The sequence below is a fragment of the Peromyscus maniculatus genome, chromosome X (assembly GCF_049852395.1).
Source record: "Peromyscus maniculatus bairdii isolate BWxNUB_F1_BW_parent chromosome X, HU_Pman_BW_mat_3.1, whole genome shotgun sequence".
In the NCBI taxonomy this organism is placed as follows: Eukaryota; Metazoa; Chordata; class Mammalia; order Rodentia; family Cricetidae; genus Peromyscus; species Peromyscus maniculatus.
Genome location: NC_134875.1, coordinates 23,848,269 through 23,920,357, shown reverse-complemented (window position 1 = coordinate 23,920,357; position 72,089 = coordinate 23,848,269). Strand labels below are relative to the sequence as shown.

Sequence of the window (72,089 nt, the reverse complement as noted above, 5' to 3'; positions counted from 1 at the left end):
GTGTGTGTGTGTATGTATATATACACACATATATAATTTAATTTTTGAGAATTTAATGTATGGGTACCGCATTTACATTATTCATCTCTCCTTACTCCAAATTTTACAATGTCCTCTCCACTCCTCAAATTCATGGCCTCTTATTCTTTAAATGTTATTGTTACACACACACACACACACACACACACACACACACACACATATATATATATATATATACACACACACATATGAATTTATAAATACAATCTGCTGAGTTCATCTAGTGTTGCTCATATGGATACATGTATAGGGCTGACCTCTTGGGATTAGATCTCATATGAGGGGGCCTGCCTCTGGAGTTCTCTCTCAGCAGTCATTAATCTGCAGCTCTTTCTTTATATTTCTTATTTTCTATTATCTAATGTACACTATTGGATATGTGTCTCATCATGGTTTTCCTTTTGTTCATATATTGCTCAATCAGGTTTAGGGCTGTTGTTTAAGTCTGTACAAATGCTGTACTATAAGGAATTCTCCACTATGCTTTTCACTCACAACTCATATAACTCCCCTCATTCTTACTTCTTTCTCTTAGTCTTAGCCCTTCCTCTTTTGCTTCTTCTTCTTTCTTCTTCTTTTTTTTTTTTTTTTTTGGTTTTGGTTTTTAGAGACAGGGTTTCTCTGTGTAGCTTTGCGCCTTTCCTGGAACTCGCTTTGGAGACCAGGCTGGCCTCGAACTCACAGAGATCCACCTGGCTCTGCCTCCCGAGTGCTGGGATTAAAGGCATGTGCCGCCACCACCGCCCAGCTCTTCTTTTGCTTCTTAATTGTCATCTTCCATAGATATAACAGTCTCTGAAAACTTTGAGCTCTACTAGTATACCAACTTTCCTTTCCCAGCTACTTTACTCACCTCATTTTTTTTTTTTTTTTTTTTTTGGCTTTTTCGAGACAGGGTTTCTCTGTGTAGCTTTGCGCCTTTCCTGGAACTTCACTTTGGAGACCAGGCTGGCCTCGAACTCACAGAGATCTGCCTGCCTCTGCCTCCCGAGTGCTGGGATTAAAGGCGTGCGCCACCACCGCCCGGCCTCATTTTTTTCTTTATAAGGTGAGTTTAATACTTAATCCTTATCCTTATTGAGCATACTTCCCTCCCACTGCTAGTCTTATTAACTAAAATCTGAGTATACACCATACTATCTATGATGGCTTGAATGAGAATGACCTCATAGGCTCAAATAGTTTAATACTTGGTTCCCAGTTGATGGGACTGTTTGGAAAGGATTAGTAGTCTTGGCCTTGTTGAAGGAGATGTGTTCCCAGGGCTTCGAGGTTTCAAAAGACCCATGCTGTTCCCAGTGTGTGTGTGTGTGTGTGTGTGTGTGTGTGTGTGTGTGTGTGTGTGTGTCTCAGCCTCATGATTGTGGATCAAGACATCAGCCCTCAGTTCTTCCTTTGCTCTGACATCATGAACTCTAACACTGTGAAACTACAATCCCAAATTAAACACTTTCTGTTATAAGTTGCCTTGGTCATAGTATCTTGGTATAGCAGTTGAAAAGTAACTAAGACATTATCCTTGGATGTTTATCTTCCAACACTTATCAAAATCAAAGGGGCCACTGTTTTCAGTTAGCTGGTAGGACAATTTCATAGAGGTAATATCAAAGAGCTGTGGTTCCTCTTCCAGTTACTATTCCATTCAGGGAATTATCTATAGCTTACACCAGGCACTGTAAGCTCCTGGGCTAAAGAATACTTTTCTAAACTACACAGTCAACTCTACGACATCCAAATCTTACTTGAACATTGCAAATCCCACAACTGAAAGAATACAGCTGACAAAAAATAACCCTCAAACTGAAATAACACCAGATGTATAAATCCCAAGGCAGTGACATAAGAACCATGAAAAGCCAAGAAAATACAATGCCTAAAAACTTATTAACCCTAAGTAATGTCATCTAATGAGAGTGAGTTAGATGAAATCCCAGACAGAGAACTCAGAAGTGTTATATGTATGCTCAAAGATACAAATACCTGAATGAAATAAGGAAGGTCATGGGTGACATGACAGGACTATAACAACAAGGTAGCATACTGAAGGAAAATCATTGAAATAAAGAACATCAGAAGTCAGATAAAAATCTCAATGAAAAATCTTAGCAAGGCTCGGTGTGCTGGGAGACCTCAATTTGAGGGGTGTGGGGATGTGGGGTAGCTTGGGAAAGAGGGCTGGGAAGTGGGAGGAGGGAGGAGGGGGGATCTATGGATGGTATGTGGAGTGAGTAGAAAATTTCTTAATAAAGAAAAATGAAAAAAAGTCTTAGCAATAGAATTTATCAGAGAGAAAACAATATCTAAGCTTGAAGACAAGGTGGAAAAGCAGGCGCAATTCAACAAGAAAAAAGATAAGATAGAAGAAGATACTAGGGGAATTCTAAGATATACAGGATACTCTGAAAAGACCAAATCTACATATTGCAGAAATAAAAGTAGGAGAATTTCATTCTAAACATTCTCGAAGGAATAACATCAAAACTTTCTAGCTTTCAGAAAACAGATGCCAACCCAGAAACAGGATATTTAGGACACCAAATAGACAAGACCAGAAAAGAATCTCCTTTATCAGATTGTAATTAAAAGACAAATACACAGACTAAAGAAAATCTTTTTAAAAGCAGCAAGAGGGAAACACCAAAATACATATAAAGGCAGGCCCATGAAAATCATGCCAGATTATTCAACCAAAAACTTTAAAGCCAGAAGGACTTGGAATGAAGTGTTGAAAGATAAGCAACTACTGACCCAGACTACTATACCCAGCAAAGGTATCTGTCATAACTGAAGGAAACAACCTTTCCATGATAGAAATAGACTAAAGTAATTTATATTAAGATATAAAAATCAGTGGCTTTTATATACACCAATGACAAACACACCAAGAAATCAATCAGGGAAACAATCAGATTCACAATAGCCTAAAAAGCTCAAAATATTTTGGAATGAATTTCAGCAAGGAAGCTAAAGGCTTGTACAATGGAAAAGTTAAGGCACTGAAGAGAGAAAGTTAAGAGGATAATAGCAGATGGAAAGACCTCTCGTGCTGATGGACTGCTAGGATTAACATTGTAAAAAAAAACGGCAAGCCTATCAAAACCAATGTACTAGTTCAATACAATCTCCATCAAAATTTCAATGCAATTATTCACATAATTTGAAAAAAAAATTCTATGGTGAAACACATACACAAACAAACCAAAACCAAAACAAAACAGGCTAGCCAAAAATCCTGAACAATAAAAAGTGCACCTCTAGATATCACTCTCCCTGATTTCAAGTTATAGTACAGACCTCTAATAATAATAACAGCATGGTATTCTGTCCTAAAAACAGACACATGCATCAATGGAATAGAATAAAGAACCCCATTACATAGTCATACATCCACAGCCATCTGATTTGTAACAAAGATACCTCCCCCCAAAAAATCGGAGAAAAGACAAGACCTTCAACAAATGGTGTTGGGAAAATAATCTGCACACAGAAGAAGAAACTAGATCCTTATCACTCTTCCTGCACAAAGTCACCGCAAATGGATCAAGGACCTTAACATCAGACATGAAACCCAAGCTGCTGAACAAAAAACTATGGAATGTACTGCATGATATTGGCCTAGGTAAAGACTTTCTCAATAGAAATCCAACTGGCCAAGAAATAAGGCCAATAATTGACAAACAGGGCCTCATGAGGTTTAAAAGCCTCCACACAGCACAGAAAACTATCATTTAAGTTAAGAAGTAGCCTGCAGAATGGGAGAAAATCTTTTCTGCTATATGTCCAACTGAGGATTAGCACCTAGACTATACAATGAACTTAAAACAAACACCCAGAAAAGAAACCAATCAAAAACAGGTTCTGCAGCTGACAGAATTCTGAAAAGAAGAAATACACATGTCTAATAAGCATTATAAAAGGATTCAACATCACTAGCCATCAGGAAAATCTAGATTAAAACTACTTAGCGATCCCACCTCATCTCAATCAGAATAGATATTATCAGGAATACAGGCAACAATGCAGGAAGGAGGTCAGAAAGGGGGAACTTTTATCCACTATGCTTGGGACTGTAAATTGGTGTAGCCACTATCACATGACCCAGACATTCCTGGGCATATATCCAAGGAGTCAGCATCTTAACGCCAGAGATACTTGCATATCCATGTTCATTGCCTCTCTATTCACAATAGCTAGAAAATGGAATCACCACAGATGTCTACAAACTGATGAATCAATAAGGAAAATGCAATACATATGCACAATAAAATTCCTTCAATCGTAAAGAAAAATACAACTGTAAAATTTTCAGAAAAAAAATGGATGGCACTGGAAAATAGTATACTGAGACAACCAGGCCCAGAAAGATAAACATTATATGATCTTTTTCATGTGTGGCTCCTAGCTTCAATTTTTTACATTGGTATGTTGAACTTGGATGTGTGTAGAAATCAGCAAACCAGATAGAGTCTATGAGAGGGGGAGGGACCTTATGGGAGGAAGAGTTAATAGAACACATTTTACGAAAGGGGGTGGATATTGGGGATTAAAGGTTTAAGTGGGGATTGGAGCAGGGAGAAGGGGGAGAGGAGACTCTGAAATAACAAAAATTAAGGATGTATGGAAAATCCCAATGGAGACCCACTACTTTGTAAGCTAACTAAGAAGAATATTTGTTAAAAATGGAGTTTGAACAGAAGTGCCCTGTGGTGGTGGTGGGGTATTGATGCTTCTAGAAGACAAGGGGTAATTTAAAAAAAAATTCAGACATGGGATATATCCCTAAAAGCCTCAAGGCCCCTAAACAATGCAATCTATTACCATTGTTCTTGGTTGCCCACCATAACTAGATGGCAAGACACTACATATGTTGGTTGCAAGACATGAAGAAATCAATCTGGAACAGAGCAGGAAACTTCCTCCCTTCTGGCTAGCTTTCACAGTGCTAGAAGATGTTCTGCAGGCCACTGGGGGAGAAAAACCTCAGTGATCTTATCAAGCACTGAGCTATGCATGCTACAAACCTGACCTGCCAGTCAATATGTGTCCACTGGTGTAATGGGATCATGACTATTCTGAGGCTAGCCAATTGCTTTCTCACTGGATATGAGGGCTGTTCCAAGGAAGGAATTTATGCCTAGTACTGTGAACCTGATCAAAATCCCATGGCCGGAGGGATCATAGGCCCTATGAGTGAATCTGCTCTTGCTTTACTGAAGGGTTATATTGTCCAACTGTCTTCTAAATATTTCTATTTATACTCATAGATTTGAGCTATTCTCAACTCTGGTCAAAGAGGCCTTTTTTTTTTTTTTTGCAATGACAACAATTGATAGAGTGACTCAAATGGCATAAGATGTTAAGAATAAATCACTGTGAGTGCTCAGCCCTCACTGCTTACAGAATATCTAAGAAGAGGGCTTCGAAACACTCTAAGAGCCAGAGGATGCAGAGAAGTGCTGAGAAATGCTGTCTTCTGGACAAGGCATGGTCATTGTATCCATGAAGTCCCGGCAGCTTTTGTTACCTGCATAAGACCTGCACAAGATTAAGCCAGTTAAAAAGTTCAGAATCGAGGTGGGAGGAGATACCAAGGCTCCACAATTAGCTGAGGAGCCATTGGCAGTTGATGGCTGCTTGAGGAGGAAGAATCAATATTCTTTGTGGTTGTGACCACTCATAACGGGTTGGCGATGCTACAGTGGATGGCCCTACATCCGTGTGCATATGGGCTGCCCTAACTGCCCTAACAGGACTCACTGGCTAATTGTTTTAAGTAGATATAAATATGGTAGGGGTACACTGAGGGAGGACCCAGGAGGAGTGCAAGTGGAGAGCTAGAGGTCGATATGATAAAATGAATTGTGAGCATGTAAGAACTTCTCTAACAATAAATACAGTATTTTTTAAAAAAATAAGTTGTTGTGAACAACAGTTACAATTAGTTCCTTTGCAAATTAATTTTTTAACTCAACAGGTTTCTGAATCTTACTAATATGTTTTACTCTTTGCCTTTGTTAATAGTTGCAGTTGGAGACATTTAAAAATAAATCTAATCACAAAAATAGATGCTTTTCAGGGTGTAGTGGACATTAATCTCAGAAGACCCCAGTTCTAGTGCTTTCTCTGCAGCAAACCAGTGGTGCATGTCTAGACAAATCAACTAACCACCACTGTTTCCTCATATGGAACCAGAGAAAATAATATCGCCAATACATTTCCAAGGTCAAAATTGTAATGTGCATATACAAATTCAGTTTGTGCATATCTAAACTATACACCACATGTAGAAAACTGAAATGGCTGAAATTTCAAAGGTGTGGCAGTTCTTTTAAAACGCATTAAGAAGACCAGTCGCCAGAGAAAACGCCTGGAAGCAATATGAAGTGGATGGAGAATTCATAATTAGCAATGGATTCAATGTGTTTTTGCTGTGAACATACTCCTGGCAATATTCTGAGAACCCTCAGCTGTAAACCTCCAGGCGCCGAGTCCTGCCAAACAGGGAAGGTTCTCCTGGGGTGGGATGATGAAATCCAGGATGTGTCTTTTTGACCTCCTTCATCACCCTCCACCCCCACCCCGCAGTCTCCACCCCCAGTGTCCCCTACCAGCAGAGGCAGAACATACCTCACTCTCCAGTAATGCAGGAAAGTGGAGGAACTGCCCAGGGCACACGGGGGCTGCGAGAAGCAAACACTCCTTCCTGCCAATTTCCTCTCCCTACACATTTTGCCAAAACCCAAGTTGCGTCTCCACCTGGTTCCCTCTGCCTGACAACTTCCTCTCTACAAGCTTTGCCTTTGCAGAAGGAACTCTTGAACACCGACAGTCTGTCCAGATAACGGTGAAGAAAATGTTGATGGCATCATTCTAGGAAATCTGGCAGTGCGTGGAAGTAATCCCTTTGGAGGACACTGATAATTTAACCTGGTATTTATCGTCTTGGTTTCCCATTGTGGAAATCATAAAAAGAGTTCCAAGCCTTGAAAGTTCTAGTCAAACATTCTTTTCTCAGAACCACGTATCACCAGGAGAGCTGGCTTAGCTGGTGAATGGGTATTGAAGAATTTTGGATTCTTGTTTGTTTCTTGAAGTCGGGAATTGAACTAGTGAGTGGATGCCAAGAGTTGGATGGGAGCACAGGTGTTGATGCTATAGTGAGAACTGGTTAGTATTCCTTTTGGAGGAGATGAAATACTCTGACATGGACTGTGGTGATGGTTGCACCAATCTGTGAGTGTATTAGAGTCCTGAAATCAGACTGTTTAAATGGGAAAATTGTATGGTGTGAATCATATCTCAATCAAGCCCTTTTAAAAGAGTGAACATTCACCACATGATTAGAGTGCTCAGCTGAGTTGTAGACCCACTAATTGAGGTGACAGAGCATGCACTTGAAGTGACCCAGACTGAATCAGATGACCAGGCCATTAGCTGACCCAGCTGAGACTTCATTTCTCCATTGAGGAGAATAACTGATTTCTCCTAGGCTTGGAAGGAGGTTTGGGTATAGAAAGCAAATGAAAATACGTATAGAGGTTCGTCATCATTGCCTTCAGAGCCCAAAGCTTGTTCAGCAGGCAGCAGTTTTCACTGTGCTGAGGAGGCGGTGAAGTGAGCGATGCAGGGACTAGGAGAAACATCAGCTCAATGAACATTCAGTCAGTATCCTCTGAGCTGACAATGTTTCAGTCTCCTCATAAAGTCCACATTCTTCCTATGAGTAAGGAACAAGTATCCTTGTTCCCTGAGGGAATGTGATACTCCCACCCCCATCACATTGAACCTGATAGAAAACCAAACACTAGCCTTCAGTGAGATTGACTGGCATACCCTTACCTTTCATAATGTATTTGTCATCCAATGCCATCAAAATCCACGTACAACATCTCTTGCACCAATTTCCACAGGCACCACCTAGGCTAGGCCTCCAGCATGTCTTACATAATGATTGCAACATCTTCCTGGCCTGCCTCTCTTCTTCCCCTCCCAACCTTCTCTACACTGCAGTCCCAGCCATCATGGGAGAGTGCCAATGTCATCCCAGCTGTCTGTCTCGTACAAATGCCTTCCAGTGCTTCCCTAGACCTCGTCATGTCCACCCTGGGTCTTATCCCTGCCCCTGCCCAATTCTTGCCTCCTGCTGCCGCCTGCCTCCTACATACCCTTGGAATATCATGTCTCTCTTTCTGGCTCCATGCATCCCACCTACTCTGTCATCACATGCTGCCAGGGCTCGTGCACAAACTTCTAACCAGCTCCCCTGGCATCGGCCATTCCCTCTATCAGTTCACTCTGCACGAAGCAATTCTTGGCACTCCAGTCCTCTTGTTCCATATCTGTTTACTTCCTTGGAGGATTTCCGGAGCTCTTCCTTTCCTTCTGGTAGGGACAAAGTCTGTTTTCTCACTTTCGGACTCGCTTCATTGCCTCACAGAGGCAGCTTCTAGTTTGCGATCTTACCTGGGAGTCCAGCAATGCCGATTTTGCCTCCTCAGTTTTCTAAAGCGAAAGGTCAGACTTCTTAGCGGGGCTACAGGATCTTCCACAATCCTACCATGCCAACAGTCCCCTTGCTACAAATATTTGAAATACTACAGTTTCTGTGTTCATTCCTCTGTCCCAACTCTGGACTTCCATGACCCTCCTTCCTCTCTGGAATTTACTGCCTCTGGCTGGCATAGCCAGGTCGCACATCCTTCAAGGTCTAATTTGAGTGGGACTGCTTTCAAGAGTTCTCCCCCAGAACCCGAGGAGCAGAGCTTTCTCGGTTTTAGCAAGCTCATTATACATTGTCCCTTGTCTTGTGCTTTCTTATTTCATTTATCATCAGGGCCAGGATGCATCCGTCTGCCTCAGCTGTGAGATACTTGAAGTTTAACCACAAATTCCTGACTGAAACTTCAACCAAAAGGCAGAGAACAAACGTATTAGCTAGAGAAGAGGGCAGTTGTGACAATGGGAAGAGAGCTAAGCTTAGACGTATATTCTACCAGGATAGATGAAATGGATTAGAACCCTCCCCACTTCGATGGTCCTGTGTGTGAATTTAGTTTTGGGGGAGTTCAATCCAAAGCTCAGCATTGAACAATGAAATCAAGTTCCTTGGCAAAGGACTACATCTAATTACGAGTCTGTTAGAAAGGAGTTCTGGGCATGTGCTTCTGCGTGGGCATGTGCATGGTGTGTCTGCAAACATGCACATGCATGCTTGTTTCTATGGCTCTGTGTGACGGCATGTATGTGAATGGAGAAGTGGGTGGCTGCGGCTCTGCATGAACAGACATGTGTGTGCCTGGCTCTGGTTAGGAATGCATTCAACGTGGCTGTGTGTGCCTGTGTAGTTGGGGGAGGGAGGGTCTTTACTAGAGAGGAAGCTGGGTCAATGCTGGCATCCACACATGCCCAGGCATGGCTGGGAAACAGGTTAGGCAGGCCTGGCAGAAGTGTATTTGTATTGAAATTTTCAGGAGCTCCGGGGAGATCGTTTGTCCTAGGGAAGAAAGAGGCACAATACACACTTGGCCCATGAAGAAAGCTTTTGTCATTGCATGAAGGGAGAGGCCTTGCTCAACAGGGGCTAGAGGCTTTTCACATGACTTTCTCTCTTGGTATAGTCTCATGGGTTCAGTGTCTTGGCCTTATCAGCCCCAAAGAAATTAGAGTTAAAGGAAAAAAGTTGTTTTGCATAAACATGTCATCATTATGGTACACACATGCCTGTCTTGAACCTCCATTACTCCATTCATAATTTTCAGTCAATGACTACTCAGCCCTGCTTTGTTGCAGATTTTATGCTAGGGGCTGGGGAGACCGCAGTGACTCAGGTGACAGAGTTCTCATTGTGGTATGGACTTTAAAAGGGTCAGACCCTTTCTGAACTTCATATCAAACATGGTCACTGTTAATCTAAATGGTACCTATGATACCTTCTCTAGGTATCCCCAAAGCTGAGTCCAGGCTAACCTACCCTTTAAGGTAGGTTAGCTAGAGTCGAGTAGCCATCACCTCCACAGCATGGCAGGGAAACACTGGCTGGATTTCAGTTTCTTTATCTTCTCAGCTAACCATCTCTTGGGCCTTGTACAGTCTTCATAATTGTCTGTGTTGACTTTGGTGGCAAGGTGTATTTTCTCTGAGCACAGGTTAGTTAGTGATAACCAACCCTCTTTTGTGGACTCTAGAAAGAGCTATTACCAGTAACATAGATGTAAACTGTGGTCTCCAGTGTGAATTGCAGAAGCCAGTAGAAGCAGCTGATGCTCAGTAGATGTAGCACAGTATTTTTCAAATCAACATTACACAATACAAGTGTCAACTAAGCCTGGAAAATATAGCTATGCTTAGATCACACAACAGCCCTCAGAGGATATAAGCTGGACCCAAAGAATAGGAAAAAGAGAAAACACAAAAGCAATGTGGAAACAAATTGTCAGTATTTATTCATAAGCACATATGAGATCCTCCCTAAAACCATCCAGAGAAATGTTTATGGTTGGAGTCTCCTTTCAGTGAGCTGGGAGAAGAGACAAGGGCCAACAAAGCCTGGCATATGTATAAAAGAATGAAATATATGAACAGAGTTCTTCACATTTCATAGGAAACGGGAAGTCCAGCATGTGGAGACAGAACTTTCTAGATGCTTTGAGAGCAGGAGTGGTTTTGTTTATTTGTTTGTTTGTTTGTTTTGTTTGTTTGTTTGTTTTCCCTCCTGAGTAAAAGAAAATCCATTTCTTTGCTAGGCTTTCTGGGATATTAGTTGACCCATCGAATTCAGGCCCACAGGATACGAAGTGCTATTGAACTCTAACAGAAGGATATCTTTAAATCTACAATCCTGAGACTTGCCTTCGATGTATGTGCTCTCACCCTGTACTAATAACACCCACTGTAGTGGTTTGAATGAGAATTGCCTCTCCAACCCCCATCTCTAGCATGTGACCACTTGGTCCCAGTTGGTGGCATTTCATGGGGAGGTAATGCAGTTTGCTGGAGTAAGTAGAATGGACTTGGAGGGTAAAGGCTTCATGGCATTTCCAGTGTGCCCTCTCTGCTTCCTAGTTATACTAGAAGATGTGAGTTCTCAGGTTCCTGCCATTGCTACCCTGGCTGCTGCTTGTTGCTATGCCTTCTGCCCCCAGAGACTCATCCTTCTGGAATCAGGAACCCAAATAAATTCTCTCCTCTACAGGTTGCCTGGGTCAGGCTGTTTTATCACAGTATCAAAAGAGTAACTAATACGCTCACTGATAAGGAATTGTTCTACACAGTCACCATTACCACTAACATTGCTTTCTTGTTGACATCTTTTGTTCTGGTTATAAAAGCAATGTATAGGGGCTGGGGAGATGGTTCAGTAGTTAGGAGCATGTCATGCTCTTGCAGAGGACCTCAGTTCAGTTCCAAGCACCCATGTCAGACAGCTCACAGTCACTTGTAACTCTAGCTCCAGAGGATACAACACACTCTTCTAGAATCCACAGGCACCTGCACTCACATGCACATATATACAGATACTCAAATACACATACTTAAAAAAGATTTTTAATGTGTTCTAAAAAACTCAATGTGCTCACTAGCCTGAAGTATATATAAAAAAGGAAGCATACTCACAAAAAAGAAATAAAAATTGGTCACAATCCCACCATCTACATATATTCATTAATATTCCAAAATACTTTCTTGCACACACACACACACACACACACACACACACACACACACACACGAATTCATTAGGACTATGCTACTCTATACAATATTGTTGGGTAATTTTCACTTAACATTATATCAAGCATATTTTCCTGCAAATCAGAACTGCACTGAAACTCCATCTGACCAGTATCAGACTGTTATCATCAAAAGGCAAACAACTAAAGCTGGCAAGGATGTGGGGAGACAGGGAAATCACACGCTGCTGGTGGGAAAGTAGACCGGTAGGACTACTATGGAAATTAGTATGGAAGTTTTTCAAAGGGCTAAAATTGATCCAGCTCTACCACTTCTGGGAAAATACCTAAAGGAATGCAGTCAGCATACACAGAAATACTTGCAAACCCATTTAGTCTTACACTATTCCACTATTCACAATAATGAATTCACAATATATGGAGCTAGCCTAAATGCCCATCAACATATGTACTAGTAAAGAAGGTGGGACACATATGCACAATAGAGTTTTATTCTTAAAAAAAGAATAAAATTATGTCATTTGTGGGAAAATTAATTGAATTGGAAATCATCATATTAATCAAAATAGGTCAGATATAGAATTTTCATTTTTCTCTTGTACGTGGAACCTAGAGCATATATATATGTATGTATGTATGTATGAATATATGTATGTATGCCCTACACATATATATACATATATGACATCAAAATAGAAGGGATGATGTTTGGGATGCAGAGTGGGACAAGTGGAGTAGGGAAGGAAATAGAAGAGAGTAATAGGGAGCGAATTTGGTCAAAACATACTTGAACAAAAAAGTCATGAAAATTATTGCTTTATACAACAACACTAATCAAATATTTTTCAAAAGCATAGTAAGGAAAAAAGAACATTTCTTACTATACATTCTATAATATATAAATTAATACATGGCTGCAATAAGATTTTATTTTATGGATATATCACAATATCCTTTTGCTATTATAAAGCTGTCTTAGTTAGATTTTATATTACAGTGATAAAACACTACAACCAAAAGGAACTTGGGTAGGAAAGGGTTTATTTAGCTTACATTTGTAGCATCATGAGCAGGAATTCAAGACAGAAAAACCTCGAGGCAGGAACTGAAGCAAAAGCCATGGAGGAATGCTAACTGCCTTTCTTTCCATGGTTTGCTCAAGCTGCTTCCCTATACAACTCAGGATTGGCCCCACCCACAGTAGACTGGGCCTTCCCACATTAATCTTTAATCAAGAAAATGCTCCAAAGGCTTGCCTATAGGCTAACCATATAGAGGCATTTCCTTAATTGAGAGTCCTTCTTAAATGATTCTAGCTTATGTCAAGCTGAAAAAAAATATCCAGCACAGAAGTGTCTCAATAAACATCATTAAACATACATGTTTGTATCTTTGCTTTACTACTACATAGATTTCAAGTGCAATTATACAATCAAGTGTGTGAAAATGTAAACAGTTGTTCAGACCCATATTACTAAACAGTCATTTATTGTTGAACTAATTTCTACTCACTGTATGACCCTACCAGGAATACATGAGTACTATTTTCAGTACATACCTACTAATAGTGAGGACTGTCTTTCAATTATGTTTATTAGTTGTCAAAAGGATGGCTTCATTTCAGATAGTATGCCTGTCTATGTATTTTAACAGTTTCTACACAAGAAAACAATTTAAGTTACTACATAAAGCATATATAACCATATATAAGTTCACACATAAGAATATACATCATATGGTTATGTATATATATATATATATGTAGAGAGAGAGAGAGAGAGAGAGAGAGAGAGAATCTTCATCTTAAAATTTTAAAACATTTATTTATTTACTTATTTTGTGCATGACTGTGTTAGTGTGTGCAGTCCATGATGTGTGTGTGGAATTCAGAGACAAACTTGGAGCCACGGCTCTAAGGTTCCAGTGATCAAATTTAGGCCATCAAACTTGGTGGCAAGGGCCTTTATCTGATGGCCATCTTGCTGGCTTTTCCTATTTCTTTTTATTTAATTGAAATTTTTGTCCATTTATTTATTTATGCATTTGTGTGTGAGAGTGTATGTGTGTGTGGGTTCCACAGTGCGTGCCTGGAGGTCACAGGTCAGACGTTGGGAGCCAGTTCTCTCTCCCGTGTGACTTCTGGGTCCTGATGTCAGGTAGTTAGGCTCAGCAACAAATGTCTTTATGCACTGAACCATTCCACTGGCCCTAAAGTTAAATTTTTAGAATCATTTTTATTGGTTTTAAATTACAAGTGCATGCGCATGTCTGTGAGAGGGTATGCACACATGAGTGCAAGTGTCCTCGGAATTCAGAAGAGGGGTTCAGATCCTAGACCTGGAGTTAAGGTGATTCTAGGTGTTGGGAAGCACACTTGGCTCCTCTGTAGGAGGAGTACCCATTTGCAACTGCTGAGCCATCTCTCCAGAGCTTCTGAAATTCATTTTAAGTTAGTGGGACAAACTAGTTGTCTCACCATGACATTTTTATAGATGTTCTCCTTGGTTCTTAGCACCGTCTCCCTCCTTACTGGTCCCCTTCCTACCCGAAGTCATCCTGCCTTCTGTTTCCTGTCACATGTGATGACCACTCTCAATGCACATGACCCCTGCGAGTCCTCCTCTTTAAATGAAAGAAAGCTGCTTCGGCCCCAGTGTGTGTGTGTGTGTGTGTGTGTGTGTGTGTGTGTGTGTGTGTGTGTGTGTGTGTGTAATAATGTGGAAAAGCACTTCCCTAGTAAGAGGAAGAAGACTCTTGGTTCCATTCCTAGCACTGAGGGAAAAAACTGAAAAAAAAAAAAAGAAAGATAGAAAGGGATTCTTATTTATGCTGTATTTATACAATATATATCACCAGGTCTCCTAATGAGACCCATTTAGAAGCAATACCAGACAGAATGAATATACTTGTGTGAGATAGTACAGATACATACTATACGGCTGCCCTCAGTAAGGTGAGTGATCTCTGCTTAGATTCCATTACACCTCTCGTTATTCTTTTATAGTGGCAAATAAAGAAACATACCAGAAACGGAATTATTTGTAAAGGGAATGGATATGTTTGTTTCTAATTCTCCCAAGAAAACTTTCATAGGAAACTGGAGTCTTTAATTCTGCTTCTATCAGTAAAAGGTACTTCTGCCTTGACATACACACCCAACAGAAAAGATAGGAGAGTATTCATTCGCTCAGGAACAGATTAAGGCACACAGAGATTGGCTTGGGTTGCAGGAAAGTGAGGCGGACTGTAATTCACCCACTTCAAATGTATGGGTTGCAGGGATGAGGAAGCCTTTACTAGCATCCCTTGACTTGGGCTACAACTGCAGTTCAGGGCGACAGAAGAAAACATGTCTATTTTGCCCTAGTCCATTCTCCATCTCTAGGAACAGAGCTGGAAACAAAGAGACTGGAAATTGACCTTGGCCGACTTTCTATTGGGTAGGCATCGACATACTTGCTGTAGCTGTTGTTTGAGAAGAGTGTCTGTGTTGTCCTGGGTTCAAGCTCTTGCTGTCTCAGCCTCCCACTTGTCTGGAACAGCGAAGGTGCACTGCCACACGCAGTCAGATTTGTACTGATGTGAACTGGGAGGTTGACAGCTACCTCGCTGGACTGACCCGAGTCTCTGGCTCTGCTTTAAGACATCCATGACAGGATGGAAGACAGGAGCTTGTGCCTGGAGAGGATCTTAAACCTCCACACCTGTCAAGGGTTCAACCCGCCCCAGGTTAAAATTCCAGCACACACCCTTGCTCCCACCTGGCCCAGCAGCTTCCTCGTTCTGTCCAAAAGTCCTGCTAGTACTATCACTCTTTGCTACCTAGTCCGAGAAGTTTCTAGTACATGCAGAGGCAGCCAGGCAAGCAAATTCAATGTCCCAGTAAGAGACCGGCAAAGAAAGGGAAGAGACTAACAGGACAGAAGACACGTTTTCAAGAATCTACAAAGCCCTTTGCTATAGGAGGGCAAGGGGCATCCAGGGTAAACGGGTGGAAAACCAAGAATGTGGACAAATCAGCGGGGGTCAGATCCTGCAAGGAAGTCTGAACCAAAGTTGATCCTGATAAGCAAGCAGTCTCCAGGGAGCTTTGGACCCCGGAAAATCAGGCTGGGGTTGTATTTACATTTGTAAGAGATTAGCCTGGTTGCCTCACAGAAAGGATTACTACATATCAAGAGCGAAAGGCAGGGGTGCTGGCAGGTGAGGGACTGTGACTGTGAGCGGTGCCTCACATCTTGAATTCCAGCATTGGTCTAGCTGAGACAGAAGGATGTAGGGTTCCTGGCCAAGCTGGACTCCATGGCAAGACACTGCACCCACCCTTTTTCAATGAAAAGCAGAAACCTAGCAGAGGAACCTACATAGAAACAGAAACAATTTAGGGCCAATGCCCAGACTGAAAGCCACAGCTTTCCGCTTCTACCCTGGGATGGCAAGTATCAGCAGCGTGACTGGATTTAGAATCACCATGGAAACACACCTGGGAGGGGGTGTCTACAGGGGCATTTCCAAAGAGCTTTACCTGAGCAGGAAGAGTCGCCATGAAGGCAGGCAGCACTATCCTATGGGCTGGGGTCCAGAAGTGAATGGAAAGGAGAAACTGCATCAGCCCTAGCACTGCTGTAGCCCAGCTTTCTTCCTGTGGACACAGTGTGACCATCTGTCCCCCGTGCCTGCTGCCACGCCTCCCCATCATGAGAAAACTGTCGGCAAAAATAAGTTCTTCCTCTTTTAAGCTGTTTTTGCCCAGAATTTTGTCACAACAAGCAAAGGAACTAACACATCTTTTTATACCATCACCAATGACTACACCAAGTCCTGTGAGGTCTTCATCCGAAATTCCTTTAAGCACTCAGCACTTATCGAATCCTTCTGTGCATCCAGTGGCCAAGCTAGGTTTTAAAAAAAAAAAAGGATTCCTTTCTCATCGCAGAGAAGCTGACTGCCTTATGGAGCTGAGTAATGTGTAAACAGGTAAATGTGAACTATTGCAGTAAGTACTCACTGTGTACTAGCCAAAGAACCCTCTTTAGGCAAATGAGAATGGAATCACTTGTGTGAGGACATGGGAAGTAGCTAACATGATGTGTGGGATCCCTGCCACCCAGCTTTGGTTCTGGGAGAAGACGTGGATGATGAGCTGGGGGGGGATGGGCCATGCTGAAATGTGAAAGCCCTTGCGTAGTAAGATGGGTTCCAGAGTTATGAAAGCTATTTAAGCTGGAGAAGGTGATAGAGACATAAGTGGGACTTGAGTCCATGTCTCAGGCCACCTGAATGCATCACTACCATCTTCTCTAACAGTGTCCAGTCAAGGTATTTGCTCTTTATCATTTACAGGATTGTAGCAGCCTCTTTTCCAGACCTGAGTGTCCCTGCAAAGAGCTCTAAAGCCTTGTAGCCTCCTCTTCCACCCTTCGGTCTCACTTTTCAAGCCACAGTACTTTAGCTGTTATCCATTCCGGTAGATGCCCCAAGCCTACCAGGGACTCTCAGGACATCACACTGCTCACACTGTTCTTTCAAAGCCCACCAGAAATGCCCCCCCCCCTTTTTTTTTGTAAGTTGCTCTCAGCCTTGAAGAAACAACTCACAATGCAAATTCCTCTGACCTTCCCTTGACCCAAAAAAAAGGAGATCAAACCCTTTCTTTGGACTCCCTGGCATCTGGTACATGCCGATATCATTAGAGCACACATCACATTGCCTCGTGGTGGTTGTGCGGAAGCCTTTCTCCCAGGTTAGAATGCAAGCTCTCTCAGGACATGAGGCCATATCATATATCATTTATACTCACCTTATAGCACCATGTTTGGTACAACCTTAGAACCTCAATGAATGGTAAATGAAGGCACTGATCTTTAAGGTCCATTTTTTTTTCCTAAAATAGTTCCCATCTACACCAAACAACTTTACTGTAACAAGTAAACCACTTTTCTGGGCCAGGTTTCCATTCCTAGGTCAAGGTAACTGCTCTATTTCCTCAGCTGGAGATTTTAAAGATCTATGGCTCAGGAACAGCTGGGGCACAGCCGCCAGAGTGATTCAAACATGTATTTAGACTCAACTGGTCAACAATTAGCATATAAAGCCTGGCATGCATCTTAAATGCCCTCCCCTTCACTTCTGTACATTTTGGGACTAAGCAAAGTACTAAAAACATGCTTAGAGTGATCTTAGGGAATGCTATTTCTATACTTAAAGTGGGGATTTTTTTTTTCTAAAGATAGCTAGTATGTCCAAAAGAGAAACCACAGGGAACTATACTCTCCTCCCATAAAGGGCTCGAACTGTTAGGGATATTTCTATTTCTCAACTGTGGAATGCACATCTGTTCAGTTTTTAAAAAATCAAGTGCCCATGTTATTTTACTTACAATCATCATACACATGGATTACTTTGGTTTCTAGGTTTTCCATTAGTATTTCTTACTATTCCTTCATGCAAACAGTAAATTTGCAGTTTCCAGCTCAAATATTTTTACAATTTATTTTTGAGATAATAATATTATTACATCTGTCCACTTTTAAGTTCTAAGGAAAGGTTAGGATGGGCTTGGCCTTGCACCTCCCCACCTCCAACTTTTAAACATTCTAGCAGCCTGCAGGAGCTTTGAACTAGAGGCTTTAAACACCAGCACATTCCATGGTGTTCACTGCAGAGTATGGAGTACCTAGAACCTCAGTATCCAGTTCCTGGAGGGCTTTCTGGGGCATCTGGGAGACTGCATATATGACATGCTACACAGAGCGCTCTATTGGAGTACATCCTTTTATTCCCAGGATTGTCTTAGGCTGCTTGAAGGACAAGCAGCAAACTGTTTCAAAAACTACTGTTGTGAAAGGAGTTGAGAACTGAGTTTGAGGGTTTCATCACTTATTACACTGATTCATACAGAAAAGGGCGACAGGGCGGGAGGTGAGGAGTTCAGTTAAATGAGGTGCCAGCTAGTTGACAAGTGCAGTGAGAAAACGGGGGTAGGGACACGGGAAAGGCAGAGGAGTGTGCAGTCTAGGTGGGAGATCAGTTGATGTTCAGAGGGGAAGAGGAAATTGTTGCCACATTAAAAGGGAGACACTGGACAGTTTGGGGAATCTTTATGTGAACACTTTTTTTTTCTCAGACATAAGAATTGAGTGCAGTTAGGTGTCGAGAGGAAAGGAACCCCAAGGATGGGCAGCCAATGCTTTCCTGATTATACTTTTTGAAAGAAAACTTTGAGAGTTGCATACAATATATTTTGACCCTATTTCCTATCTATTCCTCATTCACATCTCTATCTCCTTCCAGATCACCACCTCCCTGCCATCAAACGTGCTGTCCTTTTGAAATAAAAAAAACACAGCCCATCGCCTCCAATTCGTGCTGCCTATATACTCATGAGTGTGGGGTCAACCACCGGGGAGCGGCTGACCTACCAAGAGCCACACCCTTAAAGAAAATGGACTCTCCCTCCCCTAGCAGCCACGAACTGTCAATAGCTCCTTAGGCAGGGTGGCTTCTAACCTCCCCCTTCCACTCCATACTAGAATGTTGACTGGCTCGAATTTGTGCAGACAGCCGCAGCTGCCGTGACTTACTCACAGCAGCACTTCTGTCATGGACATTTTTCCACCCCCTCTCCTGGGATGGGCCCTGAGCCCCAGGGAGAAGTTGTGGTATAAATGTCCCAGTTGTGACTGAGCACTCCATGGACTCTCATTCGCTGCACTTGGACCACGCGATTTTATGTGAACCACTGTCCACCGCACAAAGCAATGTCTGATGAGGTCTGAGAGATTCAAATTTTGAGGGAAGTTTTTTTTATCATGTCCATTTATTTAGCAGACTAATATATAGTATATAATGTATAATAATATAATAGTAGGGTCCCCATGGAGCCTGTGAGCTCTCTAACCACGGGTTCATAGCCAGATTTACAGTGCCAGACATTCATCTTATTCTGTGGAGCAGGCCTTACATCCATTCATTATAATTCTGTCCCTTCAATCCTAGAGGATTTGGTCATGGACTCGAGGCTTTTCAATCCAGTCACATGGTTCCTATACTTGACATCTACCCATGCTACACTGTTACTTTGGAAGTGATTTTAGAAACCACTATTAGAAACAGAATGAAAAAGCAAATCAAAACAAAAAAAAAATCCAGCACTACCAAAGATGAGGAAGAAAACTGTTTCCCTTGGTACCCAATTGGTGAAGTATGAAACTCCAGCAGGAAACAGGGAGGGGTTGTCCTCAAGGGTAAACACCTAGGTGCATACTTATTTTGTAAGGCATTTATTGGATATTTGTAACAAACTAGGGTAAACACTAAGACTAAACAGGTGACTTGGTCAAAATTCTTGGGCTCACACTCCAAGGAAGCAGTTCAAATTAAAATTCAAAGGTGGAAACCCTGGCATTTCTGAAGAGGGTAACCTGGGCAATGAAAGTATCCGAAAATCACAGAAGGAGTGATTTTTACTGAAGAAGGATGTGACTGGGCCCAGCTGCACTTCTGAGTCTCCATGCATACTTGGTTAAGTATTAGGGTGGGGGGATGGAGCTGAGCTCTGCGATGGATTCTGGATACAGCTGCTAAATCAAACTTCAGTTCTTTTTGGCACTAACGGGGCTGGACTCTGTCTGGCGGTCAAAGACTGCCAAATCCCTGATTTAAGACATTGCCTTTCCAATGAAAAATAAGTATAATGAAAATAGCTTATGTCTTACATAAACTCTTAGCAGCATCACACACACATTAAACAGGACCCACAGTACTTTATTGCACGTGGACTGTCACACTGAGTCAAAACCACCATTTCGTCCTCTCTTTAAAAAAAAATCTTGGAGCCGGGCAGTGGTGGTGTTCGCCTTTAATCCCAGCACTCAGGAGGCAGAACCAGGTGGATCTCTGTGAGTTCAAGGCCAGCCTGGTCTACAGAGCGAGTTCCAGGACAGGCTCCAAAAAGCTACACAGAAAAACAAAACAACAACAACAACAAAAATCTTGGTTCTTAGCCGGGCGGTGGTGGCGCACACCTTTAATCCCAGCACTCGGGAGGCAGAGCCAGGCGGATCTCTGTGAGTTCAAGGCCAGCCTGGACTACCAAGTGAGTTCCAGGAAAGGCGCAAAGCTACACAGAGAAACCCTGTCTCAAAAAACAAAAAAAAAAAAAAAACAAAACAAAAAACTTGGTTCTTTAAGGTTTCTATAAAAAACAAAACAAAGTAAACTCCCAAGCTTTAATGTCTGTGAAGAATACTCGCTTGAATGTACACAGACTATGTGTGTATCTGGTACCGACAGGCAACAGAAGAGGGTGGGGAGTCCCTGCGACTGGAGTCCCACCTGATGTGGGTGCTGGCAAGAAAATGCTTTTCTGGTGTAAGTACCCTTCACCTGCGCAGCAGCCATCTCTCCAGCCCCTACAAGATTTTAATTTTAATAGTACAAGTTTGAGTCTACCCAATGATGAATTCATGTCCAAAAGAATCAGGGTTTTGTTTTGTTTTGGTCATTTGATTTTTCCTTTATGCACTTAAGTCATGACTTTTCTGCACCTTAGTTTCATCAACTAGAAAGGAAAAACTGCCTCTACTTCAATCCTAAGTAAGTCTTACAGCTTTGGATCTCAACCCTAATGTTATATCCTGAAGGAGTGTAAAGATTAGATGAACCGTCTTCCTAGATAAGAATGACCTCTTAGGACCACATGGAGGAGGTAAAGGTGATCTGGGGTATAGTTCCCTTCTCATACCTGATGCTCATTCTGGCTCATCTACTTTCTTTTCCTTAGCCCTTTCTTGTACGGCCCCATCCTTTCTTTTGCTCACTGGGTTAAAAATGTGGGCCTTACTGGATGAAGGGATTCTATTCCTTTGGCCAAAGAAAGTTGGACAAACCCTGGAAGACTGGGGTGGGGGGGCGGAGATATACCTAATACAGCAGATATGGGATGCTGGAGCCCAACAGAAGACTGGTGACTGACAGTAATAAACAAATAATAATAAACAATAACATTTTTCTGTATGTTGTGACACAGGAATACACATCCATCGGCTAATTCCTTCCAAATTCTCAAATGTAGTCCACATGCATCTGCACAGGCCTGTCCAATTTAAAAAGTAAGGTTAAAACACCTATACAGTTCAAGTTAAAAGCACTGGGCTCAACAGTGAATTAACCGGCAAAACCTTCAAATGGATAAGACAAAATGCAGCGATCCAGCTGAGTCTGCCCAGTGTGTACAAGGCCCTAGGTTCAATTCCAAGCATTGTCAAAACAAAACAAACGGCACCCCAAAAGCAAAATGCTAACTTAATGTGTTTGAATTTTCCTAATTTGATATATTAAAACTTAATTACACACATAATGTTGTCTGAAATTATTAATCTATGGATAATTTCCAGCCAACAAATTTGTATTTGGGATACTTTCTGCATAAAGATTAAGTTATATGCATTTTTTACTTATTATTTATCATTTGAGTTATTCCAATTGATTAAGCATTATAATTTAGGACATATTTTAATATTCCCCCTATAATGTCATAATGGCAAGTAAGGAGACAAGTGAATAAATTTTTAATTTCTGTTTAAATATATACTATAATAAATATGAAATGGATAATGACTTTCTGCTAAAAAAATACAAGTTAGCAAATCTAGAACAAGAAACAATATACCAATAATTAAACAATTAAAGAGACAAGCCTCAGTAATACAGATATCTATTTTATTAAAAAAGTTACAAACAGGTGGACTGCAGGGTCGTCTTACAAAATGACAAGAATGAAATCTATTGGAAAAAATTTACTTTTACAAATCTTCATAGGTAATTGTTCAATGTTTGTACTTGTTACTCGAGATTTTTACCGTTCACTGATAAAGTTACAGTACATTAGATCCATGATAATAGGTTACATGATTTTATTTGCAGAGCCCTACTGCAGTGATTTGAACAACTCCTAAACAGATGCCATAGTAAAGACAAGACATATATTGCATTTAATATTCATTTCTTATCCTAATAAGCAACATGCAATCTATTGAGGAAGCTAAAATAACTTTTGGTCCCTTTTCTTAAAATGTGCTGGAGAAACCACCTTTAAAATCACTTTTCCCCTGATTCCTGTGATCCTAAGTGAATCCAAGTGAAATCTGCTGCTGAGGTCAATGACAAAGAACACTGTGATAGATAGAGGTGACAGAAGGCAAAGGGAAGGAGGGAAGAATACCCACAGGAAAGAACACTGTATAAAAATCAATCTGCAGAAATTGGAAGTCATCATGAATTCTTTGATTCCTTTAGAATTTCACAGAGCTAGTAATGATGAGCCACAACCACTTAAGCTCCTCTGAAATGAGCGTTTGGTCTTAAAGTGCAGACTTAAATGAAGTATTCATTTCAAGCAGTTTGTAAATAAGGAACAATGTTTCGATTGCCTCTACCGTTATAATCTCACCCTCAAATCCCAGATTGAAGAACACGAGCTCACTTTGAGGGAATCTGGTCAGGAATCAAATGCAACACGATTTAAAAAAAGGAAATCAAAGCTTAATCATTTTCTACTCATTAATTAATGGCCATGCTGACCAATAAATCACATGAAATGTAGATATCACTTTATTTGAACACCACACACAATACAGATTTAAAACTGCCACACCCTTCCACGAAGCATCACTGCATATAGTAGAGCTTTGCTTGACAAAGTTACTGAGCTATTATTATAGATCAAAAGTATTGTTTTGGTTTTATTTTATTTAGAAGCATGTTCAAATGACTAAAGCTGGGCTCCTAAAATTGAGAACTTTGGTGCAGTAGGTGAGCTGCAGTTACTAACTTCTGCAAATTAAAAGCACACAAATAAAACCAAATAAAAACCCAGGAACAAAATACTGTCAAACTTACACAACTGAAAAATAATTGCTAGAAAAAGCACTGGTCATGATGTTAAAACTGTAAGTTTTTTTTCTGATTCTATACCTGCGTTACTGGTAAAATGTTCAAGTATTCAGAGAAAATGTGCTGATTAGGTAAACAACATGGAAGGCAATGGTTATTAGAAAGCACATTTGCAAAACTGAAAGAAAAAAAACAGCCAGAGACTTGGCGCTATTCTCCCCCCGCTACACAGATTTTTGTCTCTACTACAAACATGCTTCTTGAAAAATAACTAAAAAGCAGTTGTGATAGTGCAAGAAAACATTAACAAATATTGCTTTAAACTACGGCTTGGAAAGACAAATCTTAAGAACTAGAAAGCGTACGGGATTTTATTTGAATTCAATTTTACATGTGCAGAAGTCTAGCAGATGTCAATGACAAGCCTGACAGGCAAAGCTGAGCTATCTCTGTTAGGTATACAATTAATTTACCATGGACACAACATCCCTTTTCAAAGGCATTACTAAGTAGGTCATAACTAAGTTTAGAACTTCATAGAAAGGAAAATGTTACTGCCGCAATTCAATGCTGTAAATGAGATTAACACATGGGAAGGCCTAATGGACTCGAATAAACTCTTCAAGTAAATGCTGTACAGTCAACTCCCAATATCACCTGTAACTTTCAGATTGTTAATTAGAAAACACGTCACAAACTGCACTTGAAGAAAAGGGAAATTCCATCCATACAGGTAAAATGTGATCTTTAGTTTCTTTTTACAACACTGCCACACGTAAACAAAGTCTCAAAGTATTAACCAACCATTTAAAGGAGAAAGATTTTACAAATAGGATGAAGCATTGGTACGAGGTAATATACAGAAGTAACCATTTGTTTAAGGCTCAATTTTTTTCTCCATTATATCTTTCTTTTAAAAGGCATTGAGTAGGTAATACTGAGTTTGAGTAATAAATACAAGTTGAGAAACTGATTAAAGAAATCAACTAACATATTAAAAATTAACCCTTTCATATTAGCCATCAACAAGAACTTAAAAAGCTATAAAAGGACGGATTGATAAAGAACAAATTTTCAATGTATGGTAAACGTGCTAAGCATTACTGTTAAGGTCCTTGGATCTTGAGGGCCAAAGACCTTATGCACTTCATTAGATGTATGGCAACATGCTGTGATAGAGACAGGTTTACCAAGGCTCAGTTCTGCAACCCAGGTTGTAAAGTTCTCCAAAGCAGCATCTGTGCAAATTTCCTCTGAGTTTTATCTGCAAGTAAGATCAAAGACATTTCATGAATACAGTAGAGTATCCAGAACAGCCCTGACAACAGATCTGTATGTATGCATGCATGCATGCATGCTGACCATCACTAGTATGAGATCTTGGAGTATAATTTCACTGTGTTCTCCATCAGTTTAAGTAACGAAATAATTTTCTGCAGAGGTTCAGAAAAGTCACCAAAAAGCAGGAGTATAGTAAGGCTGAACTGGATAGAATACACCGTATCTCTGTTACTAGTTGTTATAATACCGTGACACTTCCTACTTACATGTATGTGATATTAAAAACATTTGTGATGATTAAAATGATCTTACAATACAGAAGATGTGGCAAAGGATGCTCTGCTTTGGACTCAATCTATTCCTACTGTAACTGGAAACGGTGACAGACTTCAATGCTCAGTATGAGTTACTTTGTTAGTAGACTACTTTTTCCAAAGTTTGGTTTGGTGGGAATTCAGTATGATTCAAACCTGGGGTGACATGCAGCAGGTCACATGCCCTACTCTGATCTGTTCTTTTTATGGACCACCTCCCATTCACAAGAAACCTCTAATAGAGACTCCTCAGTTTCTATCCTTATAGCTGACAGATTTCTGCCTTCCATTTAATACTGGGGGAGGAAAAAAAATCTATCATTCAGACAAGCATTATGTCTTTCAGCTGTGCTGAGTCACCAACTGGCTTCTAGAGGAACGAAATTGTGTCTGTTGTTTAATGCAGAAGATAAAAAAAAAATGTTATCATAACAGCCAAAACCAAAAGAAAAGCAACCATGAAAGAGTGCCAAGTGAAGTCGATGATCGTAAGATCTCCACGGGCTCTAGCAATGTCTATAAGCACATAATTTTAAACTCACTTGACAGCTACACTTCTATTAGTGTTCAAAGAGCCTGAGAGAATGTGTTCTCATTAGCTGTATCATAAACATGATTACTCTGAAAGAATTTCCCACTCATCATTATTGAAATTCTGCCACCTAAACATATTAGGAAAATCTTCCTCTTTAGAAACGATCATAAAAACTTTGTCTACTTAAAAGTCAGGCTTAAACGTGGAGAGCTAAGTATTAGATTAGAACATGGATTAAGTGTGAGAAAGTCCAGTTTCCTCATCATTAAAATAGTGAGAAAAATCCTTCCCTCACAGAGTTGCTATCTCTATCATATAAGGCAGTGTGTGAAAGCACTCCATAAAATGAGTATATAACATCAGGAATTGCTCTCATTTCCCAACCATGCTATTGATTTTTAAACCACGAGGATCAGATCATCAATTCTTTAATATCTAAACTAAAGACATTCATTCTTTTCAAGTTTAGTTAGAATTTATATATCTTTTAAACTAAAAAGTATTTGATTATTTATACATAATATTAGACTTTTCACTAATTCATATTAGACTTCCCCCAATTAATTCAAATCAGTGTACTATAAATTCTAATTTGAGATTTTCAAAATAAATATACAAGAGCTTGAATTTTTCAGATATAACATCATATTTAAGATATAAAATGTGACAGTTTAATACTCTAACATCAAAGTGACAAAATACTTACATACCACAAACCAGCTTACTAATCACGTTCTATATGAAATAAAAACTATATATCCATCATTTTTCACCCAAAAAACCCTGAGTAACATTTGGTCTATCTACTGGCCTCCAGTAAAATCAAGCCATACAGATAAATTCTGAATAACACTCAACAATATTAACATTGAGCATACCTTTAAACAAAGTAATAAGGGTCACTTTTCAAGAGAGCAATAAATTATAATCCTCTGCAGCAATAAATCCTGAAGCAACTTCTTTCATTAAGCCAAAAGGACAGTGTCTCTCATATTAGGAATGTTGGAGATGGAAAATGTAAATGTGCCTGCTCTACAGTGACAGCAAAATGTTCAGTTTTATTAACACTCTCATTACTTAAAAGAAAACTACTCCAGAATCTTTGAAGGCAGCCAGTCAGATGAGTACATTTTCACTCTCAGGCTGTCATACTGAGACACACTTGCTGCAAAGCCTTAACTTGCTGCCATAATACTTAAGCCACCTGCCAGCAAACAAACCTTTATTCTGGCAGCTTCTACTGAAACTCTCACTAAAGTGTTTGGTTTTATTTAATATGTTTGTCTAATAAAATTATCAGAGTAAAAAAATAGAAGCAAACAATCGTTCAAACACTATCTCAATAAATGAAAAAGGATCTCCCAAGGAGAGTAAACTGGTACACAAATGTACCAAACACAGACCTGAAAGAACAAAGATCATTGTTTATGCAGCCTGAAGAAAGAGGGAGATTCTTAATTCAGGACAAAACACATCATTTCACGAAGCAGCAGAAGGCCTGGGATGGTGACAAAGGATCATCAGGGGCTAGCAGTTTGTGAATGTCTATTTTAGCTTAAATAGATTTTCCATTTACTACCATTATTTTTATCATTTTAGCAAATATAGATATGCAACCACAGTTACTTTTTTCTTTCTTTTTATTTTTTTTTTCTAGTTTCAGACATTTGAAATTCTGGAGATTTAAGCAAGGAACAATCCTAAAGGATAAAATTCTCTTTACACTTTTACTTGATGTTTTCATATTTGAGCTAAATATTAGTTGTATTGATGGGATTGTGTTATGTGATAGAGGCAGGTTTTCTATTGTTGTTGTTTACCTATCTTGTTTCATTTTTTACCCTAATTTGCATGAAGCTTATTGGCACTGGAATAGAAGGCCAAATCATTAAAAGTACTCATTGTCTCCCATTAAGCAAACAGCAAAAGATGAATCCATGTCATAGATGCCTTGAAGGGAGGTGGAACCAGGTTGGAAGAGAAGCACACGTGCTGAGTGTATATGATGAACCCAGAATCAAAGGGAAGGGATTAGATAGTGTTCTTATTACCTAGACCTACGACTGTCAAATGTTTTAACATGATGAATTCAATTTTAACATCTCAAATACTGTCACCATGTCCAGTGCTAATAATGTGAGACCAGCGATGTGATTCCAATTGCTAACTTTGAATCAGACCAAGTAACGTAGTGTTTCCCACCACTGTAAGTAGTATGAAAGCAATATTTCCAATACTGTGGCTAATCCAAGGAATTTGTGCATATGGTTTTGATTGGATACGTTTTTCCAACAAGTGACAAGACTTCAATTTTTCTTAGTTACATATCTTCTGATTTGTACAACTCCACTGAGAAGCAATCCCATGAGGAGAATTGTTCCAGTAGTAAGGCTAGAACGCTTCCTCAGTGGCAATTCTCCAACTCCATGATGCAATTTGTGTTAATTCTATTGATGGTTCATTCTAAGCCAGAGAGGTAATGGAGTAAAACTTAGTGGCTCACAAACACTTCATTCTACAATAAAAGCCTAATCTTGAGGTGAGAGGGAACAATTAATGAGGGAACAGATACATAGTCTCTTTCTAATCAGACACCCTCACACCCAGGGCAGGTCTCATTAGGCACCCATCTCTTTTGATGTGTCAACCTGAGAACCTTGTGGGGGTCAGAGGGCTGGGGAGAATCAAGGGAGCGGGGTAGGGAAGGCAAACAGTTTTGTTCATCCCTAGCACCCCAGGTCGGCTGTAGGCACTCATGGTACTCTGTCCCTAAGCATGCTTTTCCCCAATCCAAATCCTCCTCTCCTCTCGGGCTCTTCACATGGAGAGGGGGCTGTGTGTCCCCACTGCAAGCGGCATGCTCAAGAGGGCGGGGAGAGAAGATGCACCTGACTTTCTGCTCTGCACTTTCTGCAACAGCTAGCCACCTTAGGCTTCTCCTCACACGAGCACTATTGCACTGGGATAGGAAAATGCCAGCATTGTAAGTACATAATGTGATTAATCTTGAGGAGTTTCCTTTCACATTTGCTGAACTATCATATTTAGTGGGAAAAAAAAGGAAAAAGGATTAATAAACTGTTCTCAGTCTACATTTATATTAAAAACCTTGAAAATTTGAATCCCTCCTACTCTATTAAGAACTAATAAGCCCAGCTGGAATAAAATCCCATTCATAGATTGTTTAGCCTTCCAGGAGCCTTTGTTAACATCCCGGGCATTCTGCTGCCACGTGAAATGATGTGCTAGTCTTGAATCAAGAATCTCCCTTTTTCTTCAGGCTGACATATATAATGAACTGGGCTGACATAAATAATGATCTTTGTTCTTTCCTTTTACTTCCTGGTGTTTGGTACTCTGGTGCACCATTTACTGTACTTGGGAGAACCTGTTCCATAGCATGCTGAGGAAAACTGTAGAAAAATTTTCAGACCTTCAGACCACAGTAAAGGAAACATTTCCCTCTTTTAAAAAATTTTTCCTTTGTAACATTCATCACTACTGGACTGACACGTAAGACTGCTTCAAGCATCATTTGTAAAAGCTCTATTTCCCAAAAGATTAGACCAAATTATCACATAGGGGATAGCTTTAATGCACATCTCCCTTCTTTTTGGGAAATGGATAGGCTATTTAAGGGTATTATTAAGCCTTTTCTTCAGATTCCTTGTGTTTAGAAAAAAATTCTACCTTCCATTCCCTGCACAATATCCATTTTTCAAGGCCCGACTCAAATGCTACTGTTCGCAAGCTACTTAAGCTCACTGGTTCTGAACCAGTGGTCGCTCTACCCCCACATCCACAGGGATATTCTGCAATTTCTGGAGATAATACGTTTTGTCAAAAGTGGAGGGCTGGAGCTTAGTATCAAACCTACTGGGAAGCTGCCAGGGATGTTGCTCAACATTTGATGGCCCGAGACACAGGACAGCACTCAAAAACCAAAGCCCAGAGTACTGAGAATTTCTGCTTTCTCCTTCCTCTCAATCCCCAGACTGCTCTGATTTTCTTCTTTTACAGTGTGTTCTTAACAGAACAGCCATCCTTCTCAACACCATTATACGCAAACAGCACCCTGTCGATTGAAATACTATCCACCAGATGGAGGAGCTACCGTCTTACCGTCTTAGGGACTAAAACAAGGGCTCCAACACTGACCCAGGCTTTTCTGAAACTGTGGCTGCCCAGTGAAAACAGTTCTACCAAGTGCTTGCTAGAAGCCCCTGCGGGTCAGTAAGGAAATCAGGATGGTGGCTGGGTCTAAAGAATCTGCCACACTTCCTAATTTACAATAAAATGACTGCCAGTGGGAGGGTAAAAGGGGAAGAAACAATTATGGGAGCCCGGCCCTGAAGCAGGTGTTGGGCAACAGATTGGTGACCCAAATGAAAGGGTGTTAGGAAATAAATGTGAGGAATTATCAGGAGCCATTCTTAGAGCACTAATAAATGCCCCCTCCTCAGTGAACCACCACCAACGATCAGCAGCAACCCCGCTCTTTCTGTCTTAAGTACTGTTCCTTCTAACTTCAAAGTCCTCTTCTAAGATGAAGGACAAACCCTTTTCAAGTCACCTTTACTCGCCGAGGTTTGATCGTCACTCTAGATCTGGAACTGACAGCCTTCAGGGCTCCATGACTCACACAGACTCACAATCCATCACATACTTGTTCAGGTAACAACGTGGAGGACAACCACAAACTCCATTCCCCTCAGGTTACAGACCTGCATACCTATCAGTCCTATCTGATTTGGTGTCAGAGAAAAATCCTGCACATAGTACACAGCTCTAAAAGATCCTTCAGAAATCCAGCTGATTAAGTGTTTCATTTCAGGGGCCACACCTTCAGCCATGTGCTCTGCTTACAAAAACAAAAAACCAAGCAGAAAGCTACACACTATTAAAAAGTCACTTAATAAAAACATGCAATTACTGGTATTAATGACATCTGAGTTTAGTTTGTTAATCGACAAGAAACATGAACATAGTATGCTTGGTATATTTAATCCCTCCTATGTACATATCCCTATAAGTAGTGGGAAAACTGAGGTCATGAGAGCATATAAAGTGAAACAAACTCACATATAATTTATAATAAAAAATTTAATGATATCTGTAGAAATTATCCAATCCCCAACAGGGGTAACAATTGACCGTCTATGTATATGAGACTAATTTTGCTTTTACTCCCCTTTCCTACATTAATAACACAAAGAAGCATTTTATGGGATTTGGTTAGTTTTGTATAAGGATGATAAAACTCAAACAAAGTACATGTATTTATGTCTTCTGTTCAAAAGTGTGAGAGAAGTAGAATTGAATGGTAAAGATGCTATCAGCATACAGAACTTGTTCAAACCTGAAGTTGGTTTACAATTTAAAAGACAGATTATAGAATCAAGAACGTGGGACTCAATCACTTACACATCTACATAAGCCGGTTCCCACCTAAAAAGCTAGCTGCACTGGATGCATGACACTATCAGCATACATAAGCTAGACTACAGTCCCGACACTGAATATATAAAATAACAGATGTAGCTAGACATAATAGAGTTTCCATCAAGGCTTTGGATGGTAAAGGCTGATGAGTGAAAGCATTTTGAATAAAGCACTGTTGTCATCCTTCATTTTCAAAGATGACACCGCCTGACAAGAGTCCTTGTCTAAAGAGAGAGATTAGGGCCTAGGAGTCCTTTCTCTAGGAAGCACAAATAAAGGCAGACTTTGGTTAGGAATCATGTCTGCGATCTGACATGCCTGTTGCCATTTGCAAAGCTGCTTCTGAGACTGGAGGTCAGTCCTGGCTCAGAAGGGTCAGCTGCATTCCTGATACTGTCTTGCTAGTCTGGCATTTACTGGGGTTTTCTTAGTCTTGCACAGTATTGATGCTTTACATGACTATTTAAGTGCTACTCTCAGTGAGACTATTTGCCCGATTACGATCCAGCTGAAAAATCAAGATATGTACACAACCATCTCATCTTAAATGAACAATAAAGTTTTACATAACCGTATTTTCTCAAAAGCTCTTAAAAACCATACTATCATTTAACATAATAAGGTGTGAAGAAGGCTTCTTATTGTTCTTAGTTGTATTATTTATTAGGCTGAGTAGAAGTGACCCCTTTGCTCAGGATGGGTCCTTCTGATAGATCACAGATGATTTAAGCAGATTTTCATTTCATCAGGTAGTCGGCATGAAGTGAAGGTACTTTGTGGCAGTGTAATTTGTTATTACCAGAGGTCACTTAAGTTGCACGAGTGCAAGGTACAGATGAACTTGATTAAATAATCATTCTGTTAAATCAAGTACTTGGGTGATTAGAAAATTGGTGGTTTCAATTATAGAGGCTCTCTTGCCCAGAATATAAAAAATATTAAAAACATCAGAACATTACTCATCATCTTGTGATATTATTTTTGAATGTTCTGCTGTGCATCTTGGACACTAAGGCTGCAGAACAGGGGAAAGATGTACTATGGGATGAATCATCCTCCCCAAATGGTATCGAGTAAGGCTGAGAAGGAAAACTAGGAAGCCACTCCTTAAAAACTAAGTCTCATCAATGGCAACACACACAATGTCTTACCTTTGTTCTACTTATCTGCAGTTTAAAAAGGTTTTCTGCATTGAATGTTGATGGGTTTATGCTGAGGAAAAAATGTTATTTTAAAAATACAGAAATTTAAGGTGGTATCAAATGTATGGATGTATTACTATTAATCAGTTGTTGATTTCACACCTGATCAAGACCCAAAGGCCACCTGGCCCATACAATTCCAACAACTAACCTGCTCGGTATGGCCATGATTGAGGTTTTCTTTTTTTACTGGACAACACAAGTTGTACAACACTGATCTTGCTTCTCGGGCAGGGATGAATAGTTCATTTGCCTGACGATCTCAGCAAAAAGTTCATCCACCATCGATTTACTTTTTGCTGATGTTTCCATGAAAGGGCAGCCCCATTCTTGAGCCAGAGCTCTGCCTTCCGAAGACATAACCTCTCTTTCTGGTTCCAGATCCACTTTGTTTCCTACTAGGATTAGTGGAACTTTTTCATATCTCTTCACTCTCACAATCTGATCTCTCATTGGCTTGATATCCTATTCAAGCAATCACAAAGGAAAAGAACAAAATTATATGTTTGCATTCCACAGCAGACGTGTTACAATATCAAAAAAAAAATCAGTCTTTGGTGATTATATAAAGCTAAAAGCACGTACCGAAATAAAGACAACAATGTCATTTTCCCCATAGAAATGAGAACTAGATAATCTCTACAGGTACTAGCTGTATACATGTAGCCTTTGTATCAGGAATATAAAATGTAAGTGGCACACTAACCTTAAAATAAACCTAAACACTGCCCCCACCCTCTATTTCAATTAAAGAATCAAGTCCCAAATATGATTAATCCATTTGTGCATACAGATGTTTGGGAGCTCCCTAAACCTGCCTGCTTGTCATCGTTCCTTGTAACACCTGTTATCCCACACAAGATTGCAGCATCTCTGTAACTCTGAGCCATTTAGCAAGAGGGCTGAAGAGAAAGTGTTTAAAGAGGGAACAGCAACAAAAAACCCACCCCCAAATCAACAACCCCTCAGAAAACTAATGCCTAGAAATCCAGTTGTAAAAACAGATTCAGACCCATAAATATTTCGTTTTAAATTGGTTACTATGTGTTTAGCCTTGTAATACCAAACAACTGTGTTAACAGTGAACATGTCCCAAGAAGGACAATGCATCTGGAATGTGGGTAAGAAGGCATACATTTCTTCTCCCATGTGTACTTCCCTAACTGATTTTTCACACAGAGATCAGAGCCTTAGCTATGTTTCAGTAATATCAAATTTGGAGAGAACTGTACTGATATAAGACAATATTACAGGTTTAGGCCCAGCATTGCATATTCTTTTTGAGTTTGGTAACTTAAAAGAGTTAACTTAAATATAAAATATGTATTTGGGTAATTACGGTAAACAGAACACTCACACACACGTCAAATCTACCAATTCAGTCTTCTCTGAATTGGTAAACTGATTTTCTGGATTTCCTTATGGAACAAGTTTAGCTAAGAATACCAACTTTTGCCTCAAAAGACTCTTGAGTCTCTACTGAAATAATGCCACAGTTCCATATTCCATACTTATGTCTATAACAGAAGTGGATAAAGTGGAAACCTTAGGAAACACCCTTGAAAAGACTCCGAGCCTCAGGAGAGTCTGCTGATAACAAGCCAATCTCCTGAGGATCCCTTAGCTAGAAAATACCCTGAGTACTTTCTGAGGGAAATGCTTTTATGGTGCTTTCGTTTGGAATTTGAATCTACCTGAAATATACTTTAGATTCATTTACACAGAGCTTCCTATCTTCACAAAGAAGTTTCTGAAGTTGTTAGATGAGGTTATCGGGAAAATTCCTCTATAGCACTTTAACTCCAACTCCTAAAGAATGTGAAACTAGCACACTGCACTGGCTAAGGCACTTCAGATTTCTTAAGTAAGCAACATTAAGTGCGTACCTTAAATGCATAAAAAAAATATCCGTTTCCTAAATCAATGGAGGTCAATATAACGGGTCAATGTAAGGTCATTTATTTTCAAAGAATAAATAGCACAATCATTGCATCTCTTAAAATAACGTTAACTTCAGTGAAAGACAGGACGGATTTTCTGAAGCAACTGGACCAGATCCAGGTTGGCTACCCTACTGGGATAAGAAATCTGCTGGCGCTCAGCCTTCCCAGTTCCACATATTTTCTGTAAGTATAGGCTACGACGGCAGAAACGATTAGGATCAACTAGAGAAAAGGAGTCATTCTAACTTTCTGTTGGTTACGAATCCCAGGTACTAGTCTTTTAGACTAGTAACTTCCTTTTTGGCTGCATTCCCCCAAGTAAAATACCACGAAAACAGGACTTATACTCATTTTGCAGCACTGAGATTTAGGATTCCAGTTGAGGAACTTAGACGCAAACAGAGAAGTGGAGGAAGGAAAAGCAGGCACACAGGTTTTGATCTATGTGTAAGAGATAATGGACTTAACAATTTCTTTCTTCGTGCTCCATTTACTTGAGATTATCTATGAAATGTTTTGTTGAGCACATTAATCGATACTTGTTGAATTGAATAAGCAACTTCAGGTTATAGCGAAGGCTAAATATACTCAGGCTGACCTATTTCGTTTTCACTTTTCTTTTCCTTAAAAATAACTTTAAAATATTGGTCGATGCCTGTTACTTTAGTACTCTCAACAGAAATAATCCAGTGCCTTTCCATGCCATGCCAAACTTTCAAAAGCCAAACACACTCATTAACGCACAGCCCAAGCAAATCAGAAGTCCATGTAGGATTACCACACCCCCTTCGAAGAAATTACAAGACTCGTTTGATTACCTGAAAAGACTGTTGATTAACCAAACTATACACCAGGATGAAACCTTGGCCGTTTTTGATGTACAGATCTCTCATGGAGGCAAACTGCTCGGTTCCTGCGGTGTCCAGAATTTCCAGTACTGAGGGGGAAGAGTCCACTTCGATCTCTTTGCGGTAGAAATCTTCAATGGTGGGGTCATATTTCTCAATGAAAGTCCCAGTGACAAACTGCACAGTGAGGGCAGATTTGCCAACCCCTCCGCTCCCTAACACCACTACCTTGTATTCCCTCATGAGTCTCACCTTCACCAACTCCTACCCAAGGGGGGGAAAAAATAACACCCCGCTAGCTGCGCTGCGGCAAGGCGAGGCGGAAGGTGGGCGGAAATGTGCGAGCTGGGGAGGAGAGTGCAGAGAAGCAGAGGGCCCAACCGGGGACGAGGAGGAAGTTACAGGAGGGGGAGGGGAAAGAGCCAAGTGTCGGGTGGGTGGGGATGGGATGGTAATGCCCTTCCTATAGGAACCCAAGGCCGGCCCGGGGGGCGTGGGGAGGAGGGAGCGCCCGCCAGCGGCCGAGCAAGGGTGGGGAGCCGCCGCGCACCCCCACGCGAGAAGGGGCGGGGGCCTCGCGGCCGGGGGCTGCCCGCCACCCCTCCCCCGCCCTGCACACAAAGGGGCCCGGGGACCCCGCTTCCTGCAGGCGCCGCTGCCGAGCCGGCCCCAGGCCTCGGGGCCCCGCCGCGCTCACTGCCGCCGGGGCGGGGTCTCGGCCCCCGGTTCCCGCGGGGGTCGTCCGGCCTGTAATGGGGGGGGCGGGGGAGGGGGGAGAGGGGCGCACGTTAGGAGTCGCCTGCCCTCCACGCTGGCCTTCCCCCCCTCCAAAAGCCGCCGCCTCTGCTGCCTCCTTCCCTGGAACCGCCGCCGCCGCCGCTTACCCTGCCGTCCGCCCTCCCCCAGCCGCCCGGGAGGCTCTGTCAAGCCAAGGCCATGGCCACCCGGCCGCCCCGGCGCAGCTGCTAGCGGACGGGAAAGGGGCGGGGGCCGTCCGGCGGCGGCGGCGGCGGCGGCGGCGGCGGCGGCCGCGGGGACTCCAGTCGAACCCACCTCTTTTTTTTTTTCCTCACCCACCCCCCACCCCCACCCCCCCAGCATAAACCCGGAAGGGTTTCCCTGACACACTGGCTGAGGTGCCCCAATTCCCCGAGACTGGACGCGTTCACTTCCGGTGGGGAAAGTCCCACCTCTTCTTCTTCGGGGCGAGCCGGGTGGCGCTAGGGCCGCGCCCTGCTGAGCGAGCCAGGCAGGCAGCCCAGCAGGGTTACAGGTCGGGGCAATGGCCTTGGGAAAGGGCGCTTCGGTGAAACCTATGGCTCCCCTACTTTCACGCTAGGAGCGATTGGCCGATTTTCTCGACCCCTGGACCGCCAGAGTCCCCTAGGCTCCTAGGCGTCCACCGGCTGTGTCTGAGGACCAGATTCCCTCCTTGGCCCTGGCCAGACCGCCAGCCAATAATCTAATAACCGAGAGAACACCGAACGTCCCAAGGCTGGAAGTTGTTAGGAAAATAAAACAGTTTAGGAAGTTGGTTCTCTTTTCTGGTATTTCTTCAACTTGATTTTTTTTCCTGAGCAATGTATGCCAACGACCCTCAGAGTTGGTTTGGGCTCTGATATTTTAGGTGACATTTTAGTCATATATGCCACTTCGTACTTTATCAATTGGCATAGCTAACTCACCTTCCTCAACAAATTCAAAACTCTTTTTTTAAAAAAAAAAAATCACAAGGATAAAAAAAGATCAGCATTACAAGTAGACTTTTCTGGTGGGCTGTTCAGTTTTAATACAGCAGAAATGGTAACCAATATTCAAGAGAGTTGATTGCAAATGTTTGGGCCTGTGGAATAATTTTATTTAACCTTTTATCATGTGCATATCTAATAAATTGCCCGGCTGGCTGTTCCACAGTGAAACTTTGTTTTAAAAGCCATCATTCATACTCTTGAAATTCAAAAGCAAATAATAACTCCAGTGTTAAACTGAGTTCTATTTTTAGAGAAAATTGTTGCTGCTAACTTTCTATTTGTAAACTTCATGTCAGATCCACATGGCCACAAGGCTGGGCAGTATTTTGGGCTTTCACTCCCTTCTTTATTCAGAAACCTAAGAGAGTCATGGCCAGCCTAGTTAAAGTGACTCCACATTTCCTTATTTGCAAGCCCTAATGACCAAGCTGGATAAAGAGATGTATTATTCAATCTAAAGTGTTAGGCATTAGAAAACAGGCGAATCACAGAAGTATGAAGTCCCATTGTCCCTGGTCAGTATTCCCCAATGTCACTTACAGTAGTCAAAGGACAGTTTAGTTCAATTTCTCCTCGGTCTCAAGCTGGTGCAATCTCTCCAGGGGAGTCTCCAGCTCTGCCTCCAGCTAGCCTGGGTCCTGTCTGACATTCAAGGCACTGCCCTCTGCTGGAAGAGCTTTGGCCTGTGATGTTGGAGTCTCCCCATAGGTCACTGTTAGTTCCACACGTGCTGTTGCCAGATTTGGAGTCCTGCTGCTCCTCTCCCAGTCTGGCTGTCTCCAGACTGTCTGGTGGAGTCCACAGCCCTCCTACTCATGCTTAGAACTGAGTGTGGAAATTCCTCTTCTGATCCAGCCAGCAGCAAGCAATCAAAGCAAGGCTGTGCTCTTTCCCTAAACTGTCAAAACAGTTCTTTTTGAGGCCATCCCACCTGTTGGCAACTTTACTATCTCTGTTTTGGCCCTTGTTGAGGAGAATGCTCTTTGATTTCGCATAGATTGAAACACACCCCTTCATGCAATAGAGTCCTACTGAATCACTGTCGGCTCTCATCACTACAGGATGGACAAAAGTTACACCCAGTCTGAAGAGACTCAAATCTTGTCAGGAAGGACGTTTGTCATTAGCTACACTACTCATTAGGAAATTAGACTCGGAAGTAACTTCAATTCCAAATTTATTTCAGGTAATTTGTAAGAATTTTGTATGTTTAAAAATGGAATACTATGCAATTTATAGGCACAGAAGTACATTTTTATATGTTGGTATGAAAAGATGACCTGTGGAGGACTAAAAGAGAACATCTTGCTCTCTCTTTGTAAAATATGAGTGTGATACAGCCTTTGATTTGGAAACAAAGCCATTAATTATGAGTTAAGAGTACTTTGAGTGGACTTTCATTCTCCAAATAATATTATTTTTTAAAACAACAATCTGAAGTTATTTAGAAAGGAAGGAATTAGAATCTTTTAATTTTCATATTTTATTTATTGTTATTATTGTGTGTGTATGCATGTATGATGTGTGTGAGTGGTGGTTAGAGGACAACTCTTAGGAACATCAGTTCTCTTCTTCCATCTTGGATTCCTGAGATCAAACTCAGGTTGCCAAGATTGTCAGCAAATGCCCTTACCCACTGAGCCATCTTGTTGTCCCTAAGGATTGTAATGTTTTGAAAGGAGGAACTAAATAAGATTGTTAATAGCCACTACATAAAAAAAAAATCTCCCAACCATTTAGGGACTGGTCTGTCCAATTTAAACAAGCTCCAACCTCTGCCTGCCTCCCTAGCTGGCTCCATACTTAGAAAAGAATTTCTCATGAATTATCTGATAAGGTCCCAGTTGTTCACCAACATACTCTTTGTAGGCAGTGAGGGTATAAAGACAATTTAAAAGGGTTCGGCCTGGCAGTTGAGAATGAGTGCTGTAACCGGTGCATTTAAATTGTGGCTCTGCAGCCAACTAACTGTACGACCTTAAGAGATTTTGCAGCTCTGAGCCTGGAGCTCCTCACCTGTAAAAGGGAGATAAGAGTTTGACATGGGAATGAAGTGAAGTATTAGAAATAATGAACAGTGCACAGTCCCCCTTTAACATTATGGAGCTTCAACACATACATTTGATGTTTGTATAAAAATTTAATGGTGGTGTGGATGTGGCTCAGGTGGTAGAGAGATTGCCGAGCATGCATAAAGCTCTGATTTGAATCACCAGCACCTCATACAACGAGGCATAGTGTCGCATGCCTGTAATACCAGCCCTTGGAAAGTGGAAGCTGGGGGGTCAGAAGTTCCAGGTCATCTTGAGTTACATAGTTGATTTTAAGCCAGCTTCAAACACACAAGATCCTGTCTCAAAAAAAGGCCAATAAAATAAAAAGTGAAAAAAAAATGAAATGTTAGGGAAGAAAAAATTTTAAAAGGCCTAATGTGTCCAAATGGCACACAAAAAATAATCCTCTGACCTATACTGTTAAAAACTTCTTATGTTTTGTTTCAGGGTAAAACATTATTTACATGCCAGTGTGTCTTTCAATCCTCTGCTTACACACATTTTTTAAACCAAGAGTATTTACAGTATTCTGCACCTTGCCCCTTTTTTTGCACTTAATACATCTTGATAGTTGTTTTCGTTTGCAGAGCATATAAGTTTACCTTTTCCTATAAGTTTCTTTTCCTTCCATTGCTGCACTAAATAAACCTCCTTCCTACTGAAGGACAATCTTTTTTTCTTTTTATTTAGTCTGTGTGTCTTTTACATTGTGTATCTTGATCCCATTCACTTTCCTGTCCTTTTGCATCAGCCCTCTGCCCTTGCACCTCCCCCAAATAAAACAAAATTTAAGAGAAAAATGGGAAAAATTAAATCTCTCATCCTGGAAGCTGCAGTATGACAGTGAGTCATTCAGTAACCCCCTTTGTCCATACATCTTTATTTGCAAGTGTTCATTGCAAAGAGTCATTGGTCTGGTTTGAGGCCTCGGGCTTCTGCTACACTATTGATGCTGGGCTCTTATTAGGACTCTTCTTGGATATCCTCTTGCCCTGTGTTGTGGAGACCCTGCAGCTTTGGGTCTGCAGGTCAAGTCCCATTGAAGGACAATCTTTGCTTCCAGCTCCTTGCGCTGAATGGTTCATGCATATGCCATTGCTAGTTAATCTTTAGGGCAAACTTCTGGTTGTTCAATAATGGAAACAAAGGGGGTTTTTGCATGTAAAATTCTTTGGGAAAATATTGCTAAGTTGTCCTTCTGAAAGGTCACCCAATTTACATTCTCACCAGTCAAGTATGAGCATGTTACTTTCTTTGTAAGTTCATCCTAGGTATTACTGATTTTAGCATTTTATAGCTATTGTTACTTGCTTTGGAGTATCTCTAGGGTTGAAATATGCAGGGTTGTATTCTAGAAGGAATTTGATTGAGCTTCAGAGTCAGAAAGCCAGGCACACTTTCACTCCTTTGTTTCTGAAGTTGGTCGTAGTAGTCCAATTCGTAGAAGACGCAGACAGACAACCTGCTCAAAACATTTAGTCTTCCAGACACTGACTGCTCAAATAAAGTAAACTGTTCTAATAATAAATTTCATCCCCATTGGGGGCCATCAAAACCCATGCCCTTGAGATTTAGAATTTTTGCTTTAATTCTATACACATCTCCTCTCCAGTGCAACTACTGCACAGGTCTCATTCTCAAGAGTACAACCTTTTTTTTTTTAACCATGGTATGAAGAAAGAGTATAAATTGTATGTTGAATATGTAAATCCGAGGTAAATATTTTCAGCTTTTTACACAATCCTGGCACATGTTTGCTTAAGGCATCAGTGGCTCACTTCTGTTAATGCTCCTGCCCTCGTTTCAAGTCCACACCTCTGTCAGTTGCAGTCCTTAGGACCTTTAACGGTGAAAGATAACATACCTCAAGGTCTTGGGGAATAGCCATGTTGCAGGCCTTCCTTCCTTTTGCCCTCAAGTTGCTGAGTTACTAGGATGAGTGAGTCAATAGTGTCCTCAGTGTTCACCTACAGCCATCTTCTGAAGGGTGTCTCCCTTCATTCCAGTGCTTCAGGAGCCCCTCCCACATCATTGAGACTATTCAGGGGTCTTTGCAGCTTCTTCTAGCTTCTCAAATCCCAGAATCTTCCCTTTGGAATCCTGCCTCCTGTTCTTACTCATCAGTTTCCCAGATATGCAGAACATTTTTAAATTTTTTCTTATCTTTTTCTCATTATAAAGATTAATACTCTTTGCAAAAGATAAGATAAATGTGTAGTCCCATTACTAACAGAAAATCACTATTAATATTTTACCATCAGTTCATAAATTGTTTCTGTGGTAAATAATTTTAATGATTATGCACCCCCAGACCCATGAACATACACACAAAAAATAAAAATAAAGTAAGAAATGTTTAATAAAGAATTGAATTATAAACTCTTGAGCACAACTTTGTAGATGTAATCATCTTGTTAAATAAAGAACACAGAGCCAAATACAAAGTTAAAAGCCAAGAGGTCAGAGCAATAGCTAAGAGCTGAGATTAAAAACCTTACCTTTCACTGCTGCTGCTGTCCTATCTCTCCGCAAGAGACCTACTTCCTGTGTGTTTGTCCTTTTTATTGACTTTCTATTCTGCCTTCTCATTGGTTGTAAACCCAACCACATAACCTCCTCTTCACTGCCCATCTATACAGACCTCCAGGTCTTCTATGGTTGGTATTGAGATTAAAGGCATGTGTCTCCATGCTGGTGGTATCCTTGAACACACAGAGATCTGTCTGTCATGTGATTGGGATTAAGGGTGTGTGCTACCACTGCCAGACTTCTGCTATGGCTTGCTATTAGCTCTGACCCCCAGGCAACTTTATTTATTAACATACAAATAAAATCACATATCAGTACAAATAAAATATCACCATACAACTTCTTTTGTTTACTGAAAAATCATGTTAGTACAAAGCACTAAAAATAGTTCCTACTGATTACCCAAGTAAATCTTCTTTCCTACAACTGCAATTGCTGCTTAAGCACATTCAATCTTGCCCACCTGGAATTCTTCACCTATCCACTGGAATTTCATGGGAGAGACTGACTAGTACATAATCTACAATCCCAGCCTCTTCAGGCAAACACTCGCATATCAACATAGACCTTGTTTGCCAAGTATGACAGTTGAAAAATTAATTTCTTAGAACTCAGGGTAGGTATCCATCTTAGTTAGAGTTTCTAATGCTGTGAAGAGGCATCATGACCATGGTAACTCTTATAGAGGAAAAACATTTAATTGGGTGGATCGCTTAGTTTCAGAGGTTCAGTCCATTATCATCATGATGGGGAGGACGGCAGTGTGCAAGTAGACATGGTGCTGGAGAAGTAGCTGATAGTCCTACTTCTTGCAGCCAACAGGAAGTTGACTGAGACACTGGGTGTTATGCTGAACATAGGAAACCTCAAAGCCCACTCCTACAGTGACACACTTCCTCCAACAAGGCCATACCTGCTCCAACAAAGCCACACCTCCTAATAGTGACACTTCCTATGAGCTAATGGAGGGCAATTACATTCAAACTATCATAGTACCCTTAAACACAGATGTACCTAACACAATCTGAACTAATTTAAGTTTTTTCCTAGGATATGGTGGAGCTTTCTATCTGGGTACTCCCTAGTCAATATTCATTAATTTGTTAATTCATCATACATGAATCCAATGAATCCCTGCCTTGTGCTGAGCATTTTGTTAGTGTTGTTAAGAGGACAGACAATGAAACCAACATTTATAGAGCAACCTGGCAAGTACTATGATGGGGATATGGCCAGAGAGCTCTAGAGGAGTTTCTTGAGAAGGTTGTTGGACTACAAGTGAGGAGATTCAGAGGGGTTAATAGAAGCTAGAGAGAGAAAAAAAATAGCCTTGTGAAATAAGGTTTTGACCTTTCCCCTGGGTACTGTAAGAAGTCGTGAAAGACATCTTTTCAAAGGTCAGGGAATACATTACATTAAATATAGGTTGGTGGGCTACAGCACTGGCCCAGGCTCAACATTTGGTGATGTTGCTTGAGAAGAAATTACTTACCTTCTCTGAGCTTCTATTTCTACAAGTGTAAAGGTCAACTGGCATTTGGTAGGTGCTTAATACATAGTAATAATGGTCAGGTTTGAGCATTAGAAAACTAAAGACATACTTCCCAGATTTCTATAATTCAGGGCATGAGGAGCTGACCCAATGGCGAACAGCACTTGTTGCACCTGGGTGTAGCTGTGTGTGTGTGCACCTGTATCCATCCATACACCAGCACTGGTTGGGGGAGGGACAGAAAGATACTGGGATTTGTTGGCCACGAGCCTGTTCCATGTTCAGTGAGAGACCATGTTTCTGGGCAATAAGGCAAAGGGTGATAGAGCAGGACACCCATTGTCTTCCTGTGGCCTTCCTTACACATATAAGTGTAGGAACCTTCACACACATGTGCATGCACCACACACATATACAAAACACACAACCTCAAAAAATAATTATTACAATTTATTTGACACTGCAGGATACTTCAAATATAAAGGCCAGATTGGATGTGTCAGTAAGTAGCATGATTTAATGATATAATGAAAATCATCTATTGATTACAGATTAGATACTAGGCATCAGCAAAGTGATTTATATACATTTAATTATTGCAATTGCCTTAAGAGTTATCATTGTGGAATATTATTTTAAGATGTGTTGCATTTATTTATGCTATAGAATATTTGTTTAATGATGCAAATATTGTTGCATTTTTTATATTGCATTTGTTTAACTCTGCGAGGATGTATTACTTTGCCTGTGTAAAATACCTGATTGGTCTAACAAAGAGCTGAATGGCCAATAGCTAGGCAAGAAAAGGGTAAGCTAGGTTGGCAGGCAGAGAGAATAAATAGAAGAGAGAAGAGGTGGGAGTTGGAAAGGAGAAGGAGAGAGGATGCTGGGGCCAGCCACCCAGCCACCCAGCCACCCAGACACCCAGCCACCCAGACACCTAGCCACCCAGACACCCAGATACCCAGACACCCAGACACCCAACCACCCAGACACCCAGCCAGCTACTTAGTAAGAAGTGAAAAAAGGAATATAGAATAGAGAAAGGTAAAAGCCCAGAGGCAAATGGTAGATGGGATAATTTAAGAAAAGCAGGCTAGAAACAATCCAAACTAAGGCCAGGAATTCTTAAGTAAGAATAAGTCTCTGTGTATTTATTTGGGAGCTGGGTAGTGGCCCCCCCAAAGACCAAAGAGTGAAAAAAACCCAACTACAAGTTATACATTCCCATTACTCCCAATTTTACAAATCAAGGAGTGAATGCTCAGAGAAGTTTACTTGTACACACTCACACAGCTTGTCTAGGTAAAGCTTGCATTGCAACTCAGTTCAGTCTGACCCTAGAGCCTACACTATATTCATTCACCACCTCACTCCACACCAACTGGTTTTGTTTTCATGGAGCACAGGTCCTAAGTGCTAGTGAAACATTGTAAAATAATTTGTATTTTATTAGTCCCCTTTCTCTGACCTTGAACAAGGTTAGTTATTTGGAACAATTTCATATCCCCTCAGGGAACATGCCACCATGACCTGCCACAGGACACTTGACCTTGTGCAAAGGCCCACAAAGGTTTCCTAATGAGATCTGAGCTTGCTTTACCCACCATAGCTGCATTAGAGGATTGCTTGACCATGTACATGGTTACTAGGTGATTGGAAGGGTCTACAGTTGGCTGAGCTAGGGGGAGGTCTTTTGCTCCACCCATTGGCATTCCTATAATAGCCCTTTAGAAGAGATAGGAGGGGCCAATGGATAATGATCCAGGCCCTCCCTAGGCTATCCTGTATTTCTATCCATTTCTCTCCCTTCTATCCTTTTGTCTAAATCTCTTATCCCTGACTCCTCAAGAGTACCCTGGGGTAAAATGTGGGAGCCAATCTCCCAGCTGAGCTCCCACCACCTTGGGTCTGTGTCACCTTGTACTGAGATGCTGGGGGTGGTCACAATTACCTTCCAAAGTACTCTGGAGCCTTTCTAGCAAAGTATCTCCTTCTCTAGCTACTGGGACAGCATTTGACTGCATGGGTAGAGGCAAGGGCATGCTTCATTTTTTCAATATTATTATTACAAATGGCAGTTATGTTTTTATTGGATACTAGCCATGTGTCTGTAGTTTTGTGGAACATTTCAATCCTTCTAACAAAACCACAAGGCAAGTAATAGTATCATTATCTAGAGTTTAGAGATGAGGAAACGGTACTAGGGTTAAGGTAAAGTAAAGGACTGCTACACTCATTTTGCGTAAATCTTAGAGTATTAATTTCTGTCTTTGCCTCTATGGCTATAACATTACCAAGCACAAATATAATCCTCTTGGATGTTTCTACTGACTACATGATTTAATTACAAATCCTTCAAAGTATTTCAATAATGTATACATAGATCAAACCTCATTCTCCAGAAAGTGTTCTGCCCCTCTTCCATCTACACTTTAATTCTTCCTTTAAATATGTTTATACTAATTACATGGCAGGTTGTTGTTTAATATGAACTCTTACTATAAATTTGAGGGTTCTTCAGTGGTTGAGAAGTATGGATATGGAAATACTGTGGACTCCAGTCCCAGCTAACATTACTTCCAAGGAGACTTTAACACTAACTGCTTCAAAACTTGCAGGGTGTAATTGTGATTTAGGCCTCTACAGACTCTGAAGAATGTCTACAGCAGGTAAACAAACTAAGAATGGAAATTACCTAAAATTTGAATTCTTGGACATGCAAAAAGATGGATATCTTAATTGCTTTTACTGACTAGCATTTAATGTGAGGGATTATGTTAGAAAACTGATGTAAATGTATGGCAGTGTGATAGTATGGTTGTTGTTTTAAAATGGTGTGTGTGTGTGTGTGTGTGTGTGTGTGTGTGTGTGTCTTGTGAGCATAGGTGTTTTCTCGACATCTTGTTTTTGACATTAAGGCCTCTCTTGCTCTGGGTGCTGTGCTGTGTACTCCAGGCTAGCTGGCCAATGAGCTTCGGACTGATTCTCCTGTCTGCACCTTCCATGATGCTTTCAGAATTCTGGGAGCACAAATGTTCACCACCACATTAGGCGATAGACCTCAAGCCATTAGGCTTGCCAGGCAAGTAAGTGCCTTTATCCCCTCAGCCATCTAGCCAGCCCCAGATAGGATTGTTCAATAAAATAGATCATTGTTTTAGTTTCAAATTAATGGTAACTTTAAAATCCGGATACCCCGCCACACACCCTTTGTGTGGGGGCAGTTAGCAGAATATGCAGAATTCTGGCACTAGGTGTCAGCAGAAGATTAAATTAAAAATATCAACTTTAGTTTTTTTTTTCTAATTTTCTATATTTTCCAAAGCTTTTAGAGGAATAAAAACATAATACGTTTCCCAAATTTTGTAACAAAGACCCCATGTATTTGCTTGTGGCTGTAACAATATCGATATGAAAAAGTTCAGATTGCTGTTGTTCAGAGTAGGAACCTCAGGGAGACTACCAGGGCTTAAGAAATTTTAGACTACATTGACCTCAGTTATGAAGCATTGGGAACCCAAACATCTAGTTATCGTATGCACAGTAATCCAATGTTCACACCAATCACAGTGCTTGTGTGGATTAACTACTGTAGTTTCATTTCACATGGACAATAGGAACAAAGTGAAGAGGACTGACCACTCTGAGAATCATGTGTGTTTGCTGATCCCAAGGATGCCTCAAACTTGCTATAAGTTAAACATATTGAAAATCTGAAATGCTCACAAGTCCAATCTTTTCCAGTGTCAACATACCACAGATGGAAAATTCCATGCCTGGCCCTATGCTAGAGTTGTGGTCAAAACACAGGTACACTAAAACTGTATAAAATTTCCTTCAGGCTCTGTGTAGAAGGTGTATATTAAACAAATTAATTTCCTGTCAAGTTGGATTGTGTCTCCCAGATGTCTCATTATGTCTGTATAAATATCCCAAGGTCCAAAACCAGTCTGGAAGTCTGAAATATTCTCGTTCTAAGTATTTCAGATAAGGGATGCTCCATCTGTATTCATATATTTAGGTTTTTCTTTTACTAGACAGTATCCACCACCCCATTTTTATGTTTCCTCCCATGTATTGAAAATAGAAGTTAGGATACCACCTTCAAGTCTGCCTTCAACCTCAGTTCTCATAATCAAAAACTATTAAGTCCTGCAAATCCCCTCTTCACTATTTCTTAATCCTGTCTCATTGTGTACGTGCTGTAATATATGTATATATAATGTTCAGAAACTTCTGTGATGTCTTAAACTTTGTGATAGCCTCCTAAATGGTTTGGATATCTCAATCTTTCCTTTATACTTTCATGAAGAAAGTCTATTCTGTTGATAACCTACTTCGTTCTGTTGGCTTCAACCACGCTTTGCCAAAATTAAATACATTCATGTATGCACATGTGTGTGGAGGCTAGAGGCTGATGTCTGCTACCTTCCTCAATTGCTGTCCATCTTATGTTTTGAGACAGGGTCTCTCACTGAGCCTGCAGTTCTTCAACTGGGCTAGACTGCCTAGCCAATGAACTCCGGGTATCCATGTGTCTCAGCCCACCACTCCAGTGCTGAGACGACAAATGTGTTCTGTGCCCAGCTTTTACCCAGATCTGAACTCAAGTTCTCATAGTTGTGTACCAAGCATTTTAAATACCCACTAAGCCATTTCCTCAAGATCATAAGGTCTGTTTTCTAAAATTCCGACCCTGCCCACTTTCCAAACAAATTCCTGCTTTCACAGGATTATACTCTAGTGTGAGTATTTCAATAAATCTGCACTCAGGCTCATGACTTTTCAGACAATTCTGGGTATTATAGTCTAAATAGTCTAAACTGTCATCTCTAGCTGTATTGCTCTCAATTCTATATTCAAACTTAATTCAAAATATCTATCTTGAGATATTGAAAGTCTTACATTTGTTTACATATATATGTGGGAGGGTGTATCCAAAACTGGACCTCTTCATAGTATCCCCACTGCTATGAATCTAGCAAACAACCGTGTTCATGCTGCTAGGTGATCATTATACTCTTCTTAATTCTCTTGCTGCTTGTGAGCTTCCTCCATCCCAATCCCTAGTCAATTCAGTAGTTCTTTACTGTGGCTGTTATATGCATTAATCTTTCCACTGATTCCCTTACTCAGAGTAAGTCAAGGTCTTTGAAATTACCTGGAAGGCCTCCTCCATTAACTGGTCCTCTCAATGATAGAGTAACATCAGCCCTTGTACTTACTGTTCCATTTGTTTAGAAAATTACCTTTTCTTTCCTTGCTTTGGGTATTTTACTCAAATGCTGCTTTTCTCAATGGGGCCACTCTGTACAACATTGCAACACTGTCCTCCCAAACACTATGCCTTCCAGTCTTTACTTTTCTTGAGATGGAATCTTGTGTAATAGGGACTAGCCTCAAACATGCTATGTAGCTGAGGATATCTTTGAACTGGTGGTCCTCTTGCTTCCACTTCTTGAGTAACCAAAACACCCTGCTACGTTTGGTTTATGTGATTCTGCAGATGGAACTCAGGGCTTCTATGTGCTAGGCTAGCACTCTATAAATGGATCTATACTTCCAGTTCCAATTCTTATTTTATTCTCAAACTTATCCTTTTCTAATATACTGTCATGTTTAGATGAGAGACTTTTATATGTTGCCCCTGTTGGAATGTAAGTTCCATAATGACAAAGATTTTTGTCAACATTATTTAAGATATGTCCCAGTGTCTAGAACAATTGCCTCAAGTAAGTAGGTGTTAAGTCGTAATGGATTTATCAGATTGTTTATCTGATACTTCTTTCCCAGATATCTCTGTTTACTTTATTATCATACTTTCTCTATTTTTATTTTTTATATATGGATTTTTTGCCTGCAGTCTTTTGTGAGTTTTTTGTTTGTTTGTTTGCTTTTTCAAGACAGAGTTTCTCTGTGTAACAGCACTGGCTGTCCTAAAACTCACTTTGCAGATCCACCTGCCTCTGCCTCCTGAGTGCTGGGATTAAAGGTATATGCCACCATGTCCCGCTATGATTTTTTAATTGACTAATTTACTTAATTTTTGTGCATATGTGTATGGTGCTTACATGTGTGTATTCTTGTGTACACACACACACACATACACACACATATTTGTGTGTACAGATGCAAATAATTGGTGTATACATGCAAGTGAAGGTCCAAAGTTGACATCAGGTATCTTCCCTTTTTTAATAAATACATTTATTTATTTATTTATTTATTTTACATTTCAGCTGCAGTTTCCTCTCCCATCTGTCAGTAGACGAATTTCTAAATGGTCTTATCAATAGAAAACACGGAGCCAGATATAGGGGTGAAAACCTGGGAGAGATCAGAGGAATAGGAACAGCCACATGCTAACCTCACCTCACCAACTCTGCAGCTTCCAAAAGAGAGCTACTTCCTGTCTACCCACGCCTATATGGCTTTCTGTTCTGCCATCTGATTTTCTCTCTGTCCAGCTACAGCACTTCCTCTTCCTGCCCAGCTCCATCACTTCCTGTCTGTCTGTATAGACTTCCAGACCATCACGGTTGACTACTGTTGGAATTTAAGGCATGTGCCACCATGCTTGGCTCTGTTCTCAGTGTGGCCTTGAACTCACATAGATCCAGACAGATCCCTGCCTCCACAGTAGGATTAAAGGTGTGTGCTAACATTGCATGACTTTTGTGTTTACTTGTAGTGGCTGGCTTTTCCCTCTGATCTCCAGGCAGGCTTTATTTACTAGAGCACAAATAAAATATCACCACACCTGTCCTCCCAGTCCCTCCCCCACATTCCCCCTCTGCTCCTAACCCCCAGTCAACTCCTTCTCCATTTCTGTTTAGGAAAGGGCAGGTCTCCCAGGAGTATCAACAAAACATGGCATATCAAGTTGCAGTAAGATAAAGTGACATCAGGTGTCCTTCTTAACCACTCTCTCTTTATTAATGCAAGGTATCTTGCTGAATATGTAGATTGCTGATTCTGGCTCTTCTACTGGACAGCTTGCCTCAAGAACCCACGGTCTCTGCCTCTTGAGTGCTGGATGTACAGGTGACTACCATGCCTGCCTGGTTTTTATGTGGTTTCTGAGGGTCAGACAAGAACTTTTAAAAATTATCTATTTATTTTATGTTTATGAGTGTTTTGCTTGCATATATGTATACATATGCACCACGTGTATGCAGTGCCTATCAAGGCCAGAAGAGGGCGATGTATTCCCTCAAATGGGAGTTACAGATTATTGTGAACTGCTTTGTGGATGCTGGGAACCAAAATTTATTGCTTATGCTTTGGGCATAATATCGAAACTGTTTTGCCAGTTTTGAGGTCATTAAGACACCTTACATGTTCATCTTTAATCTTTAATTCATTTTAATGTCGTTATTGCATGATTTGAACAATTGCCTGATTTCAGGATTTTGCATATGGCTAAGTAGTTGTTATATTACCATTTGTTGAAAGGAGGATTATTTTTCCTATTTAGTAGTGTTACCAGCCTTATCAACAATCAATTAGCCATAGGCATCTAGTTAATTCTGGACTCTTAGTCTGTTTTGTTGCTCTATATGTCTATTGTTTTTTACCTCAAAATTATTACAAGATTCAAATGCAAATTTAATAAATATTAATCATAAAAGTTATACTTTTTAGGGTACTATTAAAATATTCAAACACCAAGAAAGTAAAAATACAATTTTAAAATAATTTCCACAGGAAAAATTCAAGTTTAACCTTGCAGAATATGTAAAGCCTTGTTTCAATTTTGATGTGGAGACTAAAGAGCTCAATAACAATTTATTTTCTATAGAGGATATTCACATAGTAGTTAAATGGAAACAGAAAGAGTGAACATGCACACAGATACAAATGTATTCATTCTTTGCCAATGTTGCACATGTACATAATGTATTTTATCTTATACACCCCATTATGTTCTCATATCTACTACACTTTCACTGAACACCTTTCCAAACAAAGAACCAGTAATTCTATAATGTGAACTACATCAAGATTTTAAGAAAGCAATAATGAAGCCGGGCAGTGGTGGTGCACACCTTTAATCCCAGCACTTGGGAGGCAGAGGCAGGTGATCTTTGTGAGTTCAAGGCCCACCTGGGCTACAGAGTGACTTCCAGGAAAGGCGCAAAGCTACACAGAGAAACCCTGTCTCGAAAAACCAAAAAAAAAAAAAAAAAAAAAAAAGCAATAATGACTATTTTAATTAACATATTATTGAGACAAAAAATGATAAAAGATACACTATACATATTGTGTCTATTATAACCGTGATTATAAATAATAAGGAAAAGCTAAAAATTTAAGAATGTTAAATATGAACAAATTAAGCATATTAGCATATTAAAATAAATTGCAATGTTTAAGACATTCAAACAAGATTACTTTGTTTTAAATCTACCATTATTTTTCAGAATACATAATAGGTAAAAAAAATCCCTTGTTGTAACTTAACAAATAATCATTATTTACCACCACAACCATTTACTATAAATAATGCTATACAATCTAAAATTGATGGGATATTATCTTGACTATTACCAATTTTGCTAAGTGTTAGAATCAGGAAATATTAATCTTTGACATTCATTTTCTCAATTTGATATGACAATTTTACTTATTTATTTCATTAGTTTTTTAAGAGTTTTGAGTTTTGTACAATGTATATTGATTACATTCGACCCTTCTCTCAACTCTTCCCAGATCCACCAACCTTCCCTACTCACTTAAATTTATGGCCTTCATTTTAAACCCTTCAAAACCAATTTATGATGCTCAACTAATGTTGGATGTGTGGTTTTCCACTGTCACTAATCAGGAGTGACACTCTTAGAGAAAACTGTCTTTCTCTCTCTCCCAGCAATTAATAGTTGACAATCTTCCATGACTAGGTGTGGAATTGTATGTCCATTTCCCCTCTCCATGATGGTCTTTGGACTGACTTGGGCTTACATAGGTTTTGTGCATGTTGTCAAAACTGCTGTCTGTTTCCTTGTAGTCATTCACTGCCTAGGCTCTTAGACTCTTTTTGCCTCCTTTCACAATTATCCCTAACAATTCTGGGCAGGTGCATAATATATATGTTTCCTTTAGGGATAAGCGTCCTGCAGTCTTTTATCCTCTGCACTGTGGCCAATTTGTGGGTCACTCTGTTAATCACCATTTATCGAAAATAGAGCCTTCACAGATGAGAACTGAGAGATGCATTGAGATATATATATATATATATATATATATATATATATATATATATATATAAAATGACAAGTCATTGGGAGTTTGTATAATTCTGTGTCTATTTAGCATCACAATAGTAGTTCTCCCCCAGGGCTTATTTGTCTATTTAGACATAGGTTCTTGGTCCAATAATGGTGCAAGGTATGGGATTCATCTTGTGGAGCTGGACTCACATCTAATTAGAAAGTAGTTGGTTACTCCCATGGTGTTCATGCCACTCTTGCACATGTTTGTGTGTCTTGCTAGGCCAGTCCTTGTTATAGCTTGCAGGATACACATCTGGGTACGATTGATGATTTTTCTCCCTCCTCAGTAGCTTGCATAACACCTTCCAGCACTGTGAAGGCTAGCCAGTGTGGATGAAACTTCCAAGTTAGTACTAGCTTATTTCCATCATGTTCTATGTCTGAAATATGTAGGTTCTTAGCAATAGAGAATCAGTATCAAGTTTTGGAAGGTAAACAAGAGCAATGGTAATAGCCTATAGTGTTTGGGGATCTATGAGACCTCACTGGCTAAGAACTCCAAAAGATATATCCCATTTCTGGAATTGGGCTTTTTATTTGTCTGTCCATATTAGGAATTGATTACCTAATTCTAAAACATATATTGAGAACTACCATTTCCTTACTTCAAAATACATTTAAATACAAAAATAAGATTTTTTTCTGGGTCCTTAGCAACACCATGTAAGTTTTAGAATCAGACAGACAACATATTAAAAAGGTGACTGGGATTATGTTAAAGTTTGTGTTGAATCTGTAGATCAAACCAAGTTGTGCACCAATACTTAAAAGAGATGTTGGCCTATAATGTTTTATCCTTGTGATATTTTGTCTGGTTTGGGTATAAAGGTGAACTTGTATTATAGAATAAGTCATGAGGTTTCATTACTATTTTATTTTGAATAATTTGTGAAGAATTGTTATTAATTTATCTTTAAATATTTGATAGAATTAACTAGTGAAACTGCCTGTGTCAATATTTTTCTTTGTGAGTAGTTTTTCTTTTTTCCTTTTTATTTTTAAAAAAGTCAAACTTTTTTCTTCTTTAGGTCTGTTCATGTTACCTATTTCTTTTCCTTGAATCAGTTTTGGCAGTTCACGGCTTTCTAGAAATTGGAACATCTCATCTATTTATTGGCTAACAATTTATTGCCTACAGTATTCTTTTATTTATAATCTTTCCTATTTCTGTATGGTTGATAGTAATGGTCCCTGTTTTTCTCACACACACACACACACACACACACACACATTCATACACTCATTCCTACTTGGAGATCCAACTCACATATTATGCATTGGAGAAAAGTTTTGTATACTTCACCACTTTAAAAAAATGAGGGCTAATGAGATGACTCATCAGTTGAATGTGCTGGCTGCCAAGTGTGGCAAGCTGAGTTCTAGTCCCTGGATCCACATGGTTGAAGACAAAAACTGACTCCCACAAGTTGTCCTCTGACTTCCACACAGGTGCATATGCTCCCAGCTCGCAAATAAGCAAATAGACATAATAAAATTTCTCAAGTCATTTCCCACACCCACCATTATTCTCTTTCTCGTGCCTTGTCCAGTACTATGTAATAACATCTTTGTTATATCTCTTTTCTTCCTAGATGTGAGCAATTTGAGGAAAGGACTTTAATATTAATGACAAGAAGAAACTTAGTGATTTTTTTTAAAATTAGTGTCTGTTGTAAAGCTAATCTTGATTGATGCATCTAAATCCTAAATAAAACAACCTGTGTTTGTCAAAGAATATATTACTATTCCCATCCCTTCTCATAGAAACATAACATTCTTTACCTTGACCTCTCTTTGCGCCAGTTAAATATAAACTTGTCTAATACATTGATCCCTATCTCTTATCAAGAGGTTATGAAGACTTATCTTAAAAAGCTTCATCTCAGTTTTCTGTATTCCATCTTTACAGAAGATCTGTGGAAATCTTTTTAAAAATCACCATCTAACAAAAATATAAATGTACTTGAAACATGACAAAAGATGTTTGGCCAGGCGCTGCTGATGCACACCTTTAATCTCAGCACTCGGGAGGCAGAGCCAGGCAGATCTCTGTGAGTTCGAGGCCAGCTTGGGCTACAGAGCGAGTTCCAGGACAGGCTCCAAAGCTACACAGAGAAACCCTGTCTCAAAAAAAAAAAAAAACAAAAAACAAAAAACAAAAAAGATGTTTGACTTCACTCCATAGTGGGAAAGATATGGATCAAAATCTCACTGAGGTACTTTTTCTTTTAACATATAAGATTTTCAAGGGACAAAAGGTTTAACAATGTGCTTCAGTGACGAGGGTGTTGGAAAACTAACATGATCAGACATTGATAGTGAGACTGTAAACTGTAAGTTTCTGGGCATATTTGGCAATTTATACCACCATTATAGTTCTACAGACCCTTTAATGGAGCCATTCCTTTAGAATTTACCAGGCAGATATATCAATATGCATTTGAAACAATGCAGGTAAGGAATATTATTGCAGCAAAATAGTAGGGTGGTTGAGCATCCAAGACTTAATCATCTGCCATTTGGCTCCTCCTCCCAACACTGCCTTGGGAGTTAAGTTTCAGCATGAGTTTTGAATTGGGATAAACACTTTTAAACTGGAAACATCCTGCAGAAACTACACAAACATGTAGAGAATGACCACTACACTCTTGAGTGATAGATGGGACACTAAAAAAATAGTGAGGGTGTTGAAAAATTTCCTAGACTCAAATGAAAATGAGACAACTTACCAGACCCCTTTGATTAGAACAAAAACAATTTTAAGAGGAAAGTTTATGGCTATGATAGCTTACATTTAAAAATCAGAGCTATCTCACTGGGCAGAGGCAGAAGATACCCAAGGGCAGCTGGGCCCTCTAGGCCCAGGGCTGTGGTGGCAGGCGCCAACTACCATGAGCAAATATGTAGTAGAGAGTAGAGATGGCAGAGTGGTGTACAACAGCCTGGAGCTGATGCAGATGGAGGCTCAGCCCCACAGAACCTGCTGCCTGGCCATAGGATCCCCACCCCCTGGCTCTGGGCAACGATAGAGGATAGAGATGGGGAAAGGTTCACTGTCTGGATTAGACCCCCCCCCAGGACCACCATGGTCCTTGATGACACCAGAGGCCATGTTGGTGTCTGTGGTCCATGCTGCTGCCCCAGGCCCCGATGGGATTGTATGCTGTCTGTGCTGCCATCCTGATGTGAGTGGCATGTGTAGCCACGTGAGGCCATGTTGAGACCCATGGCCAGTGCAGCTGCTGAGGGCCAGGAGTGGGTCAAAGGCTGTGTTGATGTCTGCAGCCAATGTTACCACTGAAGCCCATGCAGATGTTGGTAGTCTAGGCTGCTGCCTGAAGCCATGGTAATATCCTTGGTTGTAGGAGAGATGTCCCTGCCCCTTGCTGGCAGCCTCATGGTGGCACCAACAGTGGAGTGGGTGTGGGAGAGCTGGCTCCTGTGCTGGGCATGGGAAAGGTGGTCCCACCTCTCCCTTGGAGGACTGGCCACTAGGAATTTGACCATGCTCCAGTGAGTATATGGATGAAACAAAAGGGACTTTTTTTGTAGGGGAGACCACAGGGGTGGCAGACATGGGAAGATCAGGAAGTGAGAATGATCAGGGTACATGATGTGAGATTCACAAATAATCAATAAAAAATCAGAGCTATCTCAAATATATAACCTAATGATACAGCTAAAAAACTTTGGAATATAAGAACAAACCAAAACCCATCAGTACACAGCAAGAAATACTAAAAATTAGAGCATAAATTTCTGAACTAGAGATTAATAGAACAATGCATAGAATCAAGACAGAGCTAGTTCTTTTAAAATATAAACAAAATTGAAAAACACCTAGACAAACTAAGCAAAAGAGAGAAGACCAAAAGTAATAAAAATAGAGATGAAAAAGAAAATTTTGTCCTAACAGATTCCAAAGAAATCAAGGGGATCTTTAGGAAATATTTTGAAAACTTATATTTTAAAACAAAAAAAAACCCTACAATAAATGAATAATTTTTTTGTTTATTTATTTATTTTGTTTTTTTCTAGACAGGTTTTTTTCTGTGTAGCTTTGGTGCCTATCCTAGATCTCGCTCTCTAGCCCAGGCTGGCCTCAAACTCACAGAGAGCTGCCTGGCTCTGCCTTCCAAGTGCTGGGATTAAATGTGTATGCCATCACTGCCCAGACTGAATCAATTCATATATATATATATATATATATATATATATATATATATGACTTTCAAAATGAAATCCAGATGATTTAATCAGATCTATAATGAGCCATAGTAAATGTCTCTTCCCCACACAGAAAGCTCAGGTTAGACATAGTCCCCTGATACTACAGAACCTTCAAGGAAGAACTAGTGCCCATATTCCTCTAATCATTCTATAAAGTAAGATTCTGAAATGCCAATAAATTCATTCTACAATTTCAAAGCCACAAGGAAAAAAAAAGATTACAGACTAATTTTTGTAATGAAGCTAACAGACAAAAAACAATCTCAAAAAAAAAAAAAAAAAAACCCTTGCAAATTGAATTCAAGAACGCTTGAAGATCATGCACCATGACCAAATTTCTTTCATCTCAAGTATGGACAGTTGGTTCAATATACACAAACCAGCAGGGAGGTGGTGGCGCATACCTTTAATCCCAGCACTCAGGAGGCAGAGCCAGGTGGATCTCTATGAGTTCGAGGCCAGCCCGGGCTACCAAGTGAGTTTCAGGAAAGGCGCAAAGCTACACAGAGAAACCCTGTCTCAAAAAACCAAAAGAAAAAAAAAAGAATTAAAATATACACAAACCAATCAATGTAATACAAATCATAAATAGAATTAAAAACAGAAACCATAAGATCATTTCAATAGACACAAAGACTTTGACAGAGTTAAGCATCCTTTCAGGGTGAAAGAAAGTAGGAATAGAAGGAACTTATTTCAGCATGATAAAGGCATATATTATAAACTGCTAGCCAACATTATATCAAATACGGATAAAGTGTAAGCATGTTTTCTAAAATTTGGAATGGGGCAAGTGTACCCACTCTCTACAATACTACTAAATATAGTGCTTAAATTCTTAAAAATAATAAAAGGAGCACAAATACAAAGAAAGAAATTGTGGTATCTTCACACTATTGACTCTCTTAAATCTGATATACAATGTCAGCATACTAGCAGGATGCAAAAACAACTCATAAAATTATTAGCTTTGTTATGTATCAATAACAAATTAAAGGAAAATGAGTGAAGAAAAACTTATTTACTATAGCATCAGTAAAAAATAAAATACATAGGAAGAAACCTAAGGAAGTGAAATGTATCTACAATGAAAAGTTAAAATACTAGTGAAAAATTGAAGGCAGCAGAAGAAAGAAAGAGATCTCTCATACTAATATAGTAACTAACATCAAAAAATTGCTGTCACTGAAAGAAATTACAGATTAAACACATCCCCATAAAGATGTTCTTCACAGAACTAGAATTCATATGGAAGCAAAAAAAGATTCCTAAACAGGCAAAGCAATCTGACGCAGAAAGAGCAGTGGTAGAAGCATCATAATACCTCACCTCAAATTACACTCTGGAGCCATAGTAACAAAATCAGATATACATATCGATGGACTAGAACAAAAGATTTTTCAATAGATACTGTATTTTTTAATCAAAATGCCAAAAACATATATTGGAGAAAGATAATTTCTTCCACAAATGGTCTGAAGAGAATTGGATATCTATAGGTAAAAGAAAGAAACTAGATCCATAGCTGTCCATTCTGTAGAAAAATGAATCCAAAATGATTCAATGATATTTGAAACTGCTAGAGGAAAACAAAGGTAAAAATTCAAGATGTATGAATAAGCAAGTACTTTCTGAACAGGACTGTATCATCACAAGAAATGATATCAATAATTAACAATGGAATTCCATAAAAATCAAAAAGCTTCCATACAGCAAAATAAATAAATCAACAGCATAAAGAGATAGTTTACAGAATGTCAAAAACCATTGCAATTATATATTAAACTTGGAATAATATTTATAATATATAAAAAGCTACAAATTTTTAACTACAAACCAAGTCATCCAATCAATAAATGGGGTAATGAATTGATAGACAATTCTCAAAAAATTAAAATATTCAACAAAGGTATGAAAAAGTATTCAACATCTTTAGCCATTGGGTAAAAGCAAATTTAAATTCCTTTGAGATTCAATTTCACCACAATCAGAATGTCTATCATAAAAAAAAAAACCAAGGCCAGTGCTACCAAAGACCCAAGGAAACTTCACTTACTACAAGTAGGAATGTATACTGGTACAGCCACTATGTAAATCAGAATGGAGGTTCCTAAAATTTCCCTGAAAATAACACCACCACATGAGTCTCCTGAGAATATACCTGAAGGATTCTACATCAGCACACCACCACACAGGTACTTGCACATCCATGTTTATTACTGCACTATTCACATGAGCCAGGAAATGGAACCAGCCTAGTTATCCATCAACAGATGAATAGATAAAGAAAATAATTGTACATATATGCAGTTGAGTTATATTCAACCATAAAGAAACATGATAATGACATTTACAGGAAAATGGATGTCACCAGAAATCATTACATTAAGTGAAATAAGCCATATTTTAAAATATAAATACCATTCTCTCATATGCAAAATCTAGATTTTACTTTATTGTATTTATAGATATGTGTTCAATGTTTAGCTATTCATGTGCACACAGGTCATTACAGTATCAATAAGAGAAAGGAGGAAGGGATCTTAACTGAGGAAGAAAGGGAGAGTGCGGGGTAATGAAAACTAACAGAAGGTGAGAATACTTGTCTGGAAGAAATGGATTAGACAGCAGAGGCCAGGGGGTCTGAGAGCACATTGGGGGAGGGGAATGAATAAGGACAAGGTACAGGACCACTAGAGATGGCTCAGTGTATAAATGCTTGCAGTAGAAGTGTGAAGAGCAGAGTTCAGATGCCCAGAACTCAGATAAAAGGTAAGCAGGCCTAGCAGCTGCCTATGCCACTCCCGTCTCTCCACACACAAGCAGAGACATGGAATCCCTAGGACAAACTAGCTAGCTATAGTAGTTGGGACTGGACAGCTCTGGGTTCAAGGAGAGCCTGTCTCAATAAACAAAGTGGGTCAATCGCTGTCCTTCACATACATAAACACAGACACACACAGAAACACATCAACATACATTGCACACCACACACATACACAAATAAAAAAGTAAAACAGAACAAAGTATAAGGATATAGGTATGAAATGTCATATTTAAAAATCATTATTTTGTATACTAACTTAAAGCATTAATAAAGATAACATTCAAAACATAGCATATTGATTTGATAACTGGCATTCAAGAACACAGGCACAAGTATAGTCTCTGGAGTAACGGACAGATTATTCACCAGGACTTGGTGCTTAGATGTACTCAACTGGACTGGCTTTGCATCAGAGTAGACTAGGTGTTTGGGAACAGCCAGATACCATTTAGAGCCTAGTCAAATGAACGCATTGTTTGGGTGGTCCATACATTTTGAATTAAAGCTGAAATGTGATTATTAAGAAATGAGATTGGTTTTCTTGAGGGCTTTGCAATGAAAGTAAGTCCCATTCCTGGGGATATTGTTAAGTATCCCAAGTCTAAGAACATCATCTAACATGGGGAAATTCTTGGAAAGGCAACAGGACTTATCTGGTGTACTTATGACTTCCAGTCTTCTTAAATTTGAAATACTAGGTTATTTTGACTTCCAAGCTATGCATGTTGGAACACACTCAACACCAGCACTTGGAAGGCTGAGGCAAGAGATTCACAAATTTTAGGGGAGCCTAAATATGTTGAGTCCAGGCCTACTTCAGTCTATGTAGTAAGGAATAAGTCTTTTGTTTGTTTTGTGTGTGTATGTGTGTGTGTGTGGGGGGGGGTGTTTCAAGACAGGGTTCCTGTATGTAGCCCTGGCTGTCTGGATCTCACTCTGTAGACCAGGCTGGCCTCAAACTCACAGAGATTGGCCTGCCTCTGCCTCCTGAGTGCTGGGACTAAAGGCATGAGCCACCACCACTGCCTGCATTTTTGTTATTTTTGTCTTTTCTTCTTTTTTTTTTTTTTCTGGAGCTGAGGACAGAACCCAGGGCCTTGCACTTGCTAGGCAAGTGCTGTACCACTGAGCTAAATCTCCAAGCCCCAGCTACATAGTGAGACCCCCAAAGAGTTACATATGATACCTGACTTATTCTCATTGTTATAGTTTGGGAATATGAAACATCTCTTATTTCAGCAGAACAGTATTTGAAAGCAATATTCAATGTCCCCTCCTTTCCAGAGTGTGTTTACAGACCGTACAAGATTAACACTCATAGCTACCTCTGTGAAGTAGACATCATATATTCCATTTAATGGATGTTGAAACCAAGATCCAGAGAAATTAAATGTTGTTTCGATAAATATCAGAATCTACCGCCGTGTTTGCAAAAATCTACAAAAGTGACCTCATTTGTGGTGTATGTGAGCACTTGCTCAGTAGTTAACAATGCAGTATTGGTACAATAGCATTTTAGCTGAATAGACGACAACCTCCCTGTTATAGGAGCCTGCCACAGGCTAACATGATAAAAAATGAGTTTTATTTATTGACCAAATAAATGAACCATATAACTTCCTTTGTCAGTTGTCTATGGAAGGGTTTCCCTCTTTTGTCGCATGGTTGATGTGCTTTATTAAGCGTCAAGTCTTTTTGACCCACAGTACATATTCATCTCGACTACTAATAAATGTTCTTTGTTCTTTTAAGTCTGGAGTACTTAGTCTCCAGGCTTCCAAAAAAAAAATCACAGCCAAAAAAATGGTAACTATCTAACCCTGGGTGATGTATTTAATCACTCTGAACATGTTTTCTTTCTTGCACCTGGGAATAAAATTGCCTCTTGCTGCCCCTGGGGGCACTGATGGATGATCTGAATGTGGTAATGTATTTGAATGGACACTGAAGAAGCATAATATGCACTCCAAAATGCACAGGATTTTTCCCCCAGTGATTATGTGATTGACTAACACATAGTCAGCGTAGATTCAGATGGATGTAATTTGATCCGGGCTCTGAGCTGACTCCAGAGAAAGATTACTTTCTTGTGCTAGCTGGGAAAAGCAGAAAGGAATCACTCAGTACTGAAGTCCCGCCTCAGAAGAATGTCCTTTGGACAATCAAGTGTGGCAGCAGTTACAGTTCACTGTCTGAAGCATTCCGTGAGGTGGTTTATATCAATGAACCCAGTGGGAACTTTTCTCCGAGAAGGAGCTCCCTGCAGGGAGAAGCTGATTGGCCTACAGAAAGGACACAAAGGGAAGAAGTAAACACTCTCAGTGTTAGAAGCAGGGGGCCTCCCAAGGCATTCAGCCCTGATTCTTGCCCATTGTTTGATGGTGGGCTAAGCCCCCTGCTTTCTGATTACTCAGTTTCTTTAACTAAAGAAGAGGATGGGCTGAAGGAATAACACTTGCTTTGCTTGCCCCACTGGAATACTTTAAGATGCTTTGTCAATTGTGAAGAGCTATAAAGAAGGTATTAACTCAACATACGCTTATTGAGTGCCCACTGTGTATAAAGCATCCAAAGAAAACTCACATTGCCATTTACCTGCCTTTAAAGTCTTGGGGTAGGGAGGTTGTTCAGTCAGTCAAGTGTCTGCTCCAGCAAACACAAGGAGCCAAGTTCAAATTCACAGAACCCACACAAAAGGACTCCCACAAAATGCCCAACATAAAAAGCCAAGAATGAAACACATGCCTGTAATCCCAGAATTGGAGGGGTTCAGGGGAGGGAGACAGACCCCCGAAGCTCCTTGGCCAGCCAGCCTCACAGAATCACAAGTTACAGGTTCACCAGGAGAACTTGTCCCCAGACTAAAAGCAGAGGGTGATTAAGGAGAGACATCTGAAGTCCACATCTGGTCTCTACATGTACACAGGCACATACTACCCACATACACAACACCACACAAACACACACAGTACTGTATAACACAGACACACACCAGAAAGGAAGGGAGGAAAGACGAAGAAATAAAGACTGAGAAACAGAAACAAAGAAAAGAAAAGAAAAGAAAAGAAAAGAAAAGAAAAGAAAAGAAAAGAAAAGAAAAGAAAAGAAAAGAAAAGAAAAGAAAGAAACTGGTAGTCAAAGCTGGGGAGACAGCTCAGTTGATGTTTGTCCCTGGACCGGAGTTCTGTACACACACACACACACACACACACACACACACACACACACACACACACACACGTACAAAACAAAACAAAACCATGCATCCCCCACAAAAACAAAGAAACGTAGTCATCAGAGAAAGAGAATATATATGTATACATATACATATATATGTATGTTGTGAAGTAGAATATCATGAGCCTAGTTGTCATCTGGCCTCCACAAGCATGTGACAGGCATGCCCCGCCCCCCACATGGTAGTAATAAATAAAATAAAGCAGAGGCTTCCATTTAAAGAACTGATTCTTTTCTTTTTTCCTTCCTTCTTTCTCTTTCTTTCTTTCTTTTCTTTGTTTCTTCTTTCTTTCCTTTCTTCCTTCCTTCCTTCCTTCCTTTCTTTCTTTCTTTCTTTCTTTCTTCCTGGCTGGCCTGGAACTTGCTCTGTAGACCAGACTGGTAACAAACTCAGAGATCTGCCTGCCTCTGCCTCCTAAATGCTGGGATTAAAGACATACACCAACACCTGGCAAAACTGGTATTTCTTAAAAAGAAAGACAGAAAGAATAAATCATGATAGTCAAAATAGAGGCAAGCATACTATTTTAAACGGCAAATCAAGTATGTGGCTGCTGGGCTGGAATTTATCAGTAAGATGACTAAAATTATAGCGTAATTGCCTTCAGGTACACAGCTTTAGCATCACACTCATTTTGTTCCTTGAACTTAATGCATTGAATTATTTCTTTCACTTATCGAAGACTTGTTGGACAACTATTGTGTTGTTCCCTGAGCTAGGAGATAAAGATACAGTGGAAATAAAAATGCATGCTCCTGTTATCAGGAAACATATAGCTCTGGAGTAGAAATAAACATACACAAATGTGATCCAAGAGAACAGGGTGTAATTATGGACAATAAAGTATTTCCAGCAGGGAGTCTAAAGGAAGTTGGTTTCAGCTGGGGTTGGAATGAGTTGGGGCTCTGGGTATTATAGGTGAACAAGGGCAAATAAAAATAACCTTCAATGCTAATGGCTCATGCTATAAAATCATCCCCACTCTCAGAAAGGTTTAAGAAGAGACCTCACTTCTCCTATGTGGGCTCTGACTCCTCTCTTCAGACACCCGCCATTTTGTTGTCTATGTGTCCACAACGCTGATAACTCTTCCTTTAAACATATCTCATTGTCCCTCTTGAACCCCCATTCAAAAACTTTTGACTGAGAATGCTCATAGAGGAGATCGCCATTGAGTGTGAACAAAAAGGGAAGACCCTCTAAAGCAGACAGGATGCAAGGAGCATGTTTTTTTCCAGCAGAGGGAAGGTCCTGGATGCAGACACAGAAGTTGGAGCATGCAGCCAACTTTGCATATCTGCATTATAGACAAGAGTTAGAGGAAGGGAAGAGGCGAAGAGTATATGATGGGACTTCATAACTTTGTCTAGATGCAGAGCTGTAATCACCTTTCCATCCACCTTGCCTCTGCTTCATAAAATCCCGTCCATTTCAAGCCATCCTTAGCTGGAATCACTTTCATTTATGAGTTTCTGAAATTGTTTACAAATATTTTCTATCTGAAAGCCACGATGCTGAACAGCACACTGGATTTCCAGGGCTATGCCCTCTACTGCATATTGCTTAAAGGATTTTTTGTGTGAACTTTTCTTGTTAGGAAAAAAAATGTTAGAAAACAAATTCAAATTACCAGCCAGGCTTCTAGAGCTCTGAGTCAATTGTTAGTCTACTAAATCGTAGCATTGTTTGGAAATGTTTTTAAGTAAATTCTGTTCGTCCCATTTTGACATTCCTTTACTTCCACTCTGTGGCTTCAAGTGCAATACTGTTCACCAATCAGTGAGACTGAGGCCTTTCCCTTTTGCTGTGGAACCTATGGACTATTGTGTTCAAGCTCACAGGGATGGATACTCAGTGCTCCTAGGAAGCTGACATGTTAGTGACCTTTGTGATATATTCCCCACTGAGAATTGGACAGTCTTTATCTATTGTTGACTACAGGCTATCTTGCATGGACATCATTCCTGCCTTTTCAGCAGGAGTTGGTCCAGTGCAACAGCCATTTGCCATGGGGGAATTCCATTACCTGTCTTTCCCAGAAGGATAAATTCTGTCTGGTATTCACACTGAAGATGGGGGGAATTTAATTCAATTCTTTCAAGTGCTAGATTTACTTACACTATCAATTTACTGCTAAAACCACCATTCTCATTTTGGAGAAATAGAATAGGACCATATGTCTCAAACTTATCAACTGTCAGCATTTCCAGTAATGGTTTTTCTGCTTAGAATCAAAGGAAGACTCAGGTTTTTGAGTCTCCAAAGCCCTCTAGTTAGAATCTTAAGGAGATCATGATTTGGACCCAAACTGACTATGCTCTTTCAACAGAATGAATTGTGTAATAAATTCAGTTTCTCATTTGCAAAGCATCTTAGGGAAGAGTTTGGCAGAGTCTTCAAAGGGTAGGTCTCTTCTCCTTTCATTGCTGGGTGAAGAGTATGCAAGCGTTCGGTGAAACACCACCACTGCTCATAAATCATCTGCATGTTTGGCCAAGTGACAAACGTTTGGCCTGTGGGGAAAGCTAGAAGACATTAGGATAAGTACATACATTCATTGGCTTGGAGATATATATGAAAGGATTGGTAAAAATTTCTGAGCCACAGATACATATTTCATAACCCTACCCCAAAATGATAGCATGGGAAAGTTCCCCTTTCTTTTCAGCCCAGATGACTGACTTGTGGGTGGAACAGAACTATAAATGCATCTTCTTCTCTAGTTTGGAAATAGAATGTTTGATATGTGGATAGAAGTTAAAAAGCATATCAAATATCTAACAGGACATGTGGCATCTCCTCAAATAGCTTCTAATACAGTTGGAAAGATGAGAGTGATGCTGTTATTCAACTAAAAGAACATTCATAATTAAGATGAAATGAATAGAAGTTACTACATTAAAGACCCGCACCTTAAGCTCTGGGAAGACAGGAAGTTGGGACAGTGCTATGCTGTGGAGGCATGCACCTGCAATCCCACCCCTCAAGAGGCTATGGCAAGAGGAGGATGAGTTCAAAGCTAGCCTGGGTACATACAAAGACCTTGTCTTATAAATAGAAAGGTTTTTTATAAACATCGAAAAAGAAATAAAGTGGAACAAAGAATCACTGTGAATGGGAATCCCAAGGAAAGTCTCATGAAGGTTGTGATTTGTGTTCTAACTGAAAAGCTAGATAGTTTGTACATGCAAAATGAAAGAGAAAGGGACATTTTGATTGACAAAGGAGGAAGAAGCTGGCGAGACATAGGGAGTAGACTCTGTATGGTGGGCAGAAAGGCAAAGAAGATTGGCAATTGCCTGGGACAGAGTATGTGAGAGGGTTGGCATGGCCTGGTGGATTCCCACTTGGCCTTTTTGGTGTAGGCTTAAGAATGTGGTTTGATACTGGGTGTGGTGTCCCCAGAGCCTTTAATCCCATCACTCAGAAGGCAATGATTTCAGGTGAGTTAGAGGTCAGCCTGGTCTACATAGTGAGTTTCAGGTCAGACACAGCTATAAAGTGAGACCCTGTCTCACAAAACAAAGAAACACAGCAAAAACTCAAAAAATACTAGATAGAAAGAAAGAAGGAAGGACGGAAGAAAGAAAGGAAAAAAGTTGATTTGAGAGGTTGACATGGAGATGGCTCTCTGTAAGAACTTCTGTTATGCAAACAAGAAAACCTGACTCAGCATCTAGGTAAAATGCCAGGTGTCTGTGTGAGCACCTGCCGCCCCAGTGCTGAGTGTGAGAAGGAGACAAGATCACTGTGGCTTACTGTCTACCATCCTAGATAAAAGAACAGTGAGCTCTCAGTTCAACGAGAAACTCTGTTTCAAGGGTTCTCAAGAAAATAAAGCAGAAAATGGTGTCTTCCTCTGGCTGCCATATGCACAGGCACATGCACATGCATGTGCATGTCTACCCATGTGCCTATAGGCGCGCGCGCGCGCGCACACACACACACACACACACACACACACACACACACACACACACACACACGTGGGGGAGGGAAGGAGGGAGGGAGAGTTGAGTTCCAGAGTCAAAGGAGAGGCACCAGGATCCACTGAACAGCATAATGACATGAAGAAAGCAGTGTCATGGGACAATGAGAGTAGGATTTATGGGATTACATATGGCCATCCAGATGGCAAACCCTCCAGTTGCAAAGATTCCTCCTGGCCTGTACAACGAGCAGCGAGCTGATTGTAAAGGGAAAAAGCTGAAAGCTGGCAGCAAAGCAGGCAGTGTTGGAGAATAGGACCTAACAGAAGGAATTCAGATTGGAAGGACACTTTCAACCGGCTTATGACAAGGCTGCAATGCAACGTTCTGATATAGTGTACCCAAAGGAAACCAAGAGACACATAAACCCAGAAAAACAGGAGAGCTAAAACAGTGAGCATCTATTATTACCTGGCCTGGTGCCTGCCACTTCAGTCTTCATTCACATCACCATGATTGTGAACTGACTGGAAACTCATGTTTTCTCATCCTGCCAGACTTTTGGCCAGAACATGCTTTCTCTCATTGTCTTGAATGCATCTTTTGTAGGTAGAATGGCCACAAAAGATATTCAGGCCATAATCTTTGGATTCTGTGAACATGCTATTGTGTAGCAAGGAGGACTTTTAGAAATTTAACATCTTATAGGCCTCAAAATAGGGAGGCTGATCCTGAGTGATCTGAGAAGGTCAATTCCAATCAGAGCATTTTTTTTTTCTTGGCTGTAGTTAGAGAGCTTCAGAAAAAGGAGAAAAAAGGAAATGTCAGAGAGACGTGAAACATGAGAGCAACTCACAGCCATTATATCTACTTTTGCTGAAGGGTGACGTGACATGAAAATTATGAGAAGGAATGCGGGTGGACTCCGGGAGCAAAGATTGGCCTGTGGCTGACAGCCAGGGAGGAGATGAGGACCTCTGTCCTACAAAGGAAAGGAAGTGAATTTGGTGAACAACTGAACAGGCATGTAAGCAGATCCATCCCCAAGCCCCAGAAATAAATGCAGCTACCATGTCTTAGACCTTATGACACTCAAAGCATAGAAGTCATCCAAGTCACACTGTCTGTCTGCAAATTTATTTTTCTCCCACGGAACAGTAAGATAATAAATTGATTTTCTTGAGCTGGCAAAATGGATCAGTAGTTCAGAGCACTAACTGTTCTTACAGAGGACCTGGGTTTGGTCCTCAGCACCCACATGCTGCCTCACAACTCTTTCTAATTCTAGTTCCATGGCATCTATGGCTTCATTTGGCCTCTATAGGTACTGCATACATGTGGTACACATACACACATGCAAGAAAAACACTTATACATATAAAATAAAAATAAATCTGTAAAAATGTTTTGTTTTTTAAGATCCAAAGTTCATAGTATAGTATTCTGCTAGGGAAGCCGCAGAAAACTAATAGAGCATCCTTCACACTCTATTCCAATATCATGCTCCTGGGAAGTTTTTTCTGACTATGTCCACTAATCTGGGTCAGAAGGGCTTTGGAACCATGTGATCATGTGTTGCTGAGACAAGATGATTAGAAGATATTAGAAGACTTGGTCACACTATGCCAAGAAAAAAAAAAAAGGATTACCTAATCACAAGTTCCCTTTTAAAATGCCATGGAATACTAAGGAAAATGTAATCATAGCATATTCTTTGGGTTGGTAGTGAATGTGTTTCCATTATCTCAAAGATGATAGCTTTACATTGTGGTATAACTCTGTTGTGCAATGGAAGGAGTTGTAAGTGAATAAATCCTTATCTACTATTAGATGAAACTAGACCCATGTTAGTGAAAGAAAAAATAACTATGTATGTATGTTATTTACAAACATGGAAACAGCTAAAAAAATTAAAAGTTAAACACACTAGCTAACAGGGCTAGTGAACTGGGAGCTTCCACGCATGTGCAGTAAGGCCCATCTGCCTGGCCTTCAAAATTTCACCTTGTTTCCACCAGCCAGCATCACTGGGTTTTTGGCTTGTACCTTGTAGCTGCAACGGATCCAAGTTTGAAACATGCCAATTTTGAGAGATATTACCAGGATACTGAAGTCCATTAGAAATATCCAGAAAATGACCACGTCTATGAAGGTGGTGCCAGCTGTGAAAGACACCCATGCTCAGCCGGAAAAGCCAGCTCAGGTGTACGGAACAGGCTCCTTGACTCTACATGAAAAGGCCGATAGTAAGGGTCGAGGGCTTTGTGGGACTCTTCATTCCTTGGTGACTATGCTTTACAGCAGCAGGAAAAGAAGTTATACTTGTTAGGATTGGCAAAAAAAATAATCAGGGGCATATTTTAAGGGACTCACTCTGACCAGGTTTTGGTTCATTCAAAGACTTGGGATGGAAGCCCTTACTTTTGGAGAGGAGTAAATCATTGGCCCTGGATTGTTAAAGTCTGGATATGAGTTTGATGAAAGCTCTATCATTTTTAATCAGTTCAAGTCTGCTATCTCCTATAAGACAAAAGAGATGCCCCTTTTCTCTCTCAATACCATTACAACTGCGGAAAGCATGCACATTTATGATGACATTGTTGCTGATGTGCTGCAGAATTACCAGAAATCTAATCTACCTGAGGAAGTCTGCCACCAGTGAGCATGCTGCTAGGATGACAGCTATGGATAACAGCAGCAAGAATGCCTCTGATATGCTGAACAAATTGATGTTGATGTTCAACCTCACCCGCACAGCTATCATCGTAAAGGAGTTGATTGAAATCTTCTCTGGGGCTGCTGCTCAGAATTCATGAAAATCAAGTTGCATCCTTACACAAGAGGCAAAGAAGGAAAACTTAGCAAACTGATTTTGACTGACTGCTGTCTTTCTCAGAAGAAATGTGGTCCACTGAGATACAGAGACAGCAAGGGGCTTGTAAATTATCTTACAACAAACAACTCACCATGAGAAAAAAAATGAAAAGTTAAATGTGCCACTATGTGGAATGAGGAAGAACAAAATGTCATAATATTGCAATGCAACACATATTACTTTTGTAAAAACAAAGACTACTGGCTTGGGGAGATGGCTCAGTGGGTAAAGGCGCTTACTGTGCAAGCAAGGGGAGCTGAGATCAAATTCCAGAACTCAGATTAAAAAGCCGGATATGGAGCCGGGCGGTGGTGGCGCACGCCTTTAATCCCAGCACTCGGGAGGCAGAGCCAGGCGGATCTCTGTAAGTTCGAGGCCAACCTGGGCTACCAAGTGAGTTCCAGGAAAGGCGCAAAGCTACACAGAGAAACCCTGTCTCGAAAAACCAAAAAAAAAAAAAAAAAAAAAAAAAAGCCGGATATGGTTGCATGCGTGGCTGTAATTCCAACACTATGGGAGGTAGAGTGGAGTCAGAAAGATTCCTGGGTCTTGCTGGCTACCAGCATAGCTCCAGCTTCAGTGAGAGATCCTGTTTCCGGGTAATAGAGCAAGAGCCCTGACCTCACGCTCTAGTTTCCTCACATGGGAGTGTGCACCTGCATACATACTATAACATACATGTACATGTATACACACACACACACACACACACACACACACACACACACACTGACATTTTCCTGCAAATATCATGCTTTCATTTTTCTTTATAAATGAATAGAACTCTGCCATGTTTATGGACATTTTCTTTGTACATTCATCTGCTGATGGACATCTCAGCTGGATCCACACCTTGGCTATTGTAAATAGTGTGAATAAATAAACATGGATGTGGTGATATTATTGTGCACCCTAATAAACTTATATGGGGTCAGAGAACAGAACAGCCACTAGATACAGAGGCCAGAAAATGGTGGCACACATGCCTTTAATCCTAGCATTCCAGAGGCAGAGATCCCCTTGGATCTCTGTGAGTTCAAGGCCACACTGGAATCAACCAGGCATGGTAACAAGAGCCTTTAATCCCAGGAAGTGATGGCAGAAAGCAGAAAGGTATATAAGGTATGAAAACCAGGAACTAGAGCTGGTTAAGCTTTTAGGCTTTTAGCAGCACAGTTCAGCTGAGATCCATTTGGATGAGGACTCAGAAGCTTCCAGTCTGAGGAAACAGGATCAGCTGAGGAATTGGCAAGGTGAGGTGGCTGTGTCTTGTTCTGCTTCTCTGATCTTCTAGCATTCACCCCAATACCTGGGTCCAAGTTTGTTTTTATTACTAAGTCCTTTTGAGATTCATTGTAGATGTAACCAACCGTCTTATTAAATAAGAAACACAGAAACAATGTAAAAGAGAAAGCCGAGAAGTCAGAGCTCAGAGCTAAAATCTCACCCTTCCTCCTGCTGTCCCAGCTTCGCAAAAAGAGAGCTACTTCCTGTCGGTTCGTTTTTTTAAAGTATGTTGTTCTGCCTTCTCATTGGTTGTAAACCCAAACACATGACTGCCTCGTCACTGTCTGAATGTACAGCCCCCTAGGTCTTAAAGGCATATGTCTCCAATGCTGGCTGTATCCCTGAACACACAGAGATCTTATGGGATTAAAGGCATGTGCCACCACCGCCACACTCTTGCTATGGCTCTAATAGCTCTGACCCTGAACACACAGATATCTATGGGATTAAAGGCGTGTGCCACCACCGCCACACTCTTGCTATGGCTCTAATAGCTCTGACTCCCAGACAACTTTATTTATTAACATACAATCAAAATAATAATTCAGTACAATTAGATTATCACCACATTTCCCCTTTTCTATTTTAATAAAAAGAAAAAGAAAGCAAAAGGTTATAACTAACAAAAGAAAAACTATATACAAAAGTACAATAACTATATACAATATATACAAGTAATAAATACCTAAACAGGTATTTGACAAATCAGAGAAAACAATTCCATTATCTATCCTATTTTGGTAAATCCAAGATGTATCTAATGCACTTTCTATCCTAATTAATTTTCAACTATAACTAACTAATCTTCAACCATAACTAACTAATCTTCAACTCCCTCAGAGACCCAAGAAGGGAATAATAGTAGCTAACAAAAATAAAAACAGGAAGTGCATGCAAGCAACTTCCAAAAAATTTTGTGAGTTGACAGAAACAGCCAGCTGCCTGGGCAGTCACCTGAGGTTTCTCCGCAGTGTTGGGGCATCATCTTCAGCCTATAGGCTTAGTGTATCTGATAGACTCATTTGTGAAGTAGGATGTACACACGGTCAACAGTTCAACCTCACATTGGGTGAGAGCAGTCCACGTACCAGAAACACCTGAATTCCACTAGTGTCCTGTCATGATTCAGGATTTTAAATTCTGGAAATTGTTGACAGTTTTTTAATTCAGCTGTCCATTCTTCTTGGCTGTGTATATATGGCTTCATCTCAGCATCCCCTTCTTCTCCACATCCCTCTATTAAATGCCAGTCTACTTTTGAGAGGCATGAGCTTTCAGCTGCTGTTCCATTGTACAACAGAATCCATCGGCCCTCTGCCTGTTAAGCTGCCTTCGAAGAAAAGGGCACCGTACCTTTTCCGGATGCGAAGGCCACTTCAGGGATGGGGCCATATTGTCCTGGCCTCAGAA

The 72,089-nt window shown here is 40.3% G+C and overlaps 1 protein-coding gene and 1 pseudogene across 2 annotated transcripts; one reads left to right on the top strand and one right to left on the bottom strand.

Moving 5' to 3' along the window:
- Positions 1-22,440: 22,440 nt before the first annotated feature.
- Rap2c (RAP2C, member of RAS oncogene family) lies at positions 22,441-37,500 on the bottom strand. Of its 2 annotated transcripts, none has more exons than XM_076562487.1 (4): positions 37,484-37,500; positions 35,163-35,939; positions 32,553-32,866; positions 22,441-24,891 (listed from the first exon to the last, which is right to left on the bottom strand). In XM_076562487.1, exons 2-3 carry the CDS (start codon positions 35,433-35,435, stop codon positions 32,588-32,590), a joined length of 552 nt encoding a protein of 183 aa, XP_076418602.1. In that variant the 5' UTR covers positions 35,436-35,939; positions 37,484-37,500; the 3' UTR covers positions 22,441-24,891; positions 32,553-32,587. The 2 variants fall into 2 exon arrangements, with proteins under 2 accessions (XP_076418602.1, XP_076418601.1); XM_076562486.1 differs by lacking the exon at positions 37,484-37,500 and adding an exon at positions 36,077-36,210.
- A 31,085-nt stretch (positions 37,501-68,585) lies between these two features.
- On the top strand, positions 68,586-69,333 carry LOC102928888 (ATP synthase F(1) complex subunit gamma, mitochondrial pseudogene; annotated as a pseudogene).
- Positions 69,334-72,089: the final 2,756 nt, after the last annotated feature.

What these genes read in the sequence shown, in the direction of transcription:
- Rap2c (XM_076562487.1), bottom strand. Translation starts at nt 35,435, where the DNA reads ATGAGGGAATACAAGGTAGTGGTGTTAGGGAGCGGAGGGGTTGGCAAA. An exon ending in TTAATCAACAGTCTTTTCAG is followed by an intron (nt 32,867 to 35,162) that starts GTAATCAAACGA and finishes TTGCTTGAATAG; the next exon opens with GATATCAAGCCAATGAGAGA.